Source organism: Spea bombifrons, chromosome 4 (genome assembly GCF_027358695.1).
Source record: "Spea bombifrons isolate aSpeBom1 chromosome 4, aSpeBom1.2.pri, whole genome shotgun sequence".
In the NCBI taxonomy this organism is placed as follows: Eukaryota; Metazoa; Chordata; class Amphibia; order Anura; family Pelobatidae; genus Spea; species Spea bombifrons.
In genome coordinates this window covers 12,503,069-12,575,157 of record NC_071090.1, presented here as the reverse complement: position 1 = coordinate 12,575,157, position 72,089 = coordinate 12,503,069, and the positions used below count along the sequence as shown (strand labels likewise).

The 72,089-nt window shown below is 40.7% G+C and overlaps 3 protein-coding genes across 6 annotated transcripts; 2 read left to right on the top strand and 1 right to left on the bottom strand.

The window, feature by feature from the left end:
- The first annotated feature begins 17,567 nt into the window (after positions 1–17,567).
- On the top strand, positions 17,568–20,121 carry LOC128490400 (uncharacterized). Its single transcript, XM_053462257.1, has 2 exons — positions 17,568–19,108; positions 19,965–20,121. Exons 1-2 carry the CDS (start codon positions 17,568–17,570, stop codon positions 20,119–20,121), a joined length of 1,698 nt encoding a protein of 565 aa, XP_053318232.1.
- A 1,784-nt stretch (positions 20,122–21,905) lies between these two features.
- LOC128490399 (uncharacterized) lies at positions 21,906–24,459 on the top strand. Its single transcript, XM_053462256.1, has 2 exons — positions 21,906–23,446; positions 24,303–24,459. The coding sequence occupies exons 1-2, from the start codon at positions 21,906–21,908 to the stop codon at positions 24,457–24,459; spliced, it is 1,698 nt and encodes a 565-aa protein (XP_053318231.1).
- A 5,215-nt stretch (positions 24,460–29,674) lies between these two features.
- LOC128491928 (LON peptidase N-terminal domain and RING finger protein 1-like) lies at positions 29,675–44,139 on the bottom strand. 4 transcript variants are annotated; one of them, XR_008354048.1, is made up of 4 exons: positions 43,465–44,139; positions 34,762–34,920; positions 30,663–30,748; positions 29,675–29,862 (listed from the first exon to the last, which is right to left on the bottom strand). XR_008354048.1 is itself a non-coding variant. In XM_053464320.1 (2 exons), the coding sequence occupies exons 1-2, from the start codon at positions 43,769–43,771 to the stop codon at positions 29,819–29,821; spliced, it is 351 nt and encodes a 116-aa protein (XP_053320295.1). In that variant the 5' UTR covers positions 43,772–44,138; the 3' UTR covers positions 29,675–29,818. The 4 variants fall into 4 exon arrangements, 2 of the variants coding, with proteins under 2 accessions (XP_053320295.1, XP_053320296.1); XR_008354047.1 differs by lacking the exon at positions 30,663–30,748 and having other exon boundaries at positions 43,465–44,135; XM_053464320.1 differs by lacking the exons at positions 30,663–30,748; positions 34,762–34,920 and having other exon boundaries at positions 43,465–44,138.
- Between the last annotated feature and the right edge of the window lie 27,950 nt (positions 44,140–72,089).

Genomic DNA, 72,089 nt, shown 5'->3' with positions numbered 1-72,089 from the left:
TATTAGAGACGAGTGCCTCTGCAAAGGGTATGCCGATCAACTCAATTGCTGCTGGCCTTGAGATTTAGGCATTCTAGCTAAATAGGTTTTGAATGATTAGAGCAGCAACATCAGAACCAGTTTTTGGAGACTGATGCCTCCATGAAGGGTATTATCAGTCATTCCATGGCTGCTGACATTTAGATTTCAGGGTCCTAGTTGAGGACATTGTATCTGATAGGAGCAGCAACCTTTGTAACATTTTTGTGGATACTTTTTCCTCTCAAAGGGTATCAAAATCCACTCCATTGTTGCTATCCTTGAGATTTAGACAACTAGCTAGTGGGTTTTAATTAATTAGAGTATTAACTTGTGTTCCATTGCTGCTGACATTTAGATCTCAGGGTCCTAGTTTAGGACATTGTATCTGATAGGAGCAGCAACCTTTGTAACATTTTTGTGGATACTTTTTCCTCTCAAAGGGTATCAAAATCCACTCCATTGTTGCTATCCTTGAGATTTAGACAACTAGTTAGTTGGTTTTAATTAGAGCATTAACTTGTGTACCCTATGTTAAAGACTGATGCCTCCACAAAGGGTATCATGAGTCGTTCCATTGCTTCTGACATTAAGAAGCAATCTCAAGATGTGTGTCTCATAGGAGCAGCAACTAATGTACCATTTTTGAGAATACTGTTGCCTTTCAATGGGCATCAAGTTTCATTCAGTTGTTGCTGACGTTAAGATTAAGGGTTTCTAGCTAAAGAGCTGGTAAATGACTAGAACACTTACTTGTGTACCATTTTTTGGAGCATGACATGAGTCCTTCCATTTATGCTTACCTTTGAATTTGAGAGTCCAAGCTCAGATTGTTGTACCTGATAGGAGCAGCATCTGGCATACTATTTTTGGTGGAGAAGGTTGCCTCTCAGAGGCTATCAATATCTACTCCATCGTTGCTATCCTTGAGTTTTGGGGGTCTAGTTAAGGAGGTTCTAATTAATTAGAGCATGAACTTGTGTACTGTTTGTTAGAGATTGGTGCCTCCACAAAGGGTATCATAAGTTATTCCATTGCTTCCAACATTGAGATTTGATAGCTGTAGCAAATTAGGTTCTAATTGATAAATTAGAACTTGTATGTAGTTTATTAGAGACAAATGCCTCATCAAAAGGTGTCACGATTGATTCCATTGCTGCTAACCTTGCGATTTGAAGGTCTTACTTCAGGAGGATAAATCTGATATGAGTAGCAACTCTTGATTGTTTTTTTTTTTTGTAAGACTATTGCCTCTCAAAGACCTTGAGATTTATTGGTGTAGCTAAGTAGGGTCTAATTAATTAGAGCATTAACTAACGTACCATGTGTTTAAGTATGGTCCCTCTGACAAGGGTATCAACATTGTTTGCTAACCTTGAGATTCAGGAGTCTAGCTAACAATGTTCTAATTAATTAGAGGATTGACTCATGTACCATTTTTTGAAGACTGGTGCCTCTGCCAAAGGTATTAATATTGTATCTATTGTTACTGATCTGCAAATTTGGGGATTTTAGCTCAGGAGGTTCAGACTGAGTAGTAAATCAACTCTTGTGTCATTTATTAGAGACTTGTGCCTTACCAAAAGGTATCATGATCTACTCAATTGTTTCTGACCATGAGAGATAGAAAGTCTAGCTAAATATGTTCTAAATGAGTAGATCAGCAAATTAGGTACCATTTATCCAATCCATTGTTGCTATCCTTTATATTTCGGGGGCTAGCTAAGGAGGGTATAGTTGATTAGATCATTAAGTCATGTACCACTTGTTAACCTTGGCAGAGGCAAAAGACTTTATCAACATTGTTTCTATTATTACTGATCTTCCAATTTGGGGATTTTAGCTCAGGAGGTTTAGTCTGAGGAAAGCAGCATATCGTGTGCCATTTATTAGAGACGAGTGCCTCTGCAAAGGGTATGCCGATCAACTCAATTGCTGCTGGCCTTGAGATTTAGGCATTCTAGCTAAATAGGTTTTGAATGATTAGAGCAGCAACATCTGAACCAGTTTTTGGAAACTGATGCCTCCATGAAGGGTATCATCAGTCATTCCATGGCTGCTGACATTTAGATTTCAGGGTCCTAGTTTAGGACATTGCATCTGATAGGAGCAGCAACCTTTGTAACATTTTTGTGGATACTTTTTCCTCTCAAAGGGTATCAAAATCCACTCCATTGTTGCTATCCTTGAGATTTAGACAACTAGCTAGTGGGTTTTAATTAGAGCATTAACTTGTGTACCCTATGTTAAAGACTGATGCCTCCACAAAGGGTATCATGAGTCGTTCCATTGCTTCTGACATTAAGAAGCAATCTCAAGATGTGTGTCTCATAGGAGCAGCAACTAATGTACCATTTTTGAGAATACTGTTGCCTTTCAATGGGCATCAAGTTTCATTCAGTTGTTGCTGACATTAAGATTAAGGGTTTCTAGCTAAAGAGCTGGTAAATGACTAGAACACTTACTTGTGTACCATTTTTTGGAGCATGACATGAGTCCTTCCATTTATGCTTACCTTTGAATTTGAGAGTCCAAGCTCAGATTGTTGTACCTGATAGGAGCAGCATCTGGCATACTATTTTTGGTGGAGAAGGTTGCCTCTCAGAGGCTATCAATATCAACTCCATCGTTGCTATCCTTGAGTTTTGGGGGTCTAGTTAAGGAGGTTCTAATTAATTAGAGCATGAACTTGTGTACTGTTTGTTAGAGATTGGTGCCTCCACAAAGGGTATCATAAGTTATTCCATTGCTTCCAACATTGAGATTTGATAGCTGTAGCAAATTAGGTTCTAATTGATAAATTAGAACTTGTATGTAGTTTATTAGAGACAAATGCCTCATCAAAAGGTGTCACGATTGATTCCATTGCTGCTAACCTTGCGATTTGAAGGTCTTACTTCAGGAGGATAAATCTGATATGAGTAGCAACTCTTGATTGTTTTTTTTTGTAAGACTATTGCCTCTCAAAGACCTTGAGATTTATTGGTGTAGCTAAGTAGGGTCTAATTAATTAGAGCATTAACTAACGTACCATATGTTTAAGTATGGTGCCTCTGACAAGGGTTTCAACATTGTTTGCTAACCTTGAGATTCAGGAGTCTAGCTAACAATGTTCTAATTAATTAGAGGATTGACTCATGTACCATTTTTTGAAGACTGGTGCCTCTGCCAAAGGTATTAATATTGTATCTATTGTTACTGATCTGCAAATTTGGGGATTTTAGCTCAGGAGGTTCAGACTGAGTAGTAAATCAACTCTTGTGTCATTTATTAGAGACTTGTGCCTTACCAAAAGGTATCATGATCTACTCTATTGTTTCTGACCTTGAGAGATAGAAAGTCTAGCTAAATATGTTCTAAATGAGTAGATCAGCAAATTAGGTACCATTTATCCAATCCAATGTTGCTATCCTTTATATTTCGGGGTCTAGCTAAGGAGGGTATAGTTGATTAGATCATTAAGTCATGTACCACTTGTTAACCTTGGCAGAGGCAAAAGTCTTTATCAACATTATTTCTATTATTACTGATCTTCCAATTTGGGGATTTTAGCTCAAGAGGTTTAGTCTGAGGAAAGCAGCATATCGTGTGCCATTTATTAGAGACGAGTGCCTCTGCAAAGGGTATGCCGATCAACTCAATTGCTGCTGGCCTTGAGATTTAGGCATTCTAGCTAAAAAGGTTTTGAATGATTAGAGCAGCAACATCTGAACCAGTTTTTGGAAACTGATGCCTCCATGAAGGGTATCATCAGTCATTCCATGGCTGCTGACATTTAGATTTCAGGGTCCTAGTTTAGGAAATTGTATCTGATAGGAGCAGCAACCTTTGTAACATTTTTGTGGATACTTTTTCCTCTCAAAGGGTATCAAAATCCACTCCATTGTTGCTATCCTTGAGATTTAGACAACTAGCTAGTGGGTTTTAATTAGAGCATTAACTTGTGTACCCTATGTTAAAGACTGATGCCTCCACAAAGGGTATCATGAGTCGTTCCATTGCTTCTGACATTAAGAAGCAATCTCAAGATGTGTGTCTCATAGGAGCAGCAACTAATGTACCATTTTTGAGAATACTGTTGCCTTTCAATGGGCATCAAGTTTCATTCAGTTGTTGCTGACATTAAGATTAAGGGTTTCTAGCTAAAGAGCTGGTAAATGACTAGAACACTTACTTGTGTACCATTTTTTGGAGCATGACATGAGTCCTTCCATTTATGCTTACCTTTGAATTTGAGAGTCCAAGCTCAGATTGTTGTACCTGATAGGAGCAGCATCTGGCATACTATTTTTGGTGGAGAAGGTTGCCTCTCAGAGGCTATCAATATCTACTCCATCGTTGCTATCTTTGAGTTTTGGGGGTCTAGTTAAGGAGGTTCTAATTAATTAGAGCATGAACTTGTGTACTGTTTGTTAGAGATTGGTGCCTCCACAAAGGGTATCCTAAGTTATTCCATTGCTTCCAACATTGAGATTTGATAGCTGTAGCAAATTAGGTTCTAATTGATAAATTAGAACTTGTATGTAGTTTATTAGAGACAAATGCCTCATCAAAAGGTGTCACGATTGATTCCATTGCTGCTATCCTTGCGATTTGAAGGTCTTACTTCAGGAGGATAAATCTGATATGAGTAGCAACTCTTGATTGTTTTTTTTTTTTTGTAAGACTATTGCCTCTCAAAGACCTTGAGATTTATTGGTGTAGCTAAGTAGGGTCTAATTAATTAGAGCATTAACTAACGTACCATATGTTTAAGTATGGTGCCTCTGACAAGGGTATCAACATTGTTTGCTAACCTTGAGATTCAGGAGTCTAGCTAACAATGTTCTAATTAATTAGAGGATTGACTCATGTACCATTTTTTGAAGACTGGTGCCTCTGCCAAAGGTATTAATATTGTATCTATTGTTACTGATCTGCAAATTTGGGGATTTTAGCTCAGGAGGTTCAGACTGAGTAGTAAATCAACTCTTGTGTCATTTATTAGAGACTTGTGCCTTACCAAAAGGTATCATGATCTACTCAATTGTTTCTGACCATGAGAGATAGAAAGTCTAGCTAAATATGTTCTAAATGAGTAGATCAGCAAATTAGGTACCATTTATCCAATCCATTGTTGCTATCCTTTATATTTCGGGGGCTAGCTAAGGAGGGTATAGTTGATTCGATCATTAAGTCATGTACCACTTGTTAACCTTGGCAGAGGCAAAAGTCTTTATCAACATTGTTTCTATTATTACTGATCTTCCAATTTGGGGATTTTAGCTCAGGAGGTTTAGTCTGAGTAAAGCAGCATATCGTGTGCCATTTATTAGAGACGAGTGCCTCTGCAAAGGGTATGCCGATCAACTCAATTGCTGCTGGCCTTGAGATTTAGGCATTCTAGCTAAATAGGTTTTGAATGATTAGAGCAGCAACATCAGAACCAGTTTTTGGAGACTGATGCCTCCATGAAGGGTATTATCAGTCATTCCATGGCTGCTGACATTTAGATTTCAGGGTCCTAGTTTAGGACATTGTATCTGATAGGAGCAGCAACCTTTGTAACATTTTTGTGGATACTTTTTCCTCTCAAAGGGTATCAAAATCCACTCCATTGTTGCTATCCTTGAGATTTAGACAACTAGCTAGTGGGTTTTAATTAATTAGAGTATTAACTTGTGTTCCATTGCTGCTGACATTTAGATCTCAGGGTCCTAGTTTAGGACATTGTATCTGATAGGAGCAGCAACCTTTGTAACATTTTTGTGGATACTTTTTCCTCTCAAAGGGTATCAAAATCCACTCCATTGTTGCTATCCTTGAGATTTAGACAACTAGCTAGTGGGTTTTAATTAGAGCATTAACTTGTGTACCCTATGTTAAAGACTGATGCCTCCACAAAGGGTATCATGAGTCGTTCCATTGCTTCTGACATTAAGAAGCAATCTCAAGATGTGTGTCTCATAGGAGCAGCAACTAATGTACCATTTTTGAGAATACTGTTGCCTTTCAATGGGCATCAAGTTTCATTCAGTTGTTGCTGACGTTAAGATTAAGGGTTTCTAGCTAAAGAGCTGGTAAATGACTAGAACACTTACTTGTGTACCATTTTTTGGAGCATGACATGAGTCCTTCCATTTTTGCTTACCTTTTCATTTGAGAGTCCAAGCTCAGATTGTTGTACCTGATAGAAGCAGCATCTGGCATACTATTTTTGGTGGAGAAGGTTGCCTCTCAGAGGCTATCAATATCAACTCCATCGTTGCTATCCTTGAGTTTTGGGGGTCTAGTTAAGGAGGTTCTAATTAATTAGAGCATGAACTTGTGTACTGTTTGTTAGAGATTGGTGCCTCCACAAAGGGTATCAAAAGTTATTCCATTGCTTCCAACATTGAGATTTGATAGCTGTAGCAAATTAGGTTCTAATTGATAAATTAGAACTTGTATGTAGTTTATTAGAGACAAATGCCTCATCAAAAGGTGTCACGATTGATTCCATTGCTGCTAACCTTGCGATTTGAAGGTCTTACTTCAGGAGGATAAATCTGATATGAGTAGCAACTCTTGATTGTTTTTTTTTGTAAGACTATTGCCTCTCAAAGACCTTGAGATTTATTGGTGTAGCTAAGTAGGGTCTAATTAATTAGAGCATTAACTAACGTACCATATGTTTAAGTATGGTGCCTCTGACAAGGGTTTCAACATTGTTTGCTAACCTTGAGATTCAGGAGTCTAGCTAACAATGTTCTAATTAATTAGAGGATTGACTCATGTACCATTTTTTGAAGACTGGTGCCTCTGCCAAAGGTATTAATATTGTATCTATTGTTACTGATCTGCAAATTTGGGGATTTTAGCTCAGGAGGTTCAGACTGAGTAGTAAATCAACTCTTGTGTCATTTATTAGAGACTTGTGCCTTACCAAAAGGTATCATGATCGACTCAATTGTTTCTGACCATGAGAGATAGAAAGTCTAGCTAAATATGTTCTAAATGAGTAGATCAGCAAATTAGGTACCATTTATCCAATCCATTGTTGCTATCCTTTATATTTCGGGGGCTAGCTAAGGAGGGTATAGTTGATTAGATCATTAAGTCATGTACCACTTGTTAACCTTGGCAGAGGCAAAAGACTTTATCAACATTGTTTCTATTATTACTGATCTTCTAATTTGGGGATTTTAGCTCAGGAGGTTTAGTCTGAGGAAAGCAGCATATCGTGTGCCATTTATTAGAGACGAGTGCCTCTGCAAAGGGTATGCCGATCAACTCAATTGCTGCTGGCCTTGAGATTTAGGCATTCTAGCTAAATAGGTTTTGAATGATTAGAGCAGCAACATCTGAACCAGTTTTTGGAAACTGATGCCTCCATGAAGGGTATCATCAGTCATTCCATGGCTGCTGACATTTAGATTTCAGGGTCCTAGTTTAGGACATTGTATCTGATAGGAGCAGCAACCTTTGTAACCTTTTTGTGGATACTTTTTCCTCTCAAAGGGTATCAAAATCCACTCCATTGTTGCTATCCTTGAGATTTAGACAACTAGCTAGTGGGTTTTAATTAGAGCATTAACTTGTGTACCCTATGTTAAAGACTGATGCCTCCACAAAGGGTATCATGAGTCGTTCCATTGCTTCTGACATTAAGAAGCAATCTCAAGATGTGTGTCTCATAGGAGCAGCAACTAATGTACCATTTTTGAGAATACTGTTGCCTTTCAATGGGCATCAAGTTTCATTCAGTTGTTGCTGACGTTAAGATTAAGGGTTTCTAGCTAAAGAGCTGGTAAATGACTAGAACACTTACTTGTGTACCATTTTCTGGAGCATGACATGAGTCCTTCCATTTATGCTTACCTTTGAATTTGAGAGTCCAAGCTCAGATTGTTGTACCTGATAGGAGCAGCATCTGGCATACTATTTTTGGTGGAGAAGGTTGCCTCTCAGAGGCTATCAATATCTACTCCATCGTTGCTATCCTTGAGTTTTGGGGGTCTAGTTAAGGAGGTTCTAATTAATTAGAGCATGAACTTGTGTACTGTTTGTTAGAGATTGGTGCCTCCACAAAGGGTATCATAAGTTATTCCATTGCTTTCAACATTGAGATTTGATAGCTGTAGCAAATTAGGTTCTAATTGATAAATTAGAACTTGTATGTAGTTTATTAGAGACAAATGCCTCATCAAAAGGTGTCACGATTGATTCCATTGTTGCTAACCTTGCGATTTGAAGGTCTTACTTCAGGAGTATAAATCTGATATGAGTAGCAACTCTTGATTGTTTTTTTTTCTTTTGTAAGACTATTGCCTCTCAAAGACCTTGAGATTTATTGGTGTAGCTAAGTAGGGTCTAATTAATTAGAGCATTAACTAACGTACCATATGTTTAAGTATGGTGCCTCTGACAAGGGTATCAACATTGTTTGCTAAACTTGAGATTCAGGAGTCTAGCTAACAATGTTCTAATTAATTAGAGGATTGACTCATGTACCATTTTTTGAAGACTGGTGCCTCTGCCAAAGGTATTAATATTGTATCTATTGTTACTGATCTGCAAATTTGGGGATTTTAGCTCAGGAGGTTCAGACTGAGTAGTAAATCAACTCTTGTGTCATTTATTAGAGACTTGTGCCTTACCAAAAGGTATCATGATCTACTCTATTGTTTCTGACCTTGAGAGATAGAAAGTCTAGCTAAATATGTTCTAAATGAGTAGATCAGCAAATTAGGTACCATTTATCCAATCCATTGTTGCTATCCTTTATATTTCGGGGTCTAGCTAAGGAGGGTATAGTTGATTAGATCATTAAGTCATGTACCACTTGTTAACCTTGGCAGAGGCAAAAGACTTTATCAACATTGTTTCTATTATTACTGATCTTCCAATTTGGGGATTTTAGCTCAGGAGGTTTAGTCTGAGGAAAGCAGCATATCGTGTGCCATTTATGAGAGACGAGTGCCTCTGCAAAGGGTATGACGATCAACTCAATTGCTGCTGGCCTTGAGATTTAGGCATTCTAGCTAAATAGGTTTTGAATGATTAGAGCAGCAACATCTGAACCAGTTTTTGGAAACTGATGCCTCCATGAAGGGTATCATCAGTCATTCCATGGCTGCTGACATTTAGATTTCAGGGTCCTAGTTTAGGACATTGTATCTGATAGGAGCAGCAACCTTTGTAACATTTTTGTGGATACTTTTTCTTCTCAAAGGGTATCAAAATCCACTCCATTGTTGCTATCCTTGAGATTTAGACAACTAGCTAGTGGGTTTTAATTAGAGCATTAACTTGTGTACCCTATGTTAAAGACTGATGCCTCCACAAAGGGTATCATGAGTCGTTCCATTGCTTCTGACATTAAGAAGCAATCTCAAGATGTGTGTCTCATAGGAGCAGCAACTAATGTACCATTTTTGAGAATACTGTTGCCTTTCAATGGGCATCAAGTTTCATTCAGTTGTTGCTGACGTTAAGATTAAGGGTTTCTAGCTAAAGAGCTGGTAAATGACTAGAACACTTACTTGTGTACCATTTTTTGGAGCATGACATGAGTCCTTCCATTTTTGCTTACCTTTTCATTTGAGAGTCCAAGCTCAGATTGTTGTACCTGATAGAAGCAGCATCTGGCATACTATTTTTGGTGGAGAAGGTTGCCTCTCAGAGGCTATCAATATCAACTCCATCGTTGCTATCCTTGAGTTTTGGGGGTCTAGTTAAGGAGGTTCTAATTAATTAGAGCATGAACTTGTGTACTGTTTGTTAGAGATTGGTGCCTCCACAAAGGGTATCATAAGTTATTCCATTGCTTCCAACATTGAGATTTGATAGCTGTAGCAAATTAGGTTCTAATTGATAAATTAGAACTTGTATGTAGTTTATTAGAGACAAATGCCTCATCAAAAGGTGTCACGATTGATTCCATTGCTGCTAACCTTGCGATTTGAAGGTCTTACTTCAGGAGGATAAATCTGATATGAGTAGCAACTCTTGATTGTTTTTTTTTTTTTGTAAGACTATTGCCTCTCAAAGACCTTGAGATTTATTGGTGTAGCTAAGTAGGGTCTAATTAATTAGAGCATTAACTAACGTACCATATGTTTAAGTATGGTGCCTCTGACAAGGGTATCAACATTGTTTGCTAACCTTGAGATTCAGGAGTCTAGCTAACAATGTTCTAATTAATTAGAGGATTGACTCATGTACCATTTTTTGAAGACTGGTGCCTCTGCCAAAGGTATTAATATTGTATGTATTGTTACTGATCTGCAAATTTGGGGATTTTAGCTCAGGAGGTTCAGACTGAGTAGTAAATCAACTCTTGTGTCATTTATTAAAGACTACTCAATTGTTTCTGACCATGAGAGATAGAAAGTCTAGCTAAATATGTTCTAAATGAGTAGATCAGCAAATTAGGTACCATTTATCCAATCCATTGTTGCTATCCTTTATATTTCGGGGGCTAGCTAAGGAGGGTATAGTTGATTCGATCATTAAGTCATGTACCACTTGTTAACCTTGGCAGAGGCAAAAGTCTTTATCAACATTGTTTCTATTATTACTGATCTTCCAATTTGGGGATTTTAGCTCAGGAGGTTTAGTCTGAGGAAAGCAGCATATCGTGTGCCATTTATTAGAGACGAGTGCCTCTGCAAAGGGTATGCCGATCAACTCAATTGCTGCTGGCCTTGAGATTTAGGCATTCTAGCTAAATAGGTTTTGAATGATTAGAGCAGCAACATCTGAACCAGTTTTTGGAAACTGATGCCTCCATGAAGGGTATCATCAGTCATTCCATGGCTGCTGACATTTAGATTTCAGGGTCCTAGTTTAGGACATTGTATCTGATAGGAGCAGCAACCTTTGTAACATTTTTGTGGATACTTTTTCCTCTCAAAGGGTATCAAAATCCACTCCATTGTTTATATCCTTGAGATTTAGACAACTAGCTAGTGGGTTTTAATTAATTAGAGTATTAACTTGTGTTCCATTGCTGCTGACATTTAGATTTCAGGGTCCTAGTTTAGGACATTGTATCTGATAGGAGCAGCAACCTTTGTAACATTTTTGCGGATACGTTTTCCTCTCAAAGGGTATCAAAATCCACTCCATTGTTGCTATCCTTGAGATTTAGACAACTAGCTAGTGGGTTTTAATTAGAGCATTAACTTGTGTACCCTATGTTAAAGACTGATGCCTCCACAAAGGGTATCATGAGTCGTTCCATTGCTTCTGACATTAAGAAGCAATCTCAAGATGTGTGTCTCATAGGAGCAGCAACTAATGTACCATTTTTGAGAATACTGTTGCCTTTCAATGGGCATCAAGTTTCATTCAGTTGTTGCTGACGTTAAGATTAAGGGTTTCTAGCTAAAGAGCTGGTAAATGACTAGAACACTTACTTGTGTACCATTTTTTGGAGCATGACATGAGTCCTTCCATTTATGCTTACCTTTTAATTTGAGAGTCCAAGCTCAGAATGTTGTACCTGATAGGAGCAGCATCTGGCATACTATTTTTGGTGGAGAAGGTTGCCTCTCAGAGGCTATCAATATTTACTCCATCGTTGCTATCCTTGAGTTTTGGGGGTCTAGTTAAGGAGGTTCTAATTAATTAGAGCATGAACTTGTGTACTGTTTGTTAGAGATTGGTGCCTCCACAAAGGGTATCATAAGTTATTCCATTGCTTCCAACATTGAGATTTGATAGCTGTAGCAAATTAGGTTCTAATTGATAAATTAGAACTTGTATGTAGTTTATTAGAGACAAATGCCTCATCAAAAGGTGTCACGATTGATTCCATTGCTGCTAACCTTGCGATTTGAAGGTCTTACTTCAGGAGGATAAATCTGATATGAGTAGCAACTCTTGATTGGTTTTTTTTTGTAAGACTATTGCCTCTCAAAGACCTTGAGATTTATTGGTGTAGCTAAGTAGGGTCTAATTAATTAGAGCATTAACTAACGTACCATATGTTTAAGTATGGTGCCTCTGACAAGGGTATCAACATTGTTTGCTAACCTTGAGATTCAGGAGTCTAGCTAACAATGTTCTAATTAATTAGAGGATTGACTCATGTACCATTTTTTGAAGACTGGTGCCTCTGCCAAAGGTTTTAATATTTTATCTATTGTTACTGATCTGCAAATTTGGGGATTTTAGCTCAGGAGGTTCAGACTGAGTAGTAAATCAACTCTTGTGTCATTTATTAGAGACTTGTGCCTTACCAAAAGGTATCATGATCTACTCAATTGTTTCTGACCATGAGAGATAGAAAGTCTAGCTAAATATGTTCTAAATGAGTAGATCAGCAAATTAGGTACCATTTATCCAATCCATTGTTGCTATCCTTTATATTTCGGGGGCTAGCTAAGGAGGGTATAGTTGATTAGATCATTAAGTCATGTACCACTTGTTAACCTTGGCAGAGGCAAAAGTCTTTATCAACATTGTTTCTATTATTACTGATCTTCCAATTTGGGGATTCTAGCTCAGGAGGTTTAGTCTGAGTAAAGCAGCATATCGTGTGCCATTTATTAGAGACGAGTGCCTCTGCAAAGGGTATGCCGATCAACTCAATTGCTGCTGGCCTTGAGATTTAAGCATTCTAGCTAAATAAGTTTTGAATGATTAGAGCAGCAACATCTGAACCAGTTTTTGGAAACTGACGCCTCCATGAAGGGTATCATCAGTCATTCCATGGCTGCTGACATTTAGATTTCAGGGTCCTAGGTTAGGACATTGTATCTGATAGGAGCAGCAACCTTTGTAACATTTTTGTGGATACTTTTTCCTCTCAAAGGGTATCAAAATCCACTCCATTGTTGCTATCCTTGAGATTTAGACAACTAGCTAGTGGGTTTTAATTAATTAGAGCATTAACTTGTGTTCCATTGCTGCTGACATTTAGATTTCAGGGTCCTAGTTTAGGACATTGTATCTGATAGGAGCAGCAACCTTTGTAACATTTTTGTGGATACTTTTTCCTCTCAAAGGGTATCAAAATCCACTCCATTGTTGCTATCCTTGAGATTTAGACAACTAGCTAGTGGGTTTTAATTAGAGCATTAACTTGTGTACCCTATGTTAAAGACTGATGCCTCCACAAAGGGTATCATGAGTCGTTCCATTGCTTCTGACATTAAGAAGCAATCTCAAGATGTGTGTCTCATAGGAGCAGCAACTAATGTACCATTTTTTGAGAATACTGTTGCCTTTCAAAGGGCATCAAGTTTCATTCAGTTGTTGCTGACGTTAAGATTAAGGGTTTCTAGCTAAAGAGCTGGTAAATGACTAGAACACTTACTTGTGTACCATTTTTTGGAGCATGACATGAGTCCTTCCATTTATGCTTACCTTTTAATTTGAGAGTCCAAGCTCAGAATGTTATACCTGATAGGAGCAGCATCTAGCATACTATTTTTGGTGGAGAAGGTTGCCTCTCAGAGGCTATCAATATCTACTCCATCGTTGCTATCCTTGAGTTTTGGGGGTCTAGTTAAGGAGGTTCTAATTAATTAGAGCATGAACTTGTGAACTGTTTGTTAGAGATTGGTGCCTCCACAAAGGGTATCATAAGTTATTCCATTGTTTCCAACATTGAGATTTGATAGCTGTAGCAAATTAGGTTCTAATTGATAAATTAGAACTTGTATGTAGTTTATTAGAGACAAATGCCTCATCAAAAGGTGTCACGATTGATTCCATTGCTGCTAACCTTGCGATTTGAAGGTCTTACTTTAGGAGGATAAATCTGATATGAGTAGCAACTCTTGATTGTTTTTTTTTGCAAGACTATTGCCGCTTTAAGACCTTGAGATTTATTGGTGTAGCTAAGTAGGGTCTATTTAATTAGAGCATTAACTAACGTACCATATGTTTAAGTATGGTGCCTCTGACAAGAGTATCAACATTGTTTGCTAACCTTGAGATTCAGCAGTCTAGCTAACAATGTTCTAATTAATTAGAGGATTGACTCATGTACCATTTTTTAAAGACTAGTGCCTCTGCCAAACATCCTTTCTATTTATGCTTACCTTGCAATTTGAGGGTTCTAGCTCAAGGAGGTTGTAGCTGATTAGATTGACATGTACCATTTGTGCCTCTGCAAAAGATCCATTCTATGGTTGCTGACCTTGTGAGTTGGTGGTTATGTCACAAGGTTGTAAATGATTATAACAGCAACATGTGTAGACAAATCTTTTGCAAAGGGTCTCAACATTTCTTCCATTATTGTTTCTTTTGGTGGGGTTGCAGATGGTAAGTAAGGGAACATAAACTTGTCAAATAATTCCATTCTGTTAAAACATAGATTGTAAGTTCCTGCGGGAACAGGCCCCTTTATTTCTCTTGTAGCTGTATGTCAATTGCTGTATTGTACTTGTCATTATCTGTAAAATTTTCAGCGCTGCCGAATCTAAAGTATAATAATAATAATAATTTGAAAGAAACACACTGTTAAAGGTAATTTTAATTGAAGAACAATTAAGGGCATTTTACTTTTTCCTACTTAAGCCCAGAGGGAAGGGCAGTCCTTTTTGCCATGGTTCCCCAGAGGTTTCCTCCATAATGGGGGTTTTTCCTCTCCTGAGTGCTGAAGGATGACTCTTTGTGAGTCCAGATGTAGCCCTTATTTTGGCCATATTTCTCACTGTCATGTTGTCTCTTAACTTCCTAATGTTCTTATCCGGAAACTGCAAAATGTTTCTTATTCTGTTTAATTTTTCTAAATAAATGTGAAGTTTCTAAATCTATATTGTCTAATGTTGGTTTTATTCGTCTCATTTACTCAATTTGTTTACATTAAAAAGAGAGGTTATTTTGTGTATTGAGATTTTGGAATCAGGTGATTTTGATCATTATGGGATTTAATTTATAGAATACAAAGATAATCAAGATAGTGTTTGAGAAAAACACAAATAAAACAGTTTTTGAGAAGACAAAGAGTAGAAGAGGTATGAGCAAAGTTTAGAAAAGGACATTGCCCTGCTGTATGCTTACCTGAGAAAGACAGCAGTCCTCTGGCTGTTGTAGAACTAAAAAAACTCATAATCTCAGATGACCATATGCATGCTTCTCTTCCTTAAAGATACTGACTGAACTCAAGGAAATCATAGTCCCATGACAGCTGGAGAGCCACTATTTTTCTATCTATTTGCCATGTGCCACTTCTCACATTGTTTATTTCAGTTAACAATGAGTTATTAACCATAGTTATTAAACAGTAAAAACATCATTCATGTTCTATGTTATCGCACAAAAAGTGTGCCCAAAAACCTATATTGATGGTATAGAACCCACTGCAGGAGACTGTCTCGTTACCAAGGCAGTCTGTAGGAACCAATTAGCAACCACCTATGTCATACAATCACTGTGATTGGCCGATAAATGTATACTGCATGGCACACTGTTTGTCTCTCTGCCTCCATATTCTGTCTTTTCCGAACACTATTTACTGATACATTGAGTTCCACTGAGAATAAAGGGAACCTGATTACTGATAATTCTGTACAATGTTTTTTCATTGCACCCAGACTGATTTTATTCTAAGCACCATTGCTGCCACTCACAAGATGGCACTGCCAACTGAACAGCTAATGACTTCACAAGGGTCTGTCCATGTACTGAATTCAACCACGCAGTCAATGGAGCCCAGCTCACTAATCACAAGTGATCCGTAAAATCATAATAATGATAATAAAATAGTTTAAAAAATGTGTAACATGTAAAAATAATTTGCCACAGATGTCAGCATCAGGAGAACCATCCAGTTTCACAAATCTTTTTTTTTTTTTTTTAAAGTCCAAATATACATGCAGATATGAGCAAGTCCTAAAATTAGCACTATATCTTCACAAACATTATCACATGGAAAGAGTTAAAAAAAATGGTTGTTGTAAATGCCCATGGAGTGTGTAGTTTAAAAAAAAATATGATTTGATGGGGTAGATTGACTTGGCCAGGTTGAAAGATCTCCTAAAAATAGGACATGGCACATGTCTGGAATGCGCACTACTCCAAGCAGGCACATGACTTATTTTTGCGGTAAGAGGGTCTAAATCACTATCTGTCTTTGTCACACCAACTTGTGTAGTGCATACAGGGACTTGCTACCTGGTAGAGATGGTATGGCCAATCTCAGTATTAGAGGGGTTAATTTGATTGTACAGGCATGTGGTGCCAAAAGGTCTTGTGAGATAAATTTGTCCTTTTGAAGCTCGGACTCCAACCGGGGCCTTCTACGGGGTGTTAGGTCCTGCAGTGGAGCTGCCGTTTTGTCTAGGTTCAAATGTAGACGACCATATGCCTGTATCCCCTCATAGATACTGGATTCTTTGATATGCTAAGTGACCACTAGCAGTCAGGAAAACCATTTCATATCCAGGTCATATCAAACACATATCAATAATAACTTATATATTCATTATCATACCTCCTTGTGTGCATACCTAGAACGGGGAAAGCGCACCCTACAAAAAGAGTACAAACATGGCAGCGCCACTTAACCAGTTTGGAAGGAATTGTGAAGTCTATGATGTTTAGTCATAAGTAGCAAGTGTGACATATCTATGGACTTCACAATTTACAATAAATTCATAAATGCATGAATTATTGCTGTGGCGAGCACAGGAGGGACAATAAAATGAAAATTAGTTATTTTGACGGATATGTTTCCACCACACAAGGGGGAGGTCACTTATGGTACACCTTCCGTCCGCTTATACCACCTCTGGGCCGGCTTGGAAACTCGAGATGAACTGGGAAAGTGTATAAAATTAACGAGCGAAGATGGGTCATTGTGCTTACTAGGGGCCAAGATCTAATTTTGAGTAAGTCGCCATCTTTCCTTGCCGGAGCCCTACGGACAGAAAAACTGTTACTTTACCATTCAGTGAGTAGTTAGGTTTTCTGTAATTTTCTCCTTTTTATTTTTATCTGTTGGTGTAAATCTGTTTATCATCTTTTTTGTATGCACTGTGATTTTTTTATTCATAATAAATATTCCTTTATTAAGTTCTGCCTTTGTCTGGTAAAGACTCACGTTACCTGGTTAGACCATTTTATTGGTAATTTTAAATCACGTAATTATTGTGTTAAAATATACTGTGTGGGTTTTTTTAGTCGGATTCGTGTGGGGGTACCAAGGCACCCCATTTCTAAATTGTCTTGGTGGTGGCAGCGTTATTTTGATATTTGTTATATCATTATAGTTAAGTGCGGGTGGTAGTAAGGGTGGATATTTGTATTTTTATCACTATTTTCGGTCTAGTGCAGACAGATAGTGAATTTTAACCCTTTTACCACCAGAACCAAGTCACACGCACGCTTGGAGTAGAGTGCGTTCGTGACAAATTGGTGGCATAGCGGTGGGATAGTTAAAGATTTTTTCCATCTTTTTCGGTACCAGATTTCAGTGTTGCTGGATTTGCTAATCCAGACACTAAAAAGAAATTGTTTCTCAATTTCCAAAGGCTGAACTCAGTGCATACTTAGTATATTTACACCTCAACAGTCCCCCCCCCCTTTGTTTTCTTTTCTTTTGCTATCATTTGTTTGGGGCGGTGTGATAAATGGAATACCAAACACAGTCCAAGAGTGCTCTGGAGCAACGTTGCCGTGAACAATGTATTCCCATCCGGGGAAAATCAAAGGATGAACTTATTCAAGCGCTTGTGGACTATGAAATGCAACAAGCAGCGCAAAGTGATGCTGCAAACACTTCTGAGGGAGGCATGGTCACACGGGAGATACCTGAAGCTGATGTCGGTGACGTGCCAAGATCTGGAGGTCCCTTGGACTCTTATCTACAAACTGTTTTCAAATACGTGGACTCAACAGATGCAAACCTCAGGCTGCAGCTTATCCTTAAATATCAAGAGAGAGAAGCTGCAGAGCGCCAGGCGGCAAGAGAGCATGAACTAAAACTGGCAGAGTTGGAGAGGTTAAGTGCCTCACCTATCAGTGTGGTTTCAAGAGACTATTATGCACCCAAACCACGTGCAGAGAATTTTCCCACGTTGGACAAAGATGGGGATCTGGATGTCTTTCTGCGCAGTTTTGAAAAGGTTTGCAGGCAGTACCAATTGCCAAAGGACCAGTGGGCAAAGTACCTCACCCCTGGTCTCCGAGGTCCTGCGCTGGAAGCATTTGCAGAGCTACCAGCAGAATCTGACCAGGACTATGAGGCAATTAAGGCTGCACTGCAGAGACGGTACAACCTTACCCCTGAGGTGTACCGAAAGAAATTCCGGACTTTGCAAAAGCGTTCCACTGAGAGCTACACTGCAGTTGTGGGACACCTGACGACGGCATTCCGGCAGTGGATTAGAGGGCTGGAGATTAAAACCTTAGAAAGCTTGGAAGATCTAATCATCAAGGAACAGTTTTTGCAGCTGTGCCCAGCCAATGTACAAGAATGGCTGCTGGACCGGGAGCCCAAGACAGCACTGGAAGCGGGTGAGCTGGCGGATTTCCACACTGCCAACCGAGCACAATCGGACCGGAGCAGAGGTTTTTCTACAGGAGCATCCAGCTGGAAGACCACTACACCACGGCTTCCCACCACCCAGTCTACTGTACCATCTTCTGTGTCAATTTCTACCTCAGGGAGAGGGGGAGCTAGTGCCATTTCTACGTATGGGGATAGCCGCAGGTGTTTTATTTGTAATAAAGTGGGGCACATTAGCGCTACTTGCCCGGAGAAAAGAAATCCTACGCCATCCACAGGAGTGGGTCACCCCTCAGAATCACCATCTTCGGTGTTGTTCGTCTCCAGCGCTGAGAACACCCCCAATGTGAATATGCAACCTGTGACTGTGGGAAACAAGGTAACTGTGGGGCTCAGAGACACGGGGGCAGAAGTGACTCTTGTGCGTCCAGAGCTAGTGAGCTCTGAGGACTTTATTCTTGGCAAGAACTTAACAGTGCGGGGAATTGGGGGAGTACTTCATGCAGTGCCAATGGCACGAGTATTTTTGGATTGGGGAGCGGGGAAGGGTGTAAGAGATGTGGGGGTATCAGATAACATTCCTACTAATGTGTTACTGGGTACTGATTTGGGTAGGCTGTTGTCAAAATATATGCCGGAGGATGACACTTTTGATTTATCCAGGTATTCTAGGGGCCCTACCATAGAAAGGGCAGTGTATAAAAATGTACCAGGGCAGCCTCATGGGGAGAGTGGGCAGAAAGGTTGCGCGTGTCTGCCTGTGCTAGAACCCAGAATGTCTGAGGTGCTGTGGGAGAATGTGAAGGTTTTGCATCACTGGGAGGGAGGGCAGAGCGAATCTGTGCCAGAACCAGGGATGTCTGAGGTGCCATGTGAGAATGTGGAGGTTTTGCATCACTGGGAGGGAGGGCAGAGCGAATCTGTGCCAGAACCAGGGGTGTCTGAGGTACCGTGTGAGAATGTGGAGGTTTTGCATCACTGGGAGGGAGGGCAGAGCGAATCTGTGCCAGAACCAGGGATGTCTGAGGTGCCATGTGAGAAGGTGGAGGTTTTGCATCACTGGGAGGGAGGACAGATTGAATCTGTGCCAGAACCAGGGATGTCTGAGGTGGCGTGTGAGAATGTGGAGGTTTTGCATCACTGGGAGGGAGGGCAGAGCGAATCTGTGCCAGAACCAGGGGTGTCTGAGGTACCGTGTGAGAATGTGGAGGTTTTGCATCACTGGGAGGGAGGGCAGAGCGAATCTGTGCCAGAACCAGGGGTGTCTGAGGTGCCGTTTGAGAATTTGAAGGTTTTGCATCACTGGGAGGGAGGGCAGAGTGACTCTGTGCCAGAACCAGGGATGTTTGAGGTGCTGTGCGAAAATGTGAGGGGGCCACCCTGTGAAGAAGGGCAGAGGGTGAGTGACTGTTCCTCTGTGTCAGGATTAGCTGGTTCCCAGGGTCCTGTATGTATGCATCCTTGGAGTGGAACAGGTGGAGTGACAGATGTTTCAATCATAGCTGTGGTAACCTGGCAGCAGAATAGGGGACAAAGAGAGGGCTTTGGTGCACCCGTGCCCGTATTCTGTGGGACTACGAAGTCAGGACACAAGGGAGAGGGTGAAACTGGTGACCATTCTGTTATCCCTTACGAAGGGCCTACATGGTTTGGGAAGCCAGGGCGAGACACCCTAGCTACCCATAAAGTAGATTTGTTAGGGCTTATAGCTATACCGAGCCGCATGGAGAACCAATCTGTTACTAAGGGGATGGACTATGCCCCTGGGTACCCTGAGACCATGGCCTTCTCCTGTAACAGAGCAGACAACGTAGCCGATGCTTTGAAAAGTACCTTCTGTAGGGTGGGTTTTCCCAAAGAAATACTTTATCTTAGCCGGAAACTGTTACCCAGGGAAAAAGTAGGTAGGCGCAGAGATAAGCTTGTGGCTTAATCTCTGGGCCACCATCTTATTTGGGGGAGGTGTCACACCAACTTGTGTAGTGCATACAGGGACTTGCTACCTGGTAGAGATGGTATGGCCAATCTCAGTATTAGAGGGGTTAATTTGATTGTACAGGCATGTGGTGCCAAAAGGTCTTGTGAGATAAATTTGTCCTTTTGAAGCTCGGACTCCAACCGGGGCCTTCTACGGGGTGTTAGGTCCTGCAGTGGAGCTGCCGTTTTGTCTAGGTTCAAATGTAGACGACCATATGCCTGTATCCCCTCATAGATACTGGATTCTTTGATATGCTAAGTGACCACTAGCAGTCAGGAAAACCATTTCATATCCAGGTCATATCAAACACATATCAATAATAACTTATATATTCATTATCATACCTCCTTGTGTGCATACCTAGAACGGGGAAAGCGCACCCTACAAAAAGAGTACAAACATGGCAGCGCCACTTAACCAGTTTGGAAGGAATTGTGAAGTCTATGATGTTTAGTCATAAGTAGCAAGTGTGACATATCTATGGACTTCACAATTTACAATAAATTCATAAATGCATGAATTATTGCTGTGGCGAGCACAGGAGGGACAATAAAATGAAAATTAGTTATTTTGACGGATATGTTTCCACCACACAAGGGGGAGGTCACTTATGGTACACCTTCCGTCCGCTTATACCACCTCTGGGCCGGCTTGGAAACTCGAGATGAACTGGGAAAGTGTATAAAATTAACGAGCGAAGATGGGTCATTGTGCTTACTAGGGGCCAAGATCTAATTTTGAGTAAGTCGCCATCTTTCCTTGCCGGAGCCCTACGGACAGAAAAACTGTTACTTTACCATTCAGTGAGTAGTTAGGTTTTCTGTAATTTTCTCCTTTTTATTTTTATCTGTTGGTGTAAATCTGTTTATCATCTTTTTTGTATGCACTGTGATTTTTTTATTCATAATAAATATTCCTTTATTAAGTTCTGCCTTTGTCTGGTAAAGACTCACGTTACCTGGTTAGACCATTTTATTGGTAATTTTAAATCACGTAATTATTGTGTTAAAATATACTGTGTGGGTGTTTTTAGTCGGATTCGTGTGGGGGTACCAAGGCACCCCATTTCTAAATTGTCTTGGTGGTGGCAGCGTTATTTTGATATTTGTTATATCATTATAGTTAAGTGCGGGTGGTAGTAAGGGTGGATATTTGTATTTTTATCACTATTTTCGGTCTAGTGCAGACAGATAGTGAATTTTAACCCTTTTACCACCAGAACCAAGTCACACGCACGCTTGGAGTAGAGTGCGTTCGTGACAAATTGGTGGCATAGCGGTGGGATAGTTAAAGATTTTTTCCATCTTTTTCGGTACCAGATTTCAGTGTTGCTGGATTTGCTAATCCAGACACTAAAAAGAAATTGTTTCTCAATTTCCAAAGGCTGAACTCAGTGCATACTTAGTATATTTACACCTCAACAGTCCCCCCCCCCTTTGTTTTCTTTTCTTTTGCTATCATTTGTTTGGGGCGGTGTGATAAATGGAATACCAAACACAGTCCAAGAGTGCTCTGGAGCAACGTTGCCGTGAACAATGTATTCCCATCCGGGGAAAATCAAAGGATGAACTTATTCAAGCGCTTGTGGACTATGAAATGCAACAAGCAGCGCAAAGTGATGCTGCAAACACTTCTGAGGGAGGCATGGTCACACGGGAGATACCTGAAGCTGATGTCGGTGACGTGCCAAGATCTGGAGGTCCCTTGGACTCTTATCTACAAACTGTTTTCAAATACGTGGACTCAACAGATGCAAACCTCAGGCTGCAGCTTATCCTTAAATATCAAGAGAGAGAAGCTGCAGAGCGCCAGGCGGCAAGAGAGCATGAACTAAAACTGGCAGAGTTGGAGAGGTTAAGTGCCTCACCTATCAGTGTGGTTTCAAGAGACTATTATGCACCCAAACCACGTGCAGAGAATTTTCCCACGTTGGACAAAGATGGGGATCTGGATGTCTTTCTGCGCAGTTTTGAAAAGGTTTGCAGGCAGTACCAATTGCCAAAGGACCAGTGGGCAAAGTACCTCACCCCTGGTCTCCGAGGTCCTGCGCTGGAAGCATTTGCAGAGCTACCAGCAGAATCTGACCAGGACTATGAGGCAATTAAGGCTGCACTGCAGAGACGGTACAACCTTACCCCTGAGGTGTACCGAAAGAAATTCCGGACTTTGCAAAAGCGTTCCACTGAGAGCTACACTGCAGTTGTGGGACACCTGACGACGGCATTCCGGCAGTGGATTAGAGGGCTGGAGATTAAAACCTTAGAAAGCTTGGAAGATCTAATCATCAAGGAACAGTTTTTGCAGCTGTGCCCAGCCAATGTACAAGAATGGCTGCTGGACCGGGAGCCCAAGACAGCACTGGAAGCGGGTGAGCTGGCGGATTTCCACACTGCCAACCGAGCACAATCGGACCGGAGCAGAGGTTTTTCTACAGGAGCATCCAGCTGGAAGACCACTACACCACGGCTTCCCACCACCCAGTCTACTGTACCATCTTCTGTGTCAATTTCTACCTCAGGGAGAGGGGGAGCTAGTGCCATTTCTACGTATGGGGATAGCCGCAGGTGTTTTATTTGTAATAAAGTGGGGCACATTAGCGCTACTTGCCCGGAGAAAAGAAATCCTACGCCATCCACAGGAGTGGGTCACCCCTCAGAATCACCATCTTCGGTGTTGTTCGTCTCCAGCGCTGAGAACACCCCCAATGTGAATATGCAACCTGTGACTGTGGGAAACAAGGTAACTGTGGGGCTCAGAGACACGGGGGCAGAAGTGACTCTTGTGCGTCCAGAGCTAGTGAGCTCTGAGGACTTTATTCTTGGCAAGAACTTAACAGTGCGGGGAATTGGGGGAGTACTTCATGCAGTGCCAATGGCACGAGTATTTTTGGATTGGGGAGCGGGGAAGGGTGTAAGAGATGTGGGGGTATCAGATAACATTCCTACTAATGTGTTACTGGGTACTGATTTGGGTAGGCTGTTGTCAAAATATATGCCGGAGGATGACACTTTTGATTTATCCAGGTATTCTAGGGGCCCTACCATAGAAAGGGCAGTGTATAAAAATGTACCAGGGCAGCCTCATGGGGAGAGTGGGCAGAAAGGTTGCGCGTGTCTGCCTGTGCTAGAACCCAGAATGTCTGAGGTGCTGTGGGAGAATGTGAAGGTTTTGCATCACTGGGAGGGAGGGCAGAGCGAATCTGTGCCAGAACCAGGGATGTCTGAGGTGCCATGTGAGAATGTGGAGGTTTTGCATCACTGGGAGGGAGGGCAGAGCGAATCTGTGCCAGAACCAGGGGTGTCTGAGGTACCGTGTGAGAATGTGGAGGTTTTGCATCACTGGGAGGGAGGGCAGAGCGAATCTGTGCCAGAACCAGGGATGTCTGAGGTGCCATGTGAGAAGGTGGAGGTTTTGCATCACTGGGAGGGAGGACAGATTGAATCTGTGCCAGAACCAGGGATGTCTGAGGTGGCGTGTGAGAATGTGGAGGTTTTGCATCACTGGGAGGGAGGGCAGAGCGAATCTGTGCCAGAACCAGGGGTGTCTGAGGTACCGTGTGAGAATGTGGAGGTTTTGCATCACTGGGAGGGAGGGCAGAGCGAATCTGTGCCAGAACCAGGGGTGTCTGAGGTGCCGTTTGAGAATTTGAAGGTTTTGCATCACTGGGAGGGAGGGCAGAGTGACTCTGTGCCAGAACCAGGGATGTTTGAGGTGCTGTGCGAAAATGTGAGGGGGCCACCCTGTGAAGAAGGGCAGAGGGTGAGTGACTGTTCCTCTGTGTCAGGATTAGCTGGTTCCCAGGGTCCTGTATGTATGCATCCTTGGAGTGGAACAGGTGGAGTGACAGATGTTTCAATCATAGCTGTGGTAACCTGGCAGCAGAATAGGGGACAAAGAGAGGGCTTTGGTGCACCCGTGCCCGTATTCTGTGGGACTACGAAGTCAGGACACAAGGGAGAGGGTGAAACTGGTGACCATTCTGTTATCCCTTACGAAGGGCCTACATGGTTTGGGAAGCCAGGGCGAGACACCCTAGCTACCCATAAAGTAGATTTGTTAGGGCTTATAGCTATACCGAGCCGCATGGAGAACCAATCTGTTACTAAGGGGATGGACTATGCCCCTGGGTACCCTGAGACCATGGCCTTCTCCTGTAACAGAGCAGACAACGTAGCCGATGCTTTGAAAAGTACCTTCTGTAGGGTGGGTTTTCCCAAAGAAATACTTTATCTTAGCCGGAAACTGTTACCCAGGGAAAAAGTAGGTAGGCGCAGAGATAAGCTTGTGGCTTAATCTCTGGGCCACCATCTTATTTGGGGGAGGTGTCACACCAACTTGTGTAGTGCATACAGGGACTTGCTACCTGGTAGAGATGGTATGGCCAATCTCAGTATTAGAGGGGTTAATTTGATTGTACAGGCATGTGGTGCCAAAAGGTCTTGTGAGATAAATTTGTCCTTTTGAAGCTCGGACTCCAACCGGGGCCTTCTACGGGGTGTTAGGTCCTGCAGTGGAGCTGCCGTTTTGTCTAGGTTCAAATGTAGACGACCATATGCCTGTATCCCCTCATAGATACTGGATTCTTTGATATGCTAAGTGACCACTAGCAGTCAGGAAAACCATTTCATATCCAGGTCATATCAAACACATATCAATAATAACTTATATATTCATTATCATACCTCCTTGTGTGCATACCTAGAACGGGGAAAGCGCACCCTACAAAAAGAGTACAAACATGGCAGCGCCACTTAACCAGTTTGGAAGGAATTGTGAAGTCTATGATGTTTAGTCATAAGTAGCAAGTGTGACATATCTATGGACTTCACAATTTACAATAAATTCATAAATGCATGAATTATTGCTGTGGCGAGCACAGGAGGGACAATAAAATGAAAATTAGTTATTTTGACGGATATGTTTCCACCACACAAGGGGGAGGTCACTTATGGTACACCTTCCGTCCGCTTATACCACCTCTGGGCCGGCTTGGAAACTCGAGATGAACTGGGAAAGTGTATAAAATTAACGAGCGAAGATGGGTCATTGTGCTTACTAGGGGCCAAGATCTAATTTTGAGTAAGTCGCCATCTTTCCTTGCCGGAGCCCTACGGACAGAAAAACTGTTACTTTACCATTCAGTGAGTAGTTAGGTTTTCTGTAATTTTCTCCTTTTTATTTTTATCTGTTGGTGTAAATCTGTTTATCATCTTTTTTGTATGCACTGTGATTTTTTTATTCATAATAAATATTCCTTTATTAAGTTCTGCCTTTGTCTGGTAAAGACTCACGTTACCTGGTTAGACCATTTTATTGGTAATTTTAAATCACGTAATTATTGTGTTAAAATATACTGTGTGGGTTTTTTTAGTCGGATTCGTGTGGGGGTACCAAGGCACCCCATTTCTAAATTGTCTTGGTGGTGGCAGCGTTATTTTGATATTTGTTATATCATTATAGTTAAGTGCGGGTGGTAGTAAGGGTGGATATTTGTATTTTTATCACTATTTTCGGTCTAGTGCAGACAGATAGTGAATTTTAACCCTTTTACCACCAGAACCAAGTCACACGCACGCTTGGAGTAGAGTGCGTTCGTGACAGTCTTCACTAGACTGGAAAATAATAATTAAATGCCCCGCTTACACACCTCCCACTCTGATATAAAGATAGGTAATGCTGCCACCAAACCTGGTTAAAACGCTCAACTTTCTTTTTAATCTACTGTCCCCAAATAGTTTATATATCCAAACATGCAGATTAGCCAAGCATCTAAGAAGACTACGGATTATTAAATAACTCTCTTCAAGGCAAATGTGGTTCTTATACCAGACAAAGGCAGGAACTTAATAAATGAATGATTTATTATGAAATAAAAAATATTCACAGTACATACAAACAATTATATTAACAATTTAGTCACACCAAGCAGATAAAAATAAAAGGGAGAACAGTTAATAGAAATCCTACTTACAGAAGTACTTTATTCTATTCCCGGAGGAGCTTTTGGCACGAATAATGGCAATTTATTGCAAAATTAGATCTTGGCCACCAAAATAAGGACACCTTAATATCTAAGTACAGGATACTTTATACCTGTTGACTGCAGGTCAGATGTCAGGGCTGCAGTCCGCAGAAGAATAGGAGGGGCTACGAGATTGGGCCACTTTGGGACACCTAGGTGTCCATTGGGACACCTAGCAAAGGGTTTTTCTATCCAGTTACAGCACATAAAGGTTATATTTTTTCAGATCCAGACTTGTCAGAAATCCCTCTTTCCATAATGACCTTCCTTGGTCAGTCTGTGATCTAACACTGCAGACTTCAGTTTATCTATTAAATGATTGGAGGTAACCCAACCTTGTCTGATGTCATTCTGCTAGGAAAAATGTGGGCACCTCAAATATAAATATGAGGACCCCAGATCCCTGGATCTAGATTTAATCTCTTAAATGTAACCTTTAGTAGAAAAGGGGCTGAGTTTGTAACGCCTTTGTTTGTTGGAGGGTTCTTTGCAGGGTCAAAACGGTGCCTTTCTGGCTAGGAGAGGTGTCACATTTCCCAACTTGGAATGGTTTAGGCAAAAGGACTCCCATAATAACACAAAGATACTAATGAACTGGAGTAAACCTCATGTACGGTTGATTGGGTTCACTCCACATCTTATTTAAACTCTGTTAACTCTCGCCACTCCACCCTCGTACCATTTCTGCCTGAAAGGGTAACCGCTCCATGTATCTACTACACACATATTGGCTTAAAACTAGATTCACAATAAACCAAGTCTAATGGGCCTGGCAGCCCGACTGATGTTGAAATTCAAAAAAAAAATGCAAACCTTGTCAAGATGGCCTTTTACCTCCCAGGCAACCCAACAAACCCCTATGCATGGGGGTATCACTGTACTCAGTGTTACTGAACACAAATTGGACTGTTTTTTGACAGTAACATATACCAGGAGCTGTAAATTCATACCTAAATGTGTGGGGGGAGGGGCACAAAAACTACTGCAAATGTTGAGAAAGGCTGGTGATAAAATCTGTGCATGGAAAGAAGGAAAATATCAGTATTTGAAATACCCTGGGGTGTTTAGTTTTCAAAAATATATAATATATGATATGTAATGTTTGTGGTATAATGTGTATACAATGTGTGTGGATGCACAAAATGACAAAGAAGGAAATTATAAACAGTAACACAGCAAAAACGTTAAAACAGCCTTTGCCCAAAAGTGTACGGTCAGCAATACAAAGGAAGGCTGATATTCAAACAACATAAAAGTTCCAAGAGGGCAAGGTAACGGGTCAAGCTGTACAAGCTTTGTTAAAGAGACGGCCATTCCTTTTCTTTTTGGATTTATGGGGTGGGGGGTGGGGTGACTTGCACTTAAATTAGCCAGACTATGCCGGCTCTGTGGGGATAAGTGGTAAAAATTGCCTGGAACCTCATCTCAAACCGTCTTAATTATGGGTATCATATGTACATTGACAACTATTACTGAAGTGTCCCTTTACTCGGAAATATTTATTTGGAACCGTGGCCTGTGGGACTGAACAAAAACAACTGCCTCCAAAGGTAAGCCACAGAGAAGTGGTAGGGTCTGCTGGAAAATAAAATGACATGTGGAAGAACAGTAGCTTTTACTGCCCCTCTCGCCCATCGCTGTATCGGAAGTTGCTTTCAAAACTACAACCCACAGTGCTATTTATTTGGTGATCACAAGGACCAACAAAGACTCCCTAACAAGCCCGGGTTATCCAGTTGCAATTTGTTAGCTGCAATAAATTACCTGTACCTGAGCTTTACGTCTTTAATGTCAACAAAGTCCCTGGAATAAACATCTGCTGCCGATCTAAGAGATAGAATTACTCCAAAAACTTTGCCTGAAAAGTCCTCGGATATGCAATAAAGTCTCTATATTCCTCCTGGAACAATTTGGCAGTTTTCAAAATAATATAAAAAATATTTCAATAATTTCCAAAAATAATTTGTTTCTTTGTGTAGTGATTTTTCTTTACACTAGATGGCGATGGAAGACCAATAAATTATTCAGCCAGGGATTTTTTTTAACTATTTAATTGTTGTGGTATCTTTACTCAACAATTGTACATCAGGTTTGTTATGTTTCCTTCTGCGTGATGATTATACCTAAAAATATGCAGATTTTAAATATAAAAGTTTTCCTGGACCTGAGAGCAAGTTGGCAACCCCAAAAAAGATTCTATACACAAAGGTGGGGAACTGGTTCAATGAAGGGTAAAATAAACAATGGGTGGGGGTAGCAAATTACCCTATACCGCCATATCCCATATCCCACTATTGTGTGACTGCCCGATGAATACGGGCAACCGCACACTCCAAAACTGTAATAATGTTACTTGCAGCCACACATATCCTGCTGATCTCTGCACAAATGTTATTTGGTGGCCTTCAAGTGCCAGAGCCAGTTGGTCATCCTCAGTCAAGCCCTGTTTAGGTGGCCAAGATTTTGTGACCATTACCGCCCGCTTCCGCAATGTGTGTGTTCCACTCCCACCCGCTCCTGCAACATATGTGTCCAATCCCACCCGCTCCCGCAACATATGTGTCCAATCCCGCCTGCTCCCGCAACATATGTGTCCAATCCCGCCTGCTCCCGCAACATATGTGGTCAATCACACCCACTCCCTTACCTGTACTGCAGATTTTCTGTGCAGTCCCGCAAGGCTGCCTTCATGTTGCTCCCTTACAGTGTCTCTTCTCTTGTTCCACCCAGGAGCTGAGCAGAGTCATGTGACATGACGTAAAATCACGTGACTCCGCTGGCTTCCTTTTGCGGAATAAGAGAATAGATGTTGTGAGGGAGCAACGCGAAGGCAGCCTTGCAGGAGTGCGCGGGATTACTGGGACCCGCAGGTACAGTGTCTGACCGCCCGCAGCGCCCGAAAGACCACCCGAGTCTGCTGTTTGTAGCTATTCACCAACAGAAGACTCGTCAGGAGAGTTGTGGTTTCAGCTCCTTGATTTCACAAACTTCCCTCTGATACATTGTGAAATGCCTTTATGTATGGAAATGTTTCCATAACCCCCCCCCCTGTTTTCTATATTGAGCCCCCATGTTATTTCCTGATAGATCCCTCAGTCTTTTTTTGATAGATCATTTGTACCAGCATTTGTGCTGCTCCATTTTCAGCCCTAGGCTGTAGACGATTGTATAGAGTGTATATATACAAGTACTCAGTATATTTCATAAGATATTGGATTACTTCAACAAGTTTGTTTAAGGTTTTATTCTGAAAACCCATGACCTTTAAGTAAAGATCAGTATATACATTGCAGACCATTTACAAACACACATGCAGAAGAGCATTAATAAGTATAATGGAGGTTTGTTAAATGCATGTTCCAGCAACATTGTATCACTTTTGTTCTTCTAATGCTTGTCTTTTTTCTTCTTTCCTCCCTGTAAGATATTTAGAAAGAAAAAGAAATACTTAACATCAGAAATTCATATAAATATAAATCACACAAAATAAGTGACAAGTGAGGTCTTAAAAGCTTTTGTTACTTTATATGTATTTCTATTTCAGCTTAATAAAGTGTATCAACTGACTAAAGGCTCCATTTTCTCTTGGAATAATACAGCTATATCATTTTTTTTCTTACTGCATGACTTTACTTCTATGTTGACCCAAACATTATGTCACGTTACCGCTCCGTCATAGAAACCCCGGCACATTGCGCAGATGTCCACCAGCTGACAGGGACAAGGATCCAGGTCCCCTGTAGTGCTGCGGGGATCTGGATCTTACTCTTATTTGAGGTTGGATTATAAAACGAGGGGTATTTTTCAGAGCATTTCCCTTTAATCGCTTTAATCCTATTTCCCATTAAGACATACTTGCCAGGGGCTGGTAATTGACTCTAAAAAATGAAAAATATACAATATACAAAAATCTTTATGTATTAGTTATTGGCAGGGCTGGATTAAGATCATCGTGGGTCTGGTGCTGAGGATTTTAGTGGGCCTTTTTATAGAAATAAATACAATAGACTCTTAGAATCTTAACTCCTCAGCATCCATGTGTACTGGATAAGATGACATCAGTGCTAGGCAGATAATATATGATAGAATCTAATGTGATGGGATCGGGAGTACATCAGTACACTAAAAAAGTCATCATACACAGGATGCCTGAAGTCACTAATCAATTTTAATAAAATATGCAGATTGAAATAGAGTAAATAACACAATAAATTTACTTCTCTGATTTTTGGGCCTCTCACGGATTTTTGGGCCTGGAAAGGTTTGTCCTCTGAAGTGATCTACAAAGGAGGGTGCTTTATCTCTGAAATGGTAAAAATTAAATAGTTAAATTTATTTCTACAGTGCCAGGAAACAGATGACCAAACACACACACCAGGACAGGCTCTGCCACATCAACAACCAAAACATCAGGATGGGCTCTGCCACATTGACACCCAAAAACACACACACCAGGACAGGCTCTGCCACACCAACACCCAAACACACCAGGACATGCTCTGCCACCCCGACACACACACCAGGACATGTTCTGCCACACCGACAAACACACCAGGACAGGCTCTGCCACACCAGCACCCAAGCACACACACCAGGACAGGCTCTTCCACATCTACACCCAGATGCACACACACACACCAGGGTAGGCTCTGCCACACGGGGACACACATCAGGACAGGCTCTGCCACACCAACACCCAAACACACACACCAGGACATTGACACCCAAACACACACACACCAGGACAGGCTCTTCCACATCGACACCCAAACACACACACACCAGGACAGGCTCTGTCACACATCTAGATGGGCTAAGCTACAACAATAAAAACAATGTTTTTCCCCCACACTTCTTTGTCATTGACCCCCCCTTTTAAGTATTGATGTATGTAATGGTCCCAGCTGCCCCTTGTGTATTGATGCTGCCAGCACAGATAAAATGATGCCCCATACTGCAGGTTTGGTCAGCAATATGTAAAAATTATACGTGTCCTGTAAAACAAGGCCAATTTGGTCACCCTAATGCCCCCACACCCTTGCTGAAATTTCAAGCAATGAGAGAATGTGTAAAAAAGTTACTTGGTGCCATTTAATGGAGTACAGGAGGAATGAGATTATTTAAAAGTTCAATTATTGAAGGTAACAGAAAGTTTTATTAGGCTGGTCAGTAAGAGCAAAAATTAAAGAAAACACTGTGATACTCTGCAAAAGTGGCCAGAATAGTAAAAAACAAGAAGCATTTAGTAAATACAAAGACAAGCAAAGTTAGGAAGACAGACAGATCTATAAGATTAGGCAGAAAGAGGAAAAGCATGTTATAAGAGCTGCCAGAGCACATGCAGAAGAGAGAATTGTTCTGTTAATAAAAAGGGCCAGGGCTTCTTTGGTGGAGCACTGGAAGGTCATGTGATGCTGGTGCTCTGTCATAGAAGCCACTGGCTGCCAGAGAGAAGGATTCAGGTCCCCTGCAGCGCTGCGGGGAATCTGGATCTTAGTCTTGTAGTCAGATCTCTATTTGAGGTTTGATTATAACGAATATAAGACGAGGGATATTTTTCAGACCATTTACTCTTTTTTGTCATATTTACATGTTAATATAAAACAATTTGAGTAAACACAAAATGCAGCTTTTAAATCATTATTTTATTTATTGAAGGTAAAGAGTTCATCAAAACCTTTTTTACTCATGTGAAAAAATAATGCCATTACTGGTTGCCATCCTTTGCGCAAAAAGTACAATCAAACATTTGCAATAAATAGCAATATTATTATTAATATTGGTGACTCTTCTTGGTAGAGTTGTCTTAATTCAGCCACATTGGAAGGTTTTTCGAGCATTACCTACGGATTTAAGTCAGGACTTTGACTTGGTAGCACCGAACCTTCATTTTGTTTATTTTGAGCCATTAAGAGGTGGACTTGCATATGTGCTTCGGATCATGGTCCTGCTGCATAACCAACTGCACTTGTGCTTTAGGTCACAAACTGATGACTGGACATTCTCCTTCAGGATTTTCTGGTAGAGAGCAAAATTCATGGCGTCATCAATTATGGGAAGTCGCCCAGGTCTTGAAACAGCAAAGCAGTCCCAGGCCACCACACTACCACCACCACCACCGTGTTAGACTGTTGGTATGATGTTATGGAATGCTGTGTTAAGATTTACTTCAGATTTACCAGGAAGCATGTCTTTCAAAAAAATTCCACTTTAGACTCATCAGTCCACAGAATATTATCCCAAAAGTCTTGAGGATCATCAAGATGTAGTTTGGCAAATGTCAGACAAGAGTTTGTGTTCTTTTTGTTCGTTTTCTCCATTTGTAGATAATGGCTCTCACAGTGCTTTGCTGGAGTCCCAGAGTCTTAGAAATTGCTTTGGATGATTCCCAGTTGTTTCTTCTTTGCGCTTGAGTTTCTTCAGATTGTGGCATCATGTGCTGCTTTCTAAGACCTTTAAGCCTACATCACTTTGCAAAAAACATTCTATTTAATTGATATTTAGATTCAACAGGGCTGGCAGTAATCATGTCTGGGGGTGTCTAGTGAAATTGAACCCAATTATCATTTAAATTTGGTTAATTAATTGATTCAATAAGTAAGGGGGCAATTACTTTTTCACATAGTGCCAGGTTGGGCAGCATTTTCCTCCCATACATAAAATCTTCATTTCAAAACTGCATTTTGTGTTTTACTGGAGTTATCTTTATTTAATATTAAAATTAGTTTGATGATCTGATACATTTCAATGTGACAAATATGCAAAAGCCAGAAAAAATGGGAAAGAGTGGAAATACTTTTTCACAGTACAATGTATATGTACGCATATTTATTTTTTACTACGTGTGCATCTACGTAGCGCTTTACAGTATAACAAAAGGGGAGGTACAATAAGTGCAGTCATATAATATGTGACGTTGTCTAAAGACATTTTGATTGCGGTACGATAAGTATTAGTCCCTGTCCCATCCAGAGCCGGCCTTAGGTGTTCTGGCGCCCTGTGCGGACTACTCCTCTGGCGCCAGGGCCGGCCCTATAATGGGGCAGACTGGGGCAATTGCCCCAGGCGGCACTTTAGAAGGGGCGGCACTTTGCCGCCCCAAGCGCTTTTTTTTTTTGTTTTTTTTTGAAGCGGAGGAGAGAGAGAGGGGCACCGAGTGGTTTTCGCTTACCCGCTCGGCGCCCCTCTCTCTCTCTCTCCTCTGCGGCGAGTCTCCCTGTTCGGTCCCGGTGCCGGCTTGTAATGCAGAGCGCCGGAAGTGACGTCAATTTCCGGCGCTCAGCATTACAAGCCGGCACCGTGGCAGAGCAGGGAGACTCGCCGCAGGACTGTTTAAAGGTAAGTACCGGGGGGGGGCGGCGTTTTAAACTTCGCCCCAGGCGGCGTTAAGTCTTCGGCCGGCCCTGTCTGGCGCCCCCCCATCCCAAAAAAGAAAGGAATAAAAACTTGTAAAAAAAACTCCCCTTCTCACTATCTATCCCCCTGTATCACTATCTACCACCTCTGCCCCTTCTCACTGACCCCCACTCTTCTCACTGAGCCCCACTTCTGCCCCTTCCCCTTACTTACCTTGTTGAGTCCACCGGTGGGAGCGTGAGGCGTCTGTCTTCCCGTGGTGCGCACTTCACAGCTGAATGCCGGAATATTCTGTCGCTCAGCATAAAACGCAGCACCGCGATGGAGTCACGGAGCGTGAGGGGCGCCGAGCGGTTGCTGAAAACTTCACAAGAAACCGCTCAGCACCCCTGCCCGGGACATAAATGAAAACATTGTTGGTTTTTTTTGTTTGTTTTAACTTTATTTAACATCATGCATGTAAAATAAAGTTAAAAAAAACTTTATTTAACATGGAGGATGTGAAATAAAGTTAAAAAAAACCCCGATGTTTTAATTTAGGTACAGAGGGGGCGGCAGCGGACCCAGCGGCAGCGGCGTCGGACCCTGCGGCAGTGGCGGCGGACCCCGCAGCGGCACCCCCTGGAGTGTGTTGCCCTGTGCGGTCGCACACCCCAAAGGCCGGCCCTGGTCCCATTATTAGCTGTCCCACTGTGTCAGTCCCTCCACTAGCTCTGCATACCCTCTGAAACTAAATTTAAAATGTGGCCCTTTACCTATAGCTTGCTCTGACTCTTTCTCCTGGCTCACATTGTATTGATGCCATCAGATGTATCTCAACATTTCAATCTTATGCCCCCTGAGCCAGAGGTAAGTTATGAATTTGGTTCCTACTGTTTGTGATTTTCGTATGTCTCTTGGTAAGGTAAACCTGCAGTATTTCAATGGCTATATCCCAATCATACCAAAACGTAACGTTACCTTCACATTCGCTATTGTGTCACATGAATCAATGGATGCAGCTTTTAGAGGAGCTATGAGGGTAGCGGCGTCTGGACTGGACGACTTCAAGTAATGAGAGACCTCGTCTAACAGCTCTTCAGGAGATGAAGGCACCGGAAAACCAAGATCTTCAAGCAGCTATATGGAGGAAAATTCAGCCAGTGTTTAATATGTTGCGCCTACAACATAATTACATTGAATGTTACATGTGTCGATATTCAACGTACTCTACTCAATATACTTTTGTAACTAAATATACATACAGTTTTGAAATAATTCTTGAATGATAATAAATTATTATTAATTGTTGCTATGGCAATAGAATTGTTTAATTCCCAATGTATGTAGTCCATTATGGCTACGGTTCTCAATGCCAATGTAGAGTTCTTCTGTGTATGTCCAGGCATGAAGGGTCTTTTTTGTGGCCCCTAGTGGGTGGGGGTCCGACCTACTTATACATTGCGGGTATTTTCTTACATTACATTGGGACCTACTTTCATTGGAGGACACCATATTTTCTGGAGTGACAGCTGGCATTCTTCTGGTCCAGGCAGAGCTGTAGCAAGGGTGAGGCGAGTGAGGCACTCGCCTTGGGCGCACCTGCGAGGGGGCGCACAGCCGCCCAATCAGAAGCTGCAGGTCTGCTTGGGGAGATCACGGACAGTGGCATTTCTATATGGGAGAGGGCGACCGGAAAGGCCCCCTCCCCTGTGCCGGTCTTCAGGGGACTGCACGATTGTGCTCTCCCCATACAGCCCTGCTCATCAGGCACCCCCGTTGGCAGTGCGCACCCAGGCACCATCAGCACTGGTCTGGGGTGGAGGTGCCCAATGAGCAGGGCTGGTTGGGGATATCACAATCCCCCTCAAACCGGCCCAACATTTGACAGACCTCACGCTCCCTATTCAGACCTCGTCTTCCGTTCTCCCTAACCACTATGCGACGGCAAATGATGCAGAGCTCCGGGATATGATGTCAAGCAGAGGCCTGGAGTGACAGACCTCGAGCTCCCACCACAGGATGGAAGATGAGAAAAGTAATAGATGGGAGAAAGGGCTGTGTATAGATGTGTGTTCGTAAGCTGGTGTGTGTGAGGGCTGTGTATATGTGTGTGTTTGTAAGCTGGTGTGTGTGTAAGTGCTGTGTATGTGTGTGTGTTTGTAAGCTGGTGTGTGTGTATGGGCAGTGTGTGTGTATGTGTATGGGCAATATGTGTGTGTGTGTGTATGAGCAGTGTGTGTGTGTATGAGCAGTGTGTATGGGCAGTGTGTGTGGGCAGTGTGTGTGTGTGTATGGGTAGTGTGTGTGTGTATGGGCAGCATGTGTGTGTCTGTGTGAATAGGCAGTGTGTGTGTGTGTGTGTATGGGCAGTGTGTGTGTGTGTGTATGGGCAGTGTAGGTATTTCTGTGTTTGTAAGCTGGTGTGTGTGTATATGTGTGTGTGTAAATGTAGGGGAGTGTGAGGGCAGTGTATGTGTATACACGTGTTAAAGGGAAGGTGTGTGTGCGTGTGTAAGGGCAGTGTAGGTATTTGTATGTTTGTAAGCTGGTGTATGTGTCTATGCATATTAAAGGGCAGGTGTGTGTGTAAGGGCAGTCGCGTGTAAGGGCAGTGTATGTGTGTGTGTTTATGGGCAGTCGTGTGTAAGGGCAGTGTATGCGTATATGTGTGTTTATGGGCAGTTGTGTGTAAGGGCAGTGTATGCGTATATGCGTGATAATGAACAGGTGTGTGTAAAGGCAACGTGTATGTGTATTTGTGTGTTTATGGACAGGTGTGTGTAAGGGCAGTGTAAATAAAACAACCTCTGTAAAAAAAAAAAAATAGCTAGGGGGTGCAATTTTCCATTGTTGCCTCGGGTGCAAAAGGGCCTAGCTCCGGCTCTTGGTCCAGGTGCCACAGAAGGGCACCATCTGTCACCCAGAAATGTTGAAGTAGGTCTGATCGCACATACTACATGTAGCACTATATGTGTCTCATAGACAGAACCCAGTGACTCCCTCTTGGATGTTCGGGAAAGTGTCACCAGACTGCTTTGAAGTATTCAGTAGCTACCAACAGCACTCAGGTTAAAGATCTCGCTAATTACTTATCATTAAATGCTGCTTATTACTCAAACCGTGTCATAAGCATTCAAACAAAGAAAAGGAATCCCAGCACTCCAAACAGCTTCCAGTCTCTAGGACACTTTATTAAGCGAAAACAAACAAAAGCAACGTTTCGGCCAAACAGGGCCTTTGTCAAGCTGTCATAAGCAGACACACAGCGTTCACAGGTGCTCCCCGATCCACCCAGAACTGGTTTACGTTCCTCCTACTCCACAGGTAGCTATGATTTTAGATAATCTGCTATTGGACAGAACATAAAAAAACCTAACATGGCAAACATTCGTAAATCTAAATATGTCAGCGTCCTCAGAGCAGGGTGAGAGACAAGGAACGTTCCCTCTCTCACCCAAACGTCCAATTTTGCACCAAAGAATGAATGAGCCCCATAATTCTTGTAAGAGCCTAGCTGGGAACTCTTAAGGTTTGACCCGGAGTCCAGTGGCGGAACTACCGGGGTCGGAGGGGTCGCGACTGCGACCGGGCCCCGGCGCCCAAGCCAAGGGGCCGCCCGAAATCTTTTTTCCGTTTTTGTTTTTTTTTTAAATAAGGCAGGGGCGTCCAACATGCGGCCCGAGACCTCGAGGTGCGGCCCGCGTAAGATCGGCAGCCAGGGCAACCGATCTTACGCGAGCCGAACCTCAAGCCCTGCTACTTACTTGTGGGAGGGTCTTCTGGACTGCACAGAGGAAGCGGAGTTCACGTGACATCCTACTTCCTCTGTGCTTTAGCAGAGAAGGCAGAGGGAGGCCGCGCCCCCTGCTGAAGTCTGTAAGCGGCATCGAGGAGCTGCAGTGCAGGTAAGGGGGTGGGGAGGGTGTTTGAATGAGTGTGTGTGATTGAGGGAATGAATCTGTGAATGAATGATTATATGAATAAATGAGTGTGTGTGTGTGATAGCATGGGTGTGTAAGTGCTGGAACCTAGGCATGATGGGACTGTGATTGCTGTTAGCAATCACACTCCTATCATGCCAAGTCAGCCAGTACATGCTGAAACCTGGCCAGCTGCCCCCCTTGTGTATTGATGCTGCCAGCAGTATGGGGTCTGCACTTACAGCCACCCTGTACCAGCATGTACTGGCTGACTTGGCATGATAGGGGTGTGATTGCTAACAGCAATCACAGTCCCATAATGCCTAGGTTCCAGTATTTACTGGATGGATGTGTAAGTGCTGGAACCTAGGCATGATGGGACTGTGATTGCTGTTAGCAATCACACTCCTATCATGCCAAGTCAGCCAGTACATGCTGAAACCTGGCTAGCTGCCCCCCTTGTGTATTGATGCTGCCAGCAGTATGGGGTCTGCACATCACTTACAGCCACCCTGTACCAGCGTGTATTGGCTGACTTGGCATGATAGGAGTGTGATTGCTAACAGCAATCACAGTCCCATCATGCCTAGGTTCCAGCATTTACTGGATGGATGTGTAAGTGCTGGAACCTAGGCATGATGGGACTGTGACTACTGTTAGCAATCACACTCCTATAATGCCAAGTCAGCTAGTACATGCTGAAACCTAGCTATCTGCCCTCCTTGTGTAGTGATGCTGCCAGCAGTATGGGGTCTGCACATCACTTACAGCCACCCTGTACCAGCATGTACTGGCTGACTTGGCATGATAGGAGTGTGATTGCTAACAGCAATCACAGCGAGCACAGTCCCATCATGCCTAGGTACCAGCATTTACTGGTTACCTGGGTTGCCTGCATTTACTGGTTGCCAAGTCATATTGCTAATTTTGTCCAGTTGTGTGTTACCTACTTTTATTAAAAATGTGAGTTTTTATTATTATTTTTAAAGGTGGGGGTCATTTTCGGTTTTGGCTAAGTGAACCCTGAATGTTTTGGTCCAGAATTTTCATTTTAGTTCATCCCTAGAATAAATCTAGGGAATCCTGAATTTGTAGTCGCAAAACTTTCTAGGCCCACAAATCAGTGAGAGGAAGAGTAAAGGCTTTGTGTCATTTTACTTTATTTTAATCTGCATATTTTATTAAAGGCCATATTTTTTGTCACAGTGAAAAATGAGTGCGGCCCGCGCACGTATACAATTCTGATGAAGTGGCCCACTGCAGAAAAAACTTGGACACCCCTGGATTATGCCCTTTGTACATGCGCCCCTTTTTCTTTGATTTTTTACAGATATGATTCAATATGTAAATTGAATTTGTTGAAAAAAAATTGTTGGGTAAAAATCATGTTTTTTTGGGGGGGGGTGAGGGGGTGAGGGGGCCCTTAACAGATTCTCGCACCCGGGCCCTGAGGCGTCTAGTTACGCCCCTGCCGGAGTCCGTGGTTTGTTGCCCAAATATCAGCGTCTCCGGATGAAGGAGTAAAATCTCCAGATCACACGGTCTGGAACTGACTCTGTCCTATTCTACACTGCTGTGATCATACATAAGACCCCTACTTGGTGCTTTTGATACCAGTATGTTATGGATGATATCCCTGCTTGAATGCAGGTGACTCAGTTAAGCGCATCTTTAACCCCTTGACTGCTAACGACGGCATGGTGCCGTCGCTAGCAGTCCCAGTCAGGTGCTAACGACGGCACCATGCCGTCGCTAGCACTCTCCTACCTTGATGGGGGTCTGTGGACCCCCATCACCACCTACCCCGGCGATCTGCCCCTCATTTTGAAGGGCATCACTGGGACCACCCGATCCGGCCGGTGACGTCGCGCGTAATGACGCGATGACGTCACCGCGCAACTTTATTGAAAACTGACAATTGTCAGTTTTCACGGTATGGGGGCATGCTGCTTAGATGCCTGTATCTCAGGCATCTGAGCAGCTACAGACCCCCAACATATACCGTTGGAAAGGTAATCGCCTCACCTTTCCAACGGTATAATGCTTGTAAAGAAAGAATAAAAAATATTATGTTAAAAAAATAAAAATGTACAAAAAAAGTAAAAAAAATGATTTTGATCAGATAAATAAAGATCAAAATTGCCTAGAGACCCCCAAATTAAATTATCTAAACATAAACTGGTTTAACTTTAAAAAAAAAAAAAAAAGTTTAAGTATTCTAGCTAAATGATCACTGTGGTAGCCAATGTTACCACAGCGATCATACAGCTATAAAAAGTCACATTCCCTTTTTAAAAATGTCCGATACTAAATTTTAACCCCATGATCCCTTTGATCATGGGGTTAAATTTAGCCAATGGCAGAGGAAGGCAATTTTTGAAATCCAGATAAACTGCAAAAATCAGCCGTATAGCCTGTAGTACGTAAGTTAACCATGTCATCCCTGGAGCCCTTTGCATTTTTACTGCAAAACTTATTTTTGTCCCCCTTTTTTTTTCTCCCTTTACGATCATCTCTTTGGGATTGTAAGGGGAAAGAATGGTGTGTGCTTCTGCGAGTGAATGTATGGAAAGTATGGTGTGTGCTTCTGCGAGTGAATGGAGATATGAAAAGCGTGTGAATGGTCAGTAATTAGAGTTGAAGCCTTGAGGTGGCATTACTGCTCACGTAAGAAGTTAAATTATGGCACAAAAAGTACATATTTTCAAAAACTACACCCCTCGGCGCATCAAATGAGGGGCTGCGTGTGTTTCTAGGACAAACCTGGAGTGCGCAAAGACACAAATGAACATGTCGCTATGGTTAGAAAAAACATTTTCTAGCCAAAGCGACATATTCCATCATTATCTGTGAACTTAACTTTTGTCCTAGAAATCCATGTAACCCCTCATTTGAAGCTCCAAGGGGTGTAGTTTCTTGAAATGTATACTTTATGTACCCTAATTTAACTTCCCAGATGTCTAGACCACCTTAACTTCAGATATGGCAGATTGGAGAATCTTGTTAAAACATCTTGTCTTAAAACATTTAGGGGTGATGGCTGCATTTAGACAGCTCTAGACAGCTGGGAAGTTAAATTATGGTACATAAAATATATATTTTCAGAAACTACACCCCTTGGCGCATCAAATGAGGGGCTGCATGTGTTTCTAGGACAAACCTGGAGTGCGGAAGACATAAATGAACTTGTCGCTTTTAATTTTATTTATTTTTTATTTTTATTTGTGTGATATTCACTTATTTGTTGTGCAAGTCAGATTTGTTATACAAATACAAATAAGACCTCATTTGCTGCGGCTGGGGGTGTAGTTTCTAAAAATATATAGTTTTGTTGGCATATTTTAACATCCCAGGCAGCTAGAGCTGTTTAATTGACGGCAGCCATGCATTAAATTTAAAGATGAATTTTGTGATAGTCTAATAAAGGTAACTTTTAGCAATAAAATATTAGAAAAACACAGTCTACTGTTCTCAATGTCTGTTTATTTTAGACCGGTTACCTACTACAAATATTTAGCAACACAGGTTTTGATATTAGAGTTTAGAAAAATAACATTACAAACTAGTTTTTACTGAGTTGGAAGTGAAAAATTACACTTTTTTCCCATTTTTGGTTGTATTTTGCAAACCTTATGAGACATACACATATAAAAATGGTATATTTGGAATCTGCTGGGTGTGCTGAAAAAAACAATATATGGTTTGTATAGTTTATTCCCAAGAAATTTACTTGAAACACGTTTAAACGTGAGATGCACCAAAATGCCGAAAACTAGCTTAGCACCAGGGTGTGAAATGGCTTAGCAGCCAAGGGGTTAAAAAAAATGACAAGTCTTACAATTTGGCAAATCACTCCAAAGAATCTTCTTGACGTGCTATTAAAGGGTTAATACCTAAATAGTTGCAGTCAGCTGACTAAAGAAGCTCCCCAAGGTATGCCTAACCGGCACTGATGTCACGTCTGATGGTTCAACTGACCTGAGGCTATCAGAGATGAGTCCAGTCTTGGACATGCGCCTCTACCTCCGTCATTCCCCCTCTCCATCTAAGAAGGTTCTGCACTTTAATGCATTGCTGGGCTCTGGGCAGACATTTCAATACCTGAAAGACCCTCTAAGCCCAATCTAATGGTAGGAGGGCACAGATCAACCACCAGTACAAATATTTTAAGTAACAAAAAAGGTTTTTAGGTTCCATTCTCAGGATGGCGTCCTACATAGACACGTAATAGTGTGACGGCGGCAGGCACCTAACACGCTGCCACTAGCGTAATGTCCTTAACCCCTTCATTCCCCTATAGACGTACCAGGACGTCCAAAAAACGCCCACAAAGAAACCCCTATGGACGTCCCGGTACGTTCAGCCCTTCGTGCAGCGTCAGGGACACATCCCTGCCGCTGCACGGGAGACCAGGCTGTCGTTTGACAGCCTGGACTCCCCCCTGGCAGCAGAAGCCGGCATCGCCGGCTTTCTGCTGCCCGATCTCCCGTAACAGCTACCGGCATGAAAGCCGGTAAGCTGTTACGGTTGAAAGTGCCCGATCACGCGATCGCACAGTTGCAAACGGTCATCGGAGGACAGGATATCCCCTGTGGGGATATCCTGCCCTCCGATGAGGCACAGAGACGCTGCGATCTCTATGCAGGTCTGTGAGGACCTGCATAGAGATCACAGTGTGATCGGTGCAGGGGGATCGCGGGGAGGGGAGTGAGAAACCATCTCTCTCACTCCCCCTCCCGTCCTGTAAGAGAAAAGCAGAAAAAAAAAAGTTAATTCATTTAAAAAATAATATTAAAAAAATCATTAAAATAATAATATAAATACTAATAAAAAAAATTATAATGTGAGCTGTGATGTCATTGTGACATCACTGGCATGTTCAGGAGGTCCCTAGGAGGACCTCTAACCATTTCTGTGTAAAAATAATATATAAAAAATAAAAAAAATGTAAAAAAAAATTAAAATTAAAAAAAAAATTAAAAAAAAAAATATATAAAAAAAGATAAAAAAAATTATTAAAAAACCTTACTTCCCATTGCCCTAGCATAACATCTAGCGAGTATAACCCTTCTGCCTCCGTTCACAACCCCCAAACCCGTTAAGCCATAGGCATAAAAATTATACAAAATTGTACACCTTATAGTATGCTCCCTGGTGCTGGGAAAGTCTGGAAAATCTATATAAATTAGGTATTTCTGAAATCAGGACACCTGAATTAATAAAATTGGAGCGGATTTTCCATCACTTTACCTAATTTTGTGAGGATTCAGAGGGAAAATTTAAAAAAAAAATTTAAAAAAAAAATCTTCGCTAGTTTTTACTAAATTTCTCATTCTAAATTTTCAGCTAATCATCCAACTATGGTATCAAACGAAAGCTCGTTTATATATAGTTTATATGGGTACACTATTCACAGGAAAAGAGAATCATCGCTAAACCGACATACCCCAAAAATGGCAAAATTGCTCTGGGCTTTGAGGTACCAAAAACCCCTGGGATTGAAGGGGTTAATGTATGATGGCGCTATATATACAACAATAAATAATAATAATAATCATACAACAGGCCATTAAAATACAGAAACGCATTGATGATGATCACTGTCCACAATTTTACAGAAACTCGATATGCGCTGGCTATGGATGAGTTAATCCCGGTATATAATAGCAATGATCATATATAATGTGATATATGATCTACTCTTATATCATCATGAGGATCACATATAGACACTTAAATGGCACCTCCTACAGAAACTCACCCATCGCAACTCCTCTGGAGGCCACTTTTGCTGCCTCTTCGTGGTCCTGGAGTGAGAGCAGATCGCGCAGGTCGCTTCTCACCCTGTTCAGTCTGGTTTCGCTCTGCAGGCACTTCTCCAGCAAGTTGCATAAAAGGGTGTTACATTTCAGCTCCTGGGCACCCCTGGGCTTCAGCTTCTGCTTGCAAACGTGGCACCTGTCCACTGCTGGCCCCCGCAAGCACCTTTTGCAGAAAGACTGGCCGCATCTTACAGTTACAGGGTCCCAGAGGGCCTGCTGGCAGGAGAGGCAGTTAAAGACATCCATGGGTCACAGGAGGGTAACTCTCCACCCAAGAACAATAAAGCCGAGAGCATAAAACAGCACAGGGCGGGTAATCAGAGGCTCATATTATACAAAGTCTATAACCTCCTCCGCACAGCAGCTGATGAGGGGAGTCCTTGCCCCGGCATCAGTGACAGCGAGCAGCTGATCAGAGTCCTATAGGTGGGGAGAAGAGATGTCACGGAGCTCCTCTTCTGACGGGGTTAGATCCTTATGGATGGGCGGGCAGACCCCGCTTGGCACGGAGCGGATCCGGACTCCGGCGGAGACAAAGTGGGAAGAAGAAGAAGCACAAAGAGCCCCTGACAGAACATGTGCGGCAACATTACATAAAGTGTGTGCTCACGTGACCGGCAGGGGTGGCCTCCCATTGGCTGTCTCTGGGCTGCCCTCCCTTGTTGTGAAACAGCCCATGTTTTTGGTTTCATAAGGGCTGCGATGAGGAGGGGGGCAGGCGCAGGCTGTTTACATGTGTGTGGGGAAGCCAAACATGTGCAGGTGTTACAGGAACATGTATGTATACAGTGCACTCTGGGAGAATATATATATATATATATGTATATATATATATATATATATATATATATATATATATATATACATACATAATATACATATAAATGCCAGATTATTCTTAACGGATTTTTCGGTTTTTCAAAATCAACGCTTTTCAGCCCATCTAGCCTGTACATTATTCCTGATGTAGAGACTCAGAATTTAATCAGTCGTTGGTCTTGTCTGAGAATCATGACCTTTATGTCGTGCATGCTTAAATCCCTTCAATGTATTAATATCTACCACTTCTGATGGGAGGCTGTTCCATTTATCTACTGCCCATTCAGTAAAGTATCTCACTTGGTCCTTGTAATTCTTTTATATTCAAGCTTATGCCCGTTGCATTTATGTTTAAACACTCCAGCCATCGCATGCACTTTAACCCCTTCAATCCCAGGGGTTTTTCGTACCTCAAAGCCCGGAGCAATTTTGCCATTTTTGCGGTATGTCGGTTCTGCGATTATTCTCTGTTCCTGTGACTAGTGTACCTATGTAAACTATATATTGTTTTTTCAAGGAGAGATAGAGCTTTTGTTTGATACCATAATTGGATGATTAGCTGTAAATTTAGAATGAGAAATTTAGTAAAAACTAGCGAAGATTCTAAAAGAAAACTATTTTTTTTACATTTTCCCTCTGAATCCTCACAAAATTAGGTAAAGTGATATCAATTCAAGTTTGAAGTGACATCAATTCAAGTTTATCAATTCAGGTGTCCTGATTTCAGAAATACCTAATTTATATAGATTTTCCAGACTTTCCCAGCACCAGGGAGCATACTATAAGGTGTACAATTTTGTATAATTTTTATGCCTATGGCTTAACGGGTTTGGGGGTTGTGAATGGGGGCAGGAGGGTTATACTGGCTAGATGTTATGCTAGGGCAATGGGAAGTAAGGTTTTTTCATTATTTTTTTATATATATTTTTTTTACTTTTTGTATTTTAATTTTTTTTACATTTTTATTGTATTTTTTATATATTTTTTTTTTACACAGAAATGGTTAGAGGTCCTCCTAGGGACCTCCTGAACATGCCAGTGATGTCACAATGACATCACAGCTCTCGTTATAATTTTTTTTAGTATTATTTATATTATTATTTAAATTTTTTAATATTATTTTAAATAATGAATTAACGTGTTTTTTTCCCCAGCTTTTCTGTTTCAGGACGGGAGGGGGAGTGAGAGAGATGGTTTCTCACTCCCCTCCCCGCGATCCCCCTGCACCGATCACACTGTGATCTCTATGCAGGTCCTCACAGACGTGCATAGAGATCGCAGCCGGAAGCTGTTACAGGAGATCGGACAGCAGAAAGCCGGCTTCTGCTGTCAGTGGGGAGTCCAGGCTGTCAAACGACAGCCTGATCTCCCGTGCAGCGGCAGGGATGTGTCCCTGGCGCTGCAAGAAGGGCTGGACGTACCGGGACGTCCATAGGGGTTTCTTAATAGGCGTTTTTTGGACGTCCCGGTACGTCTATAGGGGATTGAAGGGGTTAATGTGTATGAAACCTGCGGGGTGCACATAATTTGTCATAGTGTCCCCTTTTAGATGCATTAGCAGAATCACCCCATATGTATCTGCCCTTTCCCTGCCCAGCAGTTATTTTCAGTGCAAGAGGTGTGCTCGGCCAAATGCGTCTCCCTATCCAGCTTCAGCACCGGCGTGGCTTTCATAAACCCCCCTATGCGCATGCGCAGAAAGAGCTCCTATTGATTTCAATGGGATTTGTTTTGAGCAACTGATTGGCTGCTTGAAGGAAAACGTCTGTGAGTTCTCTCAAGTAAAACATTATATACAATTATTTTATTTGCTGTAAGTAAAAAGCATACAGTTGTTTTAGTGACTTCGAGACGTGACTAGGTCCGCTTGCCCTGGGTTAGGATGAACCATGAGCTTTTATCACCCCTCCTGAATGATTGATCATCCTTGACCACCAGAGACCCCCAAACAGCCCTCCACCTCTTATGTAGGGGTGGTAAAGGAACAGTACCAAATTCTAAGAAGTTTTGATGAGCTTTATTTTGTTGCGCTCTAAATCCACAAGAGGGAATAGTGGATACAGTTCACACAATTTACATTTTTATTGAGTGTATAAAAGGATTTAGTTTGATAGATATCAAAAATATGTAAGCTAGAAAGAAAAAATACAGTATTTGGGGACTGCACCCTAATAGACAATAGAAATAATGTGATTGTTAAAAAATATCTATATAACTGTTTGTTTTCGTAATTATAAGATCAATAAAATGTTCAACATGCTATACTTTGCGACTGGAGCAAGAAAGTCAAAGGGAGATCACGTTGTGATGTCACACTAGTCACCCCTAGTAACTGCTGCAACATTCTGTTTGTGCTCAGTCACATCTCAGTCTCTGACAGATCTTCACACCTACACCCTTGGAGCTGATACTCGTCTTCACAGCACAGAAATCCTTGGATATGGGTGAGAGCTTGGAGGTTTACTACTTAAAATCTGACTTTTAGATTTGGGGGTTGTAGTTAGAGAGGTTTTTGTTGTATAGTACTACTACTCATGTGCCATTTGCTGAAGCCTCGTGTCTCAACAAAGGTTATGAACATCCATTCTATTCTTCATAATTTTGGGCTTCTAAAGATCTTCTGATGGATTAGCCAAGTGACTCGTGTAACATTTGTTATAGAATGGGAATTGTATCTATTTCATTGTTGCTGACCTTGAAATTTGGGGGTTCTAGCTAAGGAGGGACCACATGATTAGAACCACATCTCGTGTACCATTTGCTGGAGACTGGTGACTCTGCAAAGGCTTACAAGATCATTTTCATTTCTGCTGCCCACGAGCTTTGGGTGTTCTAGCTAAGGAGGTCCTAATTGATTAGAGCAGCAATTAGTGTACCATTTCTTGGAGACTAATGCAGCTACAAAATGGATCAAAAACCATTAGGTTTGGTGGTTCTAACTAAGGAGGTTATAACTAGACTTGGATGCCAGCATGGAACAGGAATGTCATAGAGAGATCAGGTTGTGATGTCACAGTAGTCACCCCTAGTAACTGCTGCAACATTATTTTTGTGATCAGTCACATCTGAGTCTCTGACGGGAAATTTCCCGGTGGGACGGCAGGTCCGTGGGCTGGGCGGCCAGCAGACTAACACTGAAGACGGCATTGGAGACCTCCCCCGGCGCCTGGGGCGGGCTGGCAGGGGGGCAATTGTCCCCCCAGGCTGCCCCGAATCTAATCTAAGCGGCCGCTGGGTGCTGATGCGGCCGGCCGGTGCTACTATAATACTTTTTTTTTTTACTTTATATGGCAAGCCGATCCAGCTTGCCATATTACATTTTAAAAAAAGTGTTAAAGTTGCTCCGGCCGGCGGCATCAGCACGCATCGGCCGTTTCGATTACATTCCCAGCAACCTGATGGCTGCATAGTGATGGGAGCTGCGTGAAGGGTGAAAGCTCCGCCCCCTCGCACTCAGACTGCTGCAGCACCGGATGTCGAGTCAGTGACATCCTGTCAGGATAGAGAAGAGAACAGTGTGCAGCTACCAGAGGATGGAAGTCAAGAGAAGTAGAAGGGGGGGACAGAGTGGCAAGCCTGGGGGCAGATGTGCATAACTCGGGGTTGGATTGGCAAATAAAAGGAAATAAAAACCAAACATGTCTCATAGCTTTTATTAAATATGAAAAAAATATAGTCTACATGAATTAATAAAGAAATAAAAGTTTCTTACCAGAATATCGTGAAGAATAATGTGATCAGTGTTTTGTTCCACTGAATAAAATGGAACTTTTTCATCTAAAAATGTTCGCAGTAGCAAATGTTTTGATCCCATTATGTCTAATGTATTTAATTTATTAGGGCCTTTTAACACTTTTGCTTTCTGGCATTTTAATACAAAAAATGTGATAAAAAGAATGGCAAATAGTGTGACTCGGGTATGTATAAGGTGTGTGTGTGGGTATAAGAGCTTGAACGTGAGATAAACTATATCGGGGCTGGTCTCCAAATTTTTCCAGGGCTGCTTTTCAGTCCCAGTCCGGCCCTGCTTCACAGCACAGAAATCCTTGGATATGGGTGAGAGCTTGGAGGTTTACTACTTAAAATCTGACTTTTAGATTTGGGGGTTCTAGTCAGAGAGGTTTTTGTTGTATAGTACTACTACTCCTGTGCCATTTGCTGAGGCCTCGTGTCTCAACAAAGGGGATGGACATCGATTCTATTCTTCATAATTTTGGGCTTCTAAAGAGCTTCTGATGGATTAGCCAAGTGACTCATGTAACATTTCTTATAGAATGGGAATTGTATCTAGATCTATTTCATTGTTGCTGACCTTGAAATTTGGGGGTTCTAGCTAAGGAGGGTCCTCATGGTTAGAACCACATCTTGTGTACCATTTGCTGGAGACTGGGGACTCTGCAAAGGGTTTCAAGCTAAGGAGGTCCTAATTTATTAAAGCAGCAATTAGTGTACCATTTCTTGGAGGCTAATGCAACTACAAAATTGATCAAAAACCTTCTCCACCCTAATAGACAATAGGAATAATGTGATTGTTAAAGTAATATCTAAGTAACTATTTGTTTTTGTAATTATCAGATTAATAATATGTTCAAAATGCTATACTTTGCGACTGGAGCAAGAATGTCAAAGAGAGAACACGTTGTGATGTCACAGTAGTCACCACTAGTAACTGCTGCAATATTCTATTTGTGATCAGTCACATCTGAGTCTCTTGACAGATCTTCAAACCTACACCCTTGGAGCTGATACTCGTCTTCCCAGCACAGAAATCCTTGGATATGGGTGAGAGCTTGGAGGTTTACTACTTAAAATCTGACTTTTAGATTTGGGGGTTGTAGTTAGAGAGGTTTTAGTTGTATAGTACTACTACTCCTAAGCCATTTGCTGAAGCCTCGTGTCTCAACAAAGGGTATGAAGATCCATTCTGTTCTTCATAATTTTGGACTTCTAAAGCTTTTGATGGATTAGCCAAGCGACTCATGTAACATTTATTATAGACTGGGAATTGTATCTAAATCTATTCCATTGTTGCTGACCTTGAAATTTGGGGGCTCTAGCTAAGGAGGGTCCACATGATTAGAACCACATGTCGTGTACCATTTGCTGGAGACTGGTGACTCTGCAAAGGGTTTCAAGATCATTTTCATTTCTGCTGCCCACGAGCTTTGGGTGTTCTAGCTAAGGAGGTCCTAATTGATTAGAGCAGTAATTAGTGTACCATTTCATGGAGACTAATGCAGCTACAAAATGGATCAAAAACCATTAGGTTTGGTGGTTCTAACTAAGGAGGTTATAACTAGACTTGGGTGCCAGCATGGAACAGGAATGTCATAGAGAGAACACGTTGTGATGTCACAGTAGTCACCCCTAGTAACTGCTGCAAAATTATTTTTGTGATCAGTCACATCTGAGTCCCTGACAGATCTTCACACCTACACCCTTGGAGCTGATACTCGTCTTCACAGCACAGAAATCCTTGGATATGGGTGAGAGCTTGGAGGTTTACTACTTGAAATCTGACTTTTAGATTTGGGGGTTGTAGTTAGAGAGGTTTTAGTTGTATAGTACTACTACTCCTGTGCCATTTGCTGAAGCCTCGTGTCTCAACAAAGGTTATGAACATCCATTCTATTCTTCATAATTTTGGGCTTCTAAAGAGCTTCTCATGGATTAGCCAAGCAACTCCTGTAACATTTGTTATAGACTGGGAATTGTATCTTGATCTATTTGATTGTTGCTGGCCTTGAAATTTGGGGGTTCTAGCTAAGGAGGGTCCTCATGGTTAGAACCACATCTCGTGTAACATTTGCTGGAGACTGGTGACTCTGCAAAGGGTTTCAAGATCATTTTCATTTCTGCTGGCCTTGGGCTTTGGGTGTTTTAGCTAAGGAGGTCCTAATTGATTAGAGCAGCAATTAGTGTACCATTTCTTGGAGACTAATGCAACTAAAAAATTGATCAAAAACCTTCTCCACCCTAATAGACAATAGAAATAATGTGCTTGTTAAAAAATATCTAAATAACTATTTGTTTTTGTAATTATCAGATTAATAATATGTTCAACATGCTATACTTTGCGACTGGAGCAAGAATGTCAAAGAGAGATCACGTCACAGAAGACACCAAAAGTAGCTGTTGCAACAGTCTCTGGCAGATCTTCACACCTACACCCTTGGAGCTGATACTCATTTTCACAGCACAGAAATCCTTGGATATGGGTGAGAGCTTGGAGGTTTACTACTTAAAATCTGACTTTTAGATTTGGGGGTTGTAGTTAGAGAGTTAGAGAGTTTTAGTTGTATAGTACTACTACTCCTGTGCCATATGCTGGGTATAAACATCCATTCTGTTCTTCATAATTTTGGGTTTCTAAAGAGCTTCTGACATTAAGAAGCAATCTCAAGATGTGTGTCTCGTAGGAGCAGCAACCAATGGACCATTTTTGAGAATACTGCTGCCTTTCAAAGGGCATCAAGTTTCATTCAGTTGTTGCTGACGTTACGATCAAGGGATTCTAGCTAAAGAGCTGGTGAATGACTAGAACACTTACTTGTGTACCATTTTTTGGAGCATGACATGAGTCCTTCCATTTATGCTTACATTTTAATTTGAGAGTCCAAGCTCAGAATGTTGTACCTGATAGGAGCAGCAACTGGCATACTATTTTTGGTGGAGAAGGTTGCCTCTCAGAGGCTATCAATATCAACTCCATCGTTGCTATCCTTGAGTTTTGGGGGTCTAGTTAAGGAGGTTCTAATTAATTAGAGCATGAACTTGTGTACTGTTTGTTAGAGATTGGTGCCTCCACAAAGGGTATCATAAGTTATTCCATTGCTCCCAACATTGAGATTTGATAGCTGTAGCAAATTAGGTTCTAATTGATAAATTAGAACTTGTATGTAGTTTATTTGAGACAAATGCCTCATCAAAAGGTGTCACGATTCATTCCATTGCTGCTAACCATGCGATTTGAAGGTCTTACTTCAGGAGGATAAATCTGATATGAGTAGCAACTCTTGATTGGCTTTTTTTTTGTAAGACTATTGCCTCTCAAAGACCTTGAGATTTATTGGTGTAGCTAAGTAGGGTCTAATTAATTAGAGCATTAACTAACGTACCATATGTTTAAGTATGGTGCCTCTGACAAGGGTATCAACATTGTTTGCTAACCTTGAGATTCAGGAGTCTAGCTAACAATGTTCTAATTAATTAGAGGATTGACTCATGTACCATTTTTTGAAGACTGGTGCCTCTGCCAAAGGTATTAATATTGTATCTATTGTTACTGATCTGCAAATTTGGGGATTTTAGCTCAGGAGGTTCAGACTGAGTAGTAAATCAACTCTTGTGTCATTTATTAGAGACTTGTGCCTTACCAAAAGGTATCATGATCTACTCTATTGTTTCTGACCTTGAGAGATAGAAAGTCTAGCTAAATATGTTCTAAATGAGTAGATCAGCAAATTAGGTACCATTTATCCAATGCTATCCTTTATATTTCGGGGTCTAGCTAAGGAGGGTATAGTTGATTAGATCATTAAGTCATGTACCACTTGTTAACCTTGGCAGAGGCAAAAGTCTTTATCAACATTATTTCTATTATTACTGATCTTCCAATTTGGGGATTTTAGCTCAGGAGGTTTAGTCTGAGTAAAGCAGCATATCGTGTGCCATTTATTAGAGACGAGTGCCTCTGCAAAGGGTATGCCGATCAACTCAATTGCTGCTGGCCTTGAGATTTAGGCATTCTAGCTAAATAGGTTTTGAATGATTAGAGTAGCAACATCTGAACCAGTTTTTGGAAACTGATGCCTCCATGAAGGGTATCATCAGTCATTCCATGGCTGCTGACATTTAGATTTCAGGTTCCTAGTTTAGGACATTGTATCTGATAGGAGCAGCAACCTTTGTAACATTTTTGTGGATACTTTTTCCTCTCAAAGGGTATCACAATCCACTCCATTGTTGCTATCCTTGGGATTTAGACAACTAGCTAGTGGGTTTTAATTAGAGCATTAACTTGTGTACCCTATGTTAAAGACTGATGCCTCCACAAACGGTATCATGAGTCGTTCCATTGCTTCTGACATTAAGAAGCAATCTCAAGATGTGTGTCTCATAGGAGCAACAACTAATGTACCATTTTTGAGAATACTGTGGCCTTTCAAAGGGCATCAAGTTTCATTCAGTTGTTGCTGATGTTAAGATTAAGGGTTTCTAGCTAAAGAGCTGGTAAATGACTAGAACACTTACTTGTGTACCATTTTTTGGAGCATGACATGTGTCCTTCCATTTATGCTTACCTTTGAATTTGAGAGTCCAAGCTCAGATTGTTGTACCTGATAGGAGCAGCATCTGGCATACTATTTTTGGTGGAGAAGGTTGCCTCTCAGAGGCTATCAATATCTACTCCATCGTTGCAATCCTTGAGTTTTGGGGGTCTAGTTAAGGAGGTTCTAATTAATTACAGCATGAACTTGTGTACTGTTTGTTAGAGATTGGTGCCTCCACAAAGGGTATCATAAGTTATTCCATTGCTTCCAACATTGAGATTTGATAGCTGTAGCAAATTAGGTTCTAATTGATAAATTAGAACTTGTATGTAGTTTATTAGAGACAAATGCCTCATCAAAAGGTGTCACGATTGATTCCATTGCTGCTAACCTTGCGATTTGAAGGTCTTACTTCAGGAGGATAAATCTGATATGAGTAGCAACTCTTGATTGTTTTTTTTTTTTTTTGTAAGACTATTGCCTCTCAAAGACCTTGAGATTTATTGGTGTAGCTAAGTAGGGTCTAATTAATTAGAGCATTAACTAACGTACCATATGTTTAAGTATGGTGCCTCTGACAAGGGTATCAACATTGTTTGCTAACCTTGAGATTCAGGAGTCTAGCTAACAATGTTCTAATTAATTAGAGGATTGACTCATGTACCATTTTTTGAAGACTGGTGCCTCTGCCAAAGGTATTAATATTGTATCTATTGTTACTGATCTGCAAATTTGGGGATTTTAGCTCAGGAGGTTCAGACTGAGTAGTAAATCAACTCTTGTGTCATTTATTAGAGACTTGTGCCTTACCAAAAGGTATCATGATCTACTCAATTGTTTCTGACCATGAGAGATAGAAAGTCTAGCTAAATATGTTCTAAATGAGTAGATCAGCAAATTAGGTACCATTTATCCAATCCATTGTTGCTATCCTTTATATTTCGGGGGCTAGCTAAGGAGGGTATAGTTGATTAGATCATTAAGTCATGTACCACTTGTTAACCTTGGCAGAGGCAAAAGTCTTTATCAACATTGTTTCTATTATTACTGATCTTCGAATTTGGGGATTTTAGCTCAGGAGGTTTAGTCTGAGGAAAGCAGCATATCGTGTGCCATTTATTAGAGACGAGTGCCTCTGCAAAGGGTATGCCGATCAACTCAATTGCTGCTGGCCTTGAGATTTAGGCATTCTAGCTAAATAGGTTTTGAATGATTAGAGCAGCAACATCTGAACCAGTTTTTGGAAACTGATGCCTCCATGAAGGGTATCATCAGTCATTCCATGGCTGCTGACATTTAGATTTCAGGGTCCTAGTTTAGGACATTGTATCTGATAGGAACAGCAACCTTTGTAACATTTTTGTGGATACTTTTTCCTCTCAAAGGGTATCAAAATCCACTCCATTGTTGCTATCCTTGAGATTTAGACAACTAGCTAGTGGGTTTTAATTAGAGCATTAACTTGTGTACCCTATGTTAAAGACTGATGCCTCCACAAAGGGTATCATGAGTCGTTCCATTGCTTCTGACATTAAGAAGCAATCTCAAGATGTGTGTCTCATAGGAGCAGCAACTAATGTACCATTTTTGAGAATACTGTTGCCTTTCAAAGGGCATCAAGTTTCATTCAGTTGTTGCTGACGTTAAGATTAAGGGTTTCTAGCTAAAGAGCTGGTAAATGACTAGAACACTTACTTGTGTACCATTTTTTGGAGCATGACATGAGTCCTTCCATTTTTACTTACCTTTTAATTTGAGAGTGCAAGCTCAGATTGTTGTACCTGATAGGAGCAGCATCTGGCATACTATTTTTGGTGGAGAAGGTTGCCTCTCAGAGGCTATCAATATCAACTCCATCGTTGCTATCCTTGTGTTTTGGGGGTCTAGTTAAGGAGGTTCTAATTAATTAGAGCATGAACTTGTGTACTGTTTGTTAGAGATTGGTGCCTCCACAAAGGGTATCATAAGTTATTCCATTGCTTCCAACATTGAGATTTGATAGCTGTAGCAAATTAGGTTCTAATTGATAAATTAGAACTTGTATGTAGTTTATTAGAGACAAATGCCTCATCAAAAGGTGTCACGATTGATTCCATTGCTGCTAACCTTGCGATTTGAATGTCTTACTTCAGGAGGATAAATCTGATATGAGTAGCAACTCTTGATTGTTTTTTTTTTGTAAGACTATTGCCTCTCAAAGACCTTGAGATTTATTGGTGTAGCTAAGTAGGGTCTAATTAATTAGAGCATTAACTAACGTACCATATGTTTAAGTATGGTGCCTCTGACAAGGGTATCAACATTGTTTGCTAACCTTGAGATTCAGGAGTCTAGCTAACAATGTTCTAATTAATTAGAGGATTGACTCATGTACCATTTTTTGAAGACTGGTGCCTCTGCCAAAGGTATTAATATTGTATCTATTGTTACTGATCTGCAAATTTGGGGATTTTAGCTCAGGAGGTTCAGACTGAGTAGTAAATCAACTCTTGTGTCATTTATTAGAGAGTTGTGCCTTACCAAAAGGTATCATGATCTACTCAATTATTTCTGACCATGAGAGATAGAAAGTCTAGCTAAATATGTTCTAAATGAGTAGATCAGCAAATTAGGTACCATTTATCCAATCCATTGTTGCTATCATTTATATTTCGGGGTCTAGCTAAGGAGGGTATAGTTGATTAGATCATTAAGTCATGTACCACTTGTTAACCATGGCAGAGGCAAAAGTCTTTATCAACATTGTTTCTATTATTACTGATCTTCCAATTTGGGGATTTTAGCTCAGGAGGTTTAGTCTGAGGAAAGCAGCATATCGTGTGCCATTTATTAGAGACGAGTGCCTCTGCAAAGGGTATGCCGATCAACTCAATTGCTGCTGGCCTTGAGATTTAGGCATTCTAGCTAAATAGGTTTTGAATGATTAGAGCAGCAACATCTGAACCAGTTTTTGGAAACTGATGCCTCCATGAAGGGTATCATCAGTCATTCCATTGCTGCTGACATTTAGATTTCAGGGTCCTAGTTTAGGACATTGTATCTGATAGGAGCAGCAACCTTTGTAACATTTTTGTGGATACTTTTTCCTCTCAAAGGGTATCAAAATCCACTCCATTGTTGCTATCCTTGAGATTTAGACAACTAGCTAGTGGGTTTTAATTAATTAGAGCATTAACTTGTGTTCCATTGCTGCTGACATTTAGATTTCAGGTTCCTAGTTTAGGACATTGTATCTGATAGGAGCAGCAACCTTTGTAACATTTTTGTGGATACTTTTTCCTCTCAAAGGGTATCAAAATCCACTCCATTGTTGCTATCCTTGAGATTTAGACAACTAGCTAGTGGGTTTTAATTAGAGCATTAACTTGTGTACCCTATGTTAAAGACTGATGCCTCCACAAAGGGTATCATGAGTCGTTCCATTGCTTCTGACATTAAGAAGCAATCTCAAGATGTGTGTCTCATAGGAGCAGCAACTAATGTACCATTTTTGAGAATACTGTTGCCTTTCAATGGGCATTAAGTTTCATTCAGTTGTTGCTGACGTTAAGATTAAGGGTTTCTAGCTAAAGAGCTGGTAAATGACTAGAACACTTACTTGTGTACCATTTTTTGGAGCATGACATGAGTCCTTCCATTTATGCTTACCTTTGAATTTGAGAGTCCAAGCTCAGATTGTTGTACCTGATAGGAGCAGCATCTGGCATACTATTTTTGGTGGAGAAGGTTGCCTCTCAGAGGCTATCAATATCTACTCCATCGTTGCTATCCTTGAGTTTTGGGGGTCTAGTTAAGGAGGTTCTAATTAATTAGAGCATGAACTTGTGTACTGTTTGTTAGAGATTGGTGCCTCCACAAAGGGTATCATAAGTTATTCCATTGCTTCCAACATTGAGATTTGATAGCTGTAGCAAATTAGGTTCTAATTGATAAATTAGAACTTGTATGTAGTTTATTAGAGACAAATGCCTCATCAAAAGGTGTCACGATTCATTCCATTGCTGCTAACCTTGCGATTTGAAGGTCTTACTTCAGGAGGATAAATCTAATATGAGTAGCAACTCTTGATTGTTTTTTTTTTTTTGTAAGACTATTGCCTCTCAAAGACCTTGAGATTTATTGGTGTAGCTAAGTAGGGTCTAATTAATTAGAGCATTAACTAACGTACCATATGTTTAAGTATGGTGCCTCTGACAAGGGTATCAACATTGTTTGCTAACCTTGAGATTCAGGAGTCTAGCTAACAATGTTCTAATTAATTAGAGGATTGACTCATGTACCATTTTTTGAAGACTGGTGCCTCTGCCAAAGGTATTAATATTGTATCTATTGTTAATGATCTGCAAATTTGGGGATTTTAGCTCAGGAGGTTCAGACTAAGTAGTAAATCAACTCTTGTGTCATTTATTAGAGACTTGTGCCTTACCAAAAGGTATCATGATCTACTCTATTGTTTCTGACCTTGAGAGATAGAAAGTCTAGGTAAATATGTTCTAAATGAGTAGATCTGCAAATTAGGTACCATTTATCCAATCCATTGTTGCTATCCTTTATATTGCGGGGGCTAGCTAAGGAGGGTATAGTTGATTCGATCATTAAGTCATGTACCACTTGTTAACCTTGGCAGAGGCAAAAGACTTTATCAACATTGTTTCTATTATTACTGATCTTCCAATTTGGGGATTTTAGCTCAGGAGGTTTAGTCTGAGGAAAGCAGCATATCGTGTGCCATTTATTAGAGACGAGTGCCTCTGCAAAGGGTATGCCGATCAACTCAATTGCTGCTGGCCTTGAGATTTAGGCATTCTAGCTAAATAGGTTTTGAATGATTAGAGCAGCAACTTCTGAACCAGTTTTTGGAAACTGATGCCTCCATGAAGGGTATCATCAGTCATTCCATGGCTGCTGACATTTAGATTTCAGGGTCCTAGTTTAGGACATTGTATCTGATAGGAGCAGCAACCTTTGTAACATTTTTGTGGATACTTTTTCCTCTCAAAGGGTATCAAAATCCACTCCATTGTTGCTATCCTTGAGATTTAGACAACTAGCTAGTGGGTTTTAATTAGAGCATTAACTTGTGTACCCTATGGTAAAGACTGATGCCTCCCCAAAGGGTATCATGAGTCGTTCCATTGCTTCTGACATTAAGAAGCAATCTCAAGATGTGTGTCTCATAGGAGCAGCAACTAATGTACCATTTTTGAGAATACTGTTGCCTTTCAATGGGCATCAAGTTTCATTCAGTTGTTGCTGACGTTAAGATTAAGGGTTTCTAGCTAAAGAGCTGGTAAATGACTAGAACACTTACTTGTGTACCATTTTTTGGAGCATGACATGAGTCCTTCCATTTATGCTTACCTTTGAATTTGAGAGTCCAAGCTCAGATTGTTGTACCTGATAGGAGCAGCATCTGGCATACTATTTTTGGTGGAGAAGGTTGCCTCTCAGAGGCTATCAATATCAACTCCATCGTTGCTATCCTTGAGTTTTGGGGGTCTAGTTAAGGAGGTTCTAATTAATTAGAGCATGAACTTGTGTACTGTTTGTTAGAGATTGGTGCCTCCACAAAGGGTATCATAAGTTATTCCATTGCTTCCAACATTGAGATTTGATAGCTGTAGCAAATTAGGTTCTAATTGATAAATTAGAACTTGTATGTAGTTTATTAGAGACAAATGCCTCATCAAAAGGTGTCACGATTGATTCCATTGCTGCTAACCTTGCGATTTGAAGGTCTTACTTCAGGAGGATAAATCTGATATGAGTAGCAACTCTTGATTGTTTTTTTTTGTAAGACTATTGCCTCTCAAAGACCTTGAGATTTATTGGTGTAGCTAAGTAGGGTCTAATTAATTAGAGCATTAACTAACGTACCATATGTTTAAGTATGGTGCCTCTGACAAGGGTTTCAACATTGTTTGCTAACCTTGAGATTCAGGAGTCTAGCTAACAATGTTCTAATTAATTAGAGGATTGACTCATGTACCATTTTTTGAAGACTGGTGCCTCTGCCAAAGGTATTAATATTGTATCTATTGTTACTGATCTGCAAATTTGGGGATTTTAGCTCAGGAGGTTCAGACTGAGTAGTAAATCAACTCTTGTGTCATTTATTAGAGACTTGTGCCTTACCAAAAGGTATCATGATCTACTCTATTGTTTCTGACCTTGAGAGATAGAAAGTCTAGCTAAATATGTTCTAAATGAGTAGATCAGCAAATTAGGTACCATTTATCCAATCCAATGTTGCTATCCTTTATATTTTGGGGTCTAGCTAAGGAGGGTATAGTTGATTAGATCATTAAGTCATGTACCACTTGTTAACCTTGGCAGAGGCAAAAGTCTTTATCAACATTATTTCTATTATTACTGATCTTCCAATTTGGGGATTTTAGCTCAAGAGGTTTAGTCTGAGTAAAGCAGCATATCGTGTGCCATTTATTAGAGACAAGTGCCTCTGCAAAGGGTATGCCGATCAACTCAATTGCTGCTGGCCTTGAGATTTAGGCATTCTAGCTAAAAAGGTTTTGAATGATTAGAGCAGCAACATCTGAACCAGTTTTTGGAAACTGATGCCTCCATGAAGGGTATCATCAGTCATTCCATGGCTGCTGACATTTAGATTTCAGGGTCCTAGTTTAGGAAATTGTATCTGATAGGAGCAGCAACCTTTGTAACATTTTTGTGGATACTTTTTCCTCTCAAAGGGTATCAAAATCCACTCCATTGTTGCTATCCTTGAGATTTAGACAACTAGCTAGTGGGTTTTAATTAGAGCATTAACTTGTGTACCCTATGTTAAAGACTGATGCCTCCACAAAGGGTATCATGAGTCGTTCCATTGCTTCTGACATTAAGAAGCAATCTCAAGATGTGTGTCTCATAGGAGCAGCAACTAATGTACCATTTTTGAGAATACTGTTGCCTTTCAATGGGCATCAAGTTTCATTCAGTTGTTGCTGACATTAAGATTAAGGGTTTCTAGCTAAAGAGCTGGTAAATGACTAGAACACTTACTTGTGTACCATTTTTTGGAGCATGACATGAGTCCTTCCATTTATGCTTACCTTTGAATTTGAGAGTCCAAGCTCAGATTGTTGTACCTGATAGGAGCAGCATCTGGCATACTATTTTTGGTGGAGAAGGTTGCCTCTCAGAGGCTATCAATATCTACTCCATCGTTGCTATCCTTGAGTTTTGGGGGTCTAGTTAAGGAGGTTCTAATTAATTAGAGCATGAACTTGTGTACTGTTTGTTAGAGATTGGTGCCTCCACAAAGGGTATCCTAAGTTATTCCATTGCTTCCAACATTGAGATTTGATAGCTGTAGCAAATTAGGTTCTAATTGATAAATTAGAACTTGTATGTAGTTTATTAGAGACAAATGCCTCATCAAAAGGTGTCACGATTGATTCCATTGCTGCTATCCTTGCGATTTGAAGGTCTTACTTCAGGAGGATAAATCTGATATGAGTAGCAACTCTTGATTGTTTTTTTTTTTTTGTAAGACTATTGCCTCTCAAAGACCTTGAGATTTATTGGTGTAGCTAAGTAGGGTCTAATTAATTAGAGCATTAACTAACGTACCATATGTTTAAGTATGGTGCCTCTGACAAGGGTATCAACATTGTTTGCTAACCTTGAGATTCAGGAGTCTAGCTAACAATGTTCTAATTAATTAGAGGATTGACTCATGTACCATTTTTTGAAGACTGGTGCCTCTGCCAAAGGTATTAATATTGTATCTATTGTTACTGATCTGCAAATTTGGGGATTTTAGCTCAGGAGGTTCAGACTGAGTAGTAAATCAACTCTTGTGTCATTTATTAGAGACTTGTGCCTTACCAAAAGGTATCATGATCTACTCAATTGTTTCTGACCATGAGAGATAGAAAGTCTAGCTAAATATGTTCTAAATGAGTAGATCAGCAAATTAGGTACCATTTATCCAATCCATTGTTGCTATCCTTTATATTTCGGGGGCTAGCTAAGGAGGGTATAGTTGATTCGATCATTAAGTCATGTACCACTTGTTAACCTTGGCAGAGGCAAAAGACTTTATCAACATTGTTTCTATTATTACTGATCTTCTAATTTGGGGATTTTAGCTCAGGAGGTTTAGTCTGAGGAAAGCAGCATATCGTGTGCCATTTATTAGAGACGAGTGCCTCTGCAAAGGGTATGCCGATCAACTCAATTGCTGCTGGCCTTGAGATTTAGGCATTCTAGCTAAATAGGTTTTGAATGATTTGAGCAGCAACATCTGAACCAGTTTTTGGAAACTGATGCCTCCATGAAGGGTATCATCAGTCATTCCATGGCTGCTGACATTTAGATTTCAGGGTCCTAGTTTAGGACATTGTATCTGATAGGAGCAGCAACCTTTGTAACATTTTTGTGGATACTTTTTCCTCTCAAAGGGTATCAAAATCCACTCCATTGTTGCTATCCTTGAGATTTAGACAACTAGCTAGTGGGTTTTAATTAGAGCATTAACTTGTGTACCCTATGTTAAAGACTGATGCCTCCACAAAGGGTATCATGAGTCGTTCCATTGCTTCTGACATTAAGAAGCAATCTCAAGATGTGTGTCTCATAGGAGCAGCAACTAATGTACCATTTTTGAGAATACTGTTGCCTTTCAATGGGCATCAAGTTTCATTCAGTTGTTGCTGACGTTAAGATTAAGGGTTTCTAGCTAAAGAGCTGGTAAATGACTAGAACACTTACTTGTGTACCATTTTTTGGAGCATGACGTGAGTCCTTCCATTTATGCTTACCTTTGAATTTGAGAGTCCAAGCTCAGATTGTTGTACCTGATAGGAGCAGCATCTGGCATACTATTTTTGGTGGAGAAGGTTGCCTCTCAGAGGCTATCAATATCTACTCCATCGTTGCTATCCTTGAGTTTTGGGGGTCTAGTTAAGGAGGTTCTAATTAATTAGAGCATGAACTTGTGTACTGTTTGTTAGAGATTGGTGCCTCCACAAAGGGTATCATAAGTTATTCCATTGCTTCCAACATTGAGATTTGATAGCTGTAGCAAATTAGGTTCTAATTGATAAATTAGAACTTGTATGTAGTTTATTAGAGACAAATGCCTCATCAAAAGGTGTCACGATTGTTTCCATTGCTGCTAACCTTGCGATTTGATGGTCTTACTTCAGGAGGATAAATCTGATATGAGTAGCAACTCTTGATTGTTTTTTTTTGTAAGACTATTGCCTCTCAAAGACCTTGAGATTTATTGGTGTAGCTAAGTAGGGTCTAATTAATTAGAGCATTAACTAACGTACCATATGTTTAAGTATGGTGCCTCTGACAAGGGTATCAACATTGTTTGCTAACCTTGAGATTCAGGAGTCTAGCTAACAATGCTCTAATTAATTAGAGGATTGACTCATGTACCATTTTTTGAAGACTGGTGCCTCTGCCAAAGGTATTAATATTGTATCTATTGTTACTGATCTGCAAATTTGGGGATTTTAGCTCAGGAGGTTCAGACTGAGTAGTAAATCAACTCTTGTGTCATTTATTAGAGACTTGTGCCTTACCAAAAGGTATCATGATCGACTCAATTGTTTCTGACCATGAGAGATAGAAAGTCTAGCTAAATATGTTCTAAATGAGTAGATCAGCAAATTAGGTACCATTTATCCAATCCAATGTTGCTATCCTTTATATTTCGGGGGCTAGCTAAGGAGGGTATAGTTGATTAGATCATTAAGTCATGTACCACTTGTTAACCTTGGCAGAGGCAAAAGACTTTATCAACATTGTTTCTATTATTACTGATCTTCTAATTTGGGGATTTTAGCTCAGGAGGTTTAGTCTGAGGAAAGCAGCATATCGTGTGCCATTTATTAGAGACGAGTGCCTCTGCAAAGGGTATGCCGATCAACTCAATTGCTGCTGGCCTTGAGATTTAGGCATTCTAGCTAAATAGGTTTTGAATGATTAGAGCAGCAACATCTGAACCAGTTTTTGGAAACTGATGCCTCCATGAAGGGTATCATCAGTCATTCCATGGCTGCTGACATTTAGATTTCAGGGTCCTAGTTTAGGACATTGTATCTGATAGGAGCAGCAACCTTTGTAACATTTTTGTGGATACTTTTTCCTCTCAAAGGGTATCAAAATCCACTCCATTGTTGCTATCCTTGAGATTTAGACAACTAGCTAGTGGGTTTTAATTAGAGCATTAACTTGTGTACCCTATGTTAAAGACTGATGCCTCCACAAAGGGTATCATGAGTCGTTCCATTGCTTCTGACATTAAGAAGCAATCTCAAGATGTGTGTCTCATAGGAGCAGCAACTAATGTACCATTTTTGAGAATACTGTTGCCTTTCAATGGGCATCAAGTTTCATTCAGTTGTTGCTGACGTTAAGATTAAGGGTTTCTAGCTAAAGAGCTGGTAAATGACTAGAACACTTACTTGTGTACCATTTTTTGGAGCATGACATGAGTCCTTCCATTTATGCTTACCTTTGAATTTGAGAGTCCAAGCTCAGATTGTTGTACCTGATAGGAGCAGCATCTGGCATACTATTTTTGGTGGAGAAGGTTGCCTCTCAGAGGCTATCAATATCTACTCCATCGTTGCTATCCTTGAGTTTTGGGGGTCTAGTTAAGGAGGTTCTAATTAATTAGAGCATGAACTTGTGTACTGTTTGTTAGAGATTGGTGCCTCCACAAAGGGTATCATAAGTTATTCCATTGCTTCCAACATTGAGATTGCTTCCAAATTAGGTTCTAATTGATAAATTAGAACTTGTATGTAGTTTATTAGAGACAAATGCCTCATCAAAAGGTGTCACGATTGATTCCATTGCTGCTAACCTTGCGATTTGAAGGTCTTACTTCAGGAGGATAAATCTGATATGAGTAGCAACTCTTGATTGTTTTTTTTTTTGTAAGACTATTGCCTCTCAAAGACCTTGAGATTTATTGGTGTAGCTAAGTAGGGTCTAATTAATTAGAGCATTAACTAACGTACCATATGTTTAAGTATGGTCCCTCTGACAAGGGTATCAACATTGTTTGCTAACCTTGAGATTCAGGAGTCTAGCTAACAATGTTCTAATTAATTAGAGGATTGACTCATGTACCATTTCTTGAAGACTGGTGCCTCTGCCAAAGGTATTAATATTGTATCTATTGTTACTGATCTGCAAATTTGGGGATTTTAGCTCAGGAGGTTCAGACTGAGTAGTAAATCAACTCTTGTGTCATTTATTAGAGACTTGTGCCTTACCAAAAGGTATCATGATCTACTCAATTGTTTCTGACCATGAGAGATAGAAAGTCTAGCTAAATATGTTCTAAATGAGTAGATCAGCAAATTAGGTACCATTTATCCAATCCATTGTTGCTATCCTTTATATTTCGGGGTCTAGCTAAGGAGGGTATAGTTGATTAGATCATTAAGTCATGTACCACTTGTTAACCTTGGCAGAGGCAAAAGACTTTATCAACATTGTTTCTATTATTACTGATCTTCCAATTTGGGGATTTTAGCTCAGGAGGTTTAGTCTGAGGAAAGCAGCATATCGTGTGCCATTTATTAGAGACGAGTGCCTCTGCAAAGGGTATGCCGATCAACTCAATTGCTGCTGGCCTTGAGATTTAGGCATTCTAGCTAAATAGGTTTTGAATGATTAGAGCAGCAACATCTGAACCAGTTTTTGGAAACTGATGCCTCCATGAAGGGTATCATCAGTCATTCCATGGCTGCTGACATTTAGATTTCAGGGTCCTAGTTTAGGACATTGTATCTGATAGGAGCAGCAACCTTTGTAACATTTTTGTGGATACTTTTTCCTCTCAAAGGGTATCAAAATCCACTCCATTGTTGCTATCCTTGAGATTTAGACAACTAGCTAGTGGGTTTTAATTAGAGCATTAACTTGTGTACCCTATGTTAAAGACTGATGCCTCCACAAAGGGTATCATGAGTCGTTCCATTGCTTCTGACATTAAGAAGCAATCTCAAGATGTGTGTCTCATAGGAGCAGCAACTAATGTACCATTTTTGAGAATACTGTTGCCTTTCAATGGGCATCAAGTTTCATTCAGTTGTTGCTGACGTTAAGATTAAGGGTTTCTAGCTAAAGAGCTGGTAAATGACTAGAACACTTACTTGTGTACCATTTTTTGGAGCATGACATGAGTCCTTCCATTTATGCTTACCTTTTAATTTGAGAGTCCAAGCTCAGATTGTTGTACCTGATAGGAGCAGCATCTGGCATACTATTTTTGGTGGAGAAGGTTGCCTCTCAGAGGCTATCAATATTTACTCCATCGTTGCTATCCTTGAGTTTTGGGGGTCTAGTTAAGGAGGTTCTAATTAATTAGAGCATGAACTTGTGTAATGTTTGTTAGAGATTGGTGCCTCCACAAAGGGTATCATAAGTTATTCCATTGCTTCCAACATTGAGATTTGATAGCTGTAGCAAATTAGGTTCTAATTGATAAATTAGAACTTGTATGTAGTTTATTAGAGACAAATGCCTCATCAAAAGGTGTCACGATTGATTCCATTGCTGCTAACCTTGCGATTTGAAGGTCTTACTTCAGGAGGATAAATCTGATATGAGTAGCAACTCTTGATTGGTTTTTTTTTGTAAGACTATTGCCTCTCAAAGACCTTGAGATTTATTGGTGTAGCTAAGTAGGGTCTAATTAATTAGAGCATTAACTAACGTACCATATGTTTAAGTATGGTGCCTCTGACAAGGGTATCAACATTGTTTGCTAACCTTGAGATTCAGGAGTCTAGCTAACAATGTTCTAATTAATTAGAGGATTGACTCATGTACCATTTTTTGAAGACTGGTGCCTCTGCCAAAGGTATTAATATTGTATCTATTGTTACTGATCTGCAAATTTGGGGATTTTAGCTCAGGAGGTTCAGACTGAGTAGTAAATCAACTCTTGTGTCATTTATTAGAGACTTGTGCCTTACCAAAAGGTATCATGATCTACTCAATTGTTTCTGACCATGAGAGATAGAAAGTCTAGCTAAATATGTTCTAAATGAGTAGATCAGCAAATTAGGTACCATTTATCCAATCCATTGTTGCTATCCTTTATATTTCGGGGGCTAGCTAAGGAGGGTATAGTTGATTAGATCATTAAGTCATGTACCACTTGTTAACCTTGGCAGAGGCAAAAGACTTTATCAACATTGTTTCTATTATTACTGATCTTCCAATTTGGGGATTTTAGCTCAGGAGGTTTAGTCTGAGGAAAGCAGCATATCGTGTGCCATTTATTAGAGACGAGTGCCTCTGCAAAGGGTATGCCGATCAACTCAATTGCTGCTGGCCTTGAGATTTAGGCATTCTAGCTAAATAGGTTTTGAATGATTAGAGCAGCAACATCTGAACCAGTTTTTGGAAACTGATGCCTCCATGAAGGGTATCATCAGTCATTCCATGGCTGCTGACATTTAGATTTCAGGGTCCTAGTTTAGGACATTGCATCTGATAGGAGCAGCAACCTTTGTAACATTTTTGTGGATACTTTTTCCTCTCAAAGGGTATCAAAATCCACTCCATTGTTGCTATCCTTGAGATTTAGACAACTAGCTAGTGGGTTTTAATTAGAGCATTAACTTGTGTACCCTATGTTAAAGACTGATGCCTCCACAAAGGGTATCATGAGTCGTTCCATTGCTTCTGACATTAAGAAGCAATCTCAAGATGTGTGTCTCATAGGAGCAGCAACTAATGTACCATTTTTGAGAATACTGTTGCCTTTCAATGGGCATCAAGTTTCATTCAGTTGTTGCTGACGTTAAGATTAAGGGTTTCTAGCTAAAGAGCTGGTAAATGACTAGAACACTTACTTGTGTACCATTTTTTGGAGCATGACATGAGTCCTTCCATTTATGCTTACCTTTGAATTTGAGAGTGCAAGCTCAGATTGTTGTACCTGATAGGAGCAGCATCTGGCATACTATTTTTGGTGGAGAAGGTTGCCTCTCAGAGGCTATCAATATCTACTCCATCGTTGCTATCCTTGAGTTTTGGGGGTCTAGTTAAGGAGGTCCTAATTAATTAGAGCATGAACTTGTGTACTGTTTGTTAGAGATTGGTGCCTCCACAAAGGGTATCATAAGTTATTCCATTGCTTCCAACATTGAGATTTGATAGCTGTAGCAAATTAGGTTCTAATTGATAAATTAGAACTTGTATGTAGTTTATTAGAGACAAATGCCTCATCAAAAGGTGTCACGATTGATTCCATTGCTGCTAACCTTGCGATTTGAAGGTCTTACTTCAGGAGGATAAATCTGATATGAGTAGCAACTCGTGATTGTTTTTTTTTTTTGTAAGACTATTGCCTCTCAAAGACCTTGAGATTTATTGGTGTAGCTAAGTAGGGTCTAATTAATTAGAGCATTAACTAACGTACCATATGTTTAAGTATGGTCCCTCTGACAAGGGTATCAACATTGTTTGCTAACCTTGAGATTCAGGAGTCTAGCTAACAATGTTCTAATTAATTAGAGGATTGACTCATGTACCATTTTTTGAAGACTGGTGCCTCTGCCAAAGGTATTAATATTGTATCTATTGTTACTGATCTGCAAATTTGGGGATTTTAGCTCAGGAGGTTCAGACTGAGTAGTAAATCAACTCTTGTGTCATTTATTAGAGACTTGTGCCTTACCAAAAGGTATCATGATCTACTCAATTGTTTCTGACCATGAGAGATAGAAAGTCTAGCTAAATATGTTCTAAATGAGTAGATCAGCAAATTAGGTACCATTTATCCAATCCATTGTTGCTATCCTTTATATTTCGGGGGCTAGCTAAGGAGGGTATAGTTGATTAGATCATTAAGTCATGTACCACTTGTTAACCTTGGCAGAGGCAAAAGACTTTATCAACATTGTTTCTATTATTACTGATCTTCTAATTTGGGGATTTTAGCTCAGGAGGTTTCGTCTGAGGAAAGCAGCATATCGTGTGCCATTTATTAGAGACGAGTGCCTCTGCAAAGGGTATGCCGATCAACTCAATTGCTGCTGGCCTTGAGATTTAGGCATTCTAGCTAAATAGGTTTTGAATGATTAGAGCAGCAACATCTGAACCAGTTTTTGGAAACTGATGCCTCCATGAAGGGTATCATCAGTCATTCCATGGCTGCTGACATTTAGATTTCAGGGTCCTAGTTTAGGACATTGTATCTGATAGGAGCAGCAACCTTTGTAACATTTTTGTGGATACTTTTTCCTCTCAAAGGGTATCAAAATCCACTCCATTGTTGCTATCCTTGAGATTTAGACAACTAGCTAGTGGGTTTTAATTAGAGCATTAACTTGTGTACCCTATGTTAAAGACTGATGCCTCCACAAAGGGTATCATGAGTCGTTCCATTGCTTCTGACATTAAGAAGCAATCTCAAGATGTGTGTCTCATAGGAGCAGCAACTAATGTACCATTTTTGAGAATACTGTTGCCTTTCAATGGGCATCAAGTTTCATTCAGTTGTTGCTGACGTTAAGATTAAGGGTTTCTAGCTAAAGAGCTGGTAAATGACTAGAACACTTACTTGTGTACCATTTTTTGGAGCATGACATGAGTCCTTCCATTTATGCTTACCTTTGAATTTGAGAGTGCAAGCTCAGATTGTTGTACCTGATAGGAGCAGCATCTGGCATACTATTTTTGGTGGAGAAGGTTGCCTCTCAGAGGCTATCAATATCTACTCCATCGTTGCTATCCTTGAGTTTTGGGGGTCTAGTTAAGGAGGTCCTAATTAATTAGAGCATGAACTTGTGTACTGTTTGTTAGAGATTGGTGCCTCCACAAAGGGTATCATAAGTTATTCCATTGCTTCCAACATTGAGATTTGATAGCTGTAGCAAATTAGGTTCTAATTGATAAATTAGAACTTGTATGTAGTTTATTAGAGACAAATGCCTCATCAAAAGGTGTCACGATTGATTCCATTGCTGCTAACCTTGCGATTTGAAGGTCTTACTTCAGGAGGATAAATCTGATATGAGTAGCAACTCGTGATTGTTTTTTTTTTTTGTAAGACTATTGCCTCTCAAAGACCTTGAGATTTATTGGTGTAGCTAAGTAGGGTCTAATTAATTAGAGCATTAACTAACGTACCATATGTTTAAGTATGGTGCCTCTGACAAGGGTATCAACATTGTTTGCTAACCTTGAGATTCAGGAGTCTAGCTAACAATGTTCTAATTAATTAGAGGATTGACTCATGTACCATTTTTTGAAGACTGGTGCCTCTGCCAAAGGTATTAATATTGTATCTATTGTTACTGATCTGCAAATTTGGGGATTTTAGCTCAGGAGGTTCAGACTGAGTAGTAAATCAACTCTTGTGTCATTTATTAGAGACTTGTGCCTTACCAAAAGGTATCATGATCTACTCAATTGTTTCTGACCATGAGAGATAGAAAGTCTAGCTAAATATGTTCTAAATGAGTAGATCAGCAAATTAGGTACCATTTATCCAATCCATTGTTGCTATCCTTTATATTTCGGGGGCTAGCTAAGGAGGGTATAGTTGATTAGATCATTAAGTCATGTACCACTTGTTAACCTTGGCAGAGGCAAAAGACTTTATCAACATTGTTTCTATTATTACTGATCTTCTAATTTGGGGATTTTAGCTCAGGAGGTTTCGTCTGAGGAAAGCAGCATATCGTGTGCCATTTATTAGAGACGAGTGCCTCTGCAAAGGGTATGCCGATCAACTCAATTGCTGCTGGCCTTGAGATTTAGGCATTCTAGCTAAATAGGTTTTGAATGATTAGAGCAGCAACATCTGAACCAGTTTTTGGAAACTGATGCCTCCATGAAGGGTATCATCAGTCATTCCATGGCTGCTGACATTTAGATTTCAGGGTCCTAGTTTAGGACATTGTATCTGATAGGAGCAGCAACCTTTGTAACATTTTTGTGGATACTTTTTCCTCTCAAAGGGTATCAAAATCCACTCCATTGTTGCTATCCTTGAGATTTAGACAACTAGCTAGTGGGTTTTAATTAGAGCATTAACTTGTGTACCCTATGTTAAAGACTGATGCCTCCACAAAGGGTATCATGAGTCGTTCCATTGCTTCTGACATTAAGAAGCAATCTCAAGATGTGTGTCTCATAGGAGCAGCAACTAATGTACCATTTTTGAGAATACTGTTGCCTTTCAATGGGCATCAAGTTTCATTCAGTTGTTGCTGACGTTAAGATTAAGGGTTTCTAGCTAAAGAGCTGGTAAATGACTAGAACACTTACTTGTGTACCATTTTTTGGAGCATGACATGAGTCCTTCCATTTATGCTTACCTTTGAATTTGAGAGTCCATGCTCAGATTGTTGTACCTGATAGGAGCAGCATCTGGCATACTATTTTTGGTGGAGAAGGTTGCCTCTCAGAGGCTATCAATATCTACTCCATCGTTGCTATCCTTGAGTTTTGGGGGTCTAGTTAAGGAGGTTCTAATTAATTAGAGCATGAACTTGTGTACTGTTTGTTAGAGATTGGTGCCTCCACAAAGGGTATCATAAGTTATTTCATTGCTTCCAACATTGAGATTTGATAGCTGTAGCAAATTAGGTTCTAATTGATAAATTAGAACTTGTATGTAGTTTATTAGAGACAAATGCCTCATCAAAAGGTGTCACGATTGATTCCATTGCTGCTAACCTTGCGATTTGAAGGTCTTACTTCAGGAGGATAAATCTGATATGAGTAGCAACTCTTGATTGTTTTTTTTTTGTAAGACTATTGCCTCTCAAAGACCTTGAGATTTATTGGTGTAGCTAAGTAGGGTCTAATTAATTAGAGCATTAACTAACGTACCATATGTTTAAGTATGGTGCCTCTGACAAGGGTTTCAACATTGTTTGCTAACCTTGAGATTCAGGAGTCTAGCTAACAATGTTCTAATTAATTAGAGGATTGACTCATGTACCATTTTTTGAAGACTGGTGCCTCTGCCAAAGGTATTAATATTGTATCTATTGTTACTGATCTGCAAATTTGGGGATTTTAGCTCAGGAGGTTCAGACTGAGTAGTAAATCAACTCTTGTGTCATTTATTAGAGACTTGTGCCTTACCAAAAGGTATCATGATCTACTCAATTGTTTCTGACCATGAGAGATAGAAAGTCTAGCTAAATATGTTCTAAATGAGTAGATCAGCAAATTAGGTACCATTTATCCAATCCATTGTTGCTATCCTTTATATTTCGGGGGCTAGCTAAGGAGGGTATAGTTGATTAGATCATTAAGTCATGTACCACTTGTTAACCTTGGCAGAGGCAAAAGACTTTATCAACATTGTTTCTATTATTACTGATCTTCCAATTTGGGGATTTTAGCTCAGGAGGTTTAGTCTGAGGAAAGCAGCATATCGTGTGCCATTTATTAGAGACGAGTGCCTCTGCAAAGGGTATGCCGATCAACTCAATTGCTGCTGGCCTTGAGATTTAGGCATTCTAGCTAAATAGGTTTTGAATGATTAGAGCAGCAACATCTGAACCAGTTTTTGGAAACTGATGCCTCCATGAAGGGTATCATCAGTCATTCCATGGCTGCTGACATTTAGATTTCAGGGTCCTAGTTTAGGACATTGCATCTGATAGGAGCAGCAACCTTTGTAACATTTTTGTGGATACTTTTTCCTCTCAAAGGGTATCAAAATCCACTCCATTGTTGCTATCCTTGAGATTTAGACAACTAGCTAGTGGGTTTTAATTAGAGCATTAACTTGTGTACCCTATGTTAAAGACTGATGCCTCCACAAAGGGTATCATGAGTCGTTCCATTGCTTCTGACATTAAGAAGCAATCTCAAGATGTGTGTCTCATAGGAGCAGCAACTAATGTACCATTTTTGAGAATACTGTTGCCTTTCAATGGGCATCAAGTTTCATTCAGTTGTTGCTGACGTTAAGATTAAGGGTTTCTAGCTAAAGAGCTGGTAAATGACTAGAACACTTACTTGTGTACCATTTTTTGGAGCATGACATGAGTCCTTCCATTTATGCTTACCTTTGAATTTGAGAGTGCAAGCTCAGATTGTTGTACCTGATAGGAGCAGCATCTGGCATACTATTTTTGGTGGAGAAGGTTGCCTCTCAGAGGCTATCAATATCTACTCCATCGTTGCTATCCTTGAGTTTTGGGGGTCTAGTTAAGGAGGTCCTAATTAATTAGAGCATGAACTTGTGTACTGTTTGTTAGAGATTGGTGCCTCCACAAAGGGTATCATAAGTTATTCCATTGCTTCCAACATTGAGATTTGATAGCTGTAGCAAATTAGGTTCTAATTGATAAATTAGAACTTGTATGTAGTTTATTAGAGACAAATGCCTCATCAAAAGGTGTCACGATTGATTCCATTGCTGCTAACCTTGCGATTTGAAGGTCTTACTTCAGGAGGATAAATCTGATATGAGTAGCAACTCGTGATTGTTTTTTTTT

Excerpts from the sequence above, each read along its gene's own strand:
- LOC128490400 (XM_053462257.1), top strand. The coding sequence starts at position 17,568 with ATGGAATACCAAACACAGTCCAAGAGTGCTCTGGAGCAACGTTGCCGT. Across the intron at positions 19,109-19,964 it reads GACACTTTTGATTTATCCAG|CAGAATAGGGGACAAAGAGA; the intron begins GTATTCTAGGGG and ends GTAACCTGGCAG.
- LOC128490399 (XM_053462256.1), top strand. The coding sequence starts at position 21,906 with ATGGAATACCAAACACAGTCCAAGAGTGCTCTGGAGCAACGTTGCCGT. Across the intron at positions 23,447-24,302 it reads GACACTTTTGATTTATCCAG|CAGAATAGGGGACAAAGAGA; the intron begins GTATTCTAGGGG and ends GTAACCTGGCAG.
- LOC128491928 (XM_053464320.1), bottom strand. The coding sequence starts at position 43,771 with ATGGATGTCTTTAACTGCCTCTCCTGCCAGCAGGCCCTCTGGGACCCT. Across the intron at positions 29,863-43,464 it reads CTCCAGAGGAGTTGCGATGG|GGAGGAAAGAAGAAAAAAGA; the intron begins GTGAGTTTCTGT and ends AATATCTTACAG.